The sequence below is a fragment of the Impatiens glandulifera genome, chromosome 4 (genome assembly GCF_907164915.1).
Source record: "Impatiens glandulifera chromosome 4, dImpGla2.1, whole genome shotgun sequence".
In the NCBI taxonomy this organism is placed as follows: domain Eukaryota; kingdom Viridiplantae; phylum Streptophyta; class Magnoliopsida; order Ericales; family Balsaminaceae; genus Impatiens; species Impatiens glandulifera.
Genome location: NC_061865.1, coordinates 2587103 through 2659191, shown reverse-complemented (window position 1 = coordinate 2659191; position 72089 = coordinate 2587103). Strand labels below are relative to the sequence as shown.

The 72089-nt window shown below is 27.3% G+C and overlaps 6 protein-coding genes and 2 pseudogenes across 6 annotated transcripts in view; all 8 read right to left on the bottom strand.

Moving 5' to 3' along the window:
* LOC124933818 (aspartic proteinase A1-like) overlaps positions 1-3134 on the bottom strand; it is a 5669-nt gene extending 2535 nt beyond the window's left edge. The window contains exons 1-6 of the mRNA XM_047474258.1: positions 2811-3134; positions 2669-2729; positions 2471-2568; positions 2302-2411; positions 2054-2222; positions 1944-1976 (exon numbers count right to left, since the gene is read on the bottom strand). Of these exons, the coding sequence (XP_047330214.1) occupies positions 1944-1976; positions 2054-2222; positions 2302-2411; positions 2471-2568; positions 2669-2729; positions 2811-3134 (795 nt within the window). The remainder of the gene's footprint in view (positions 1-1943; positions 1977-2053; positions 2223-2301; positions 2412-2470; positions 2569-2668; positions 2730-2810) is intronic.
* A 6725-nt stretch (positions 3135-9859) lies between these two features.
* On the bottom strand, positions 9860-12292 carry LOC124934428 (aspartic proteinase A1-like). The gene is made up of 12 exons (XM_047474959.1): positions 11935-12292; positions 11801-11830; positions 11624-11718; positions 11427-11533; positions 11177-11345; positions 11065-11104; positions 10862-10926; positions 10669-10785; positions 10403-10597; positions 10199-10321; positions 10025-10113; positions 9860-9944 (listed from the first exon to the last, which is right to left on the bottom strand). Exons 1-12 carry the CDS (start codon positions 12290-12292, stop codon positions 9860-9862), a joined length of 1473 nt encoding a protein of 490 aa, XP_047330915.1.
* A 6608-nt stretch (positions 12293-18900) lies between these two features.
* LOC124933817 (aspartic proteinase A1-like) lies at positions 18901-21392 on the bottom strand. The gene is made up of 10 exons (XM_047474257.1): positions 21057-21392; positions 20899-20983; positions 20699-20793; positions 20496-20608; positions 20245-20413; positions 20128-20167; positions 19917-19981; positions 19716-19838; positions 19544-19643; positions 18901-18947 (listed from the first exon to the last, which is right to left on the bottom strand). The coding sequence occupies exons 1-10, from the start codon at positions 21390-21392 to the stop codon at positions 18901-18903; spliced, it is 1173 nt and encodes a 390-aa protein (XP_047330213.1).
* A 6-nt stretch (positions 21393-21398) lies between these two features.
* Positions 21399-31956, bottom strand: LOC124933816 (annotated as a pseudogene).
* A 5898-nt stretch (positions 31957-37854) lies between these two features.
* On the bottom strand, positions 37855-43547 carry LOC124933815 (annotated as a pseudogene).
* Positions 43548-50271: 6724 nt separating this feature from the next.
* LOC124934327 (aspartic proteinase A1-like) lies at positions 50272-57007 on the bottom strand. Its single transcript, XM_047474845.1, is given in 12 exon segments — positions 50272-50356; positions 50437-50525; positions 54841-54965; positions 55037-55296; positions 55364-55467; positions 55547-55611; positions 55758-55797; positions 55875-56043; positions 56121-56233; positions 56328-56422; positions 56516-56600; positions 56681-57007. Coding segments are annotated over 12 exon segments (1557 nt in total).
* Positions 57008-62743: 5736 nt separating this feature from the next.
* On the bottom strand, positions 62744-63518 carry LOC124933814 (phytepsin-like). Its single transcript, XM_047474255.1, has 5 exons — positions 63499-63518; positions 63271-63454; positions 63087-63186; positions 62940-63004; positions 62744-62866 (listed from the first exon to the last, which is right to left on the bottom strand). The coding sequence occupies exons 1-5, from the start codon at positions 63516-63518 to the stop codon at positions 62744-62746; spliced, it is 492 nt and encodes a 163-aa protein (XP_047330211.1).
* Positions 63519-69615: 6097 nt separating this feature from the next.
* LOC124936146 (aspartic proteinase A1-like) overlaps positions 69616-72089 on the bottom strand; it is a 2497-nt gene continuing 23 nt past the window's right edge. The window contains exons 1-12 of the mRNA XM_047476609.1: positions 71762-72089; positions 71576-71660; positions 71380-71474; positions 71196-71308; positions 70961-71129; positions 70844-70883; positions 70634-70698; positions 70435-70554; positions 70180-70362; positions 69979-70098; positions 69790-69881; positions 69616-69700 (exon numbers count right to left, since the gene is read on the bottom strand). The exon at positions 71762-72089 is cut by the window's right edge and continues 23 nt beyond it. Coding sequence (XP_047332565.1) covers positions 69616-69700; positions 69790-69881; positions 69979-70098; positions 70180-70362; positions 70435-70554; positions 70634-70698; positions 70844-70883; positions 70961-71129; positions 71196-71308; positions 71380-71474; positions 71576-71660; positions 71762-72088 — 1494 coding nt within the window. The 5' untranslated portion in view covers position 72089. The remainder of the gene's footprint in view (positions 69701-69789; positions 69882-69978; positions 70099-70179; positions 70363-70434; positions 70555-70633; positions 70699-70843; positions 70884-70960; positions 71130-71195; positions 71309-71379; positions 71475-71575; positions 71661-71761) is intronic.

The following is a 72089-nucleotide window of genomic DNA, read 5'->3' as shown; positions in this document are numbered from 1 at the left end:
GTTAAATGTGTCAAAACGTGATAAATGTATCAAAACGTGTTAAACGTGCCAAAAACATGTTAAACGTGTCAAAGACGTGAAAAACGTGTTAAATGTGTCAAAAACGTGTTAAACGTGTCAAGGATGTGAAAAACGTGTTAAATGTGTCAAAACGTGTTAAACGTGTCAAAATTGTGTTAAACGTGTCAAAAACGTGTTAAACGTGTTAAAAACGTAAAAATCATGTTAAACGTGTCAAAAACGTGTTAAACGTGTCAATGACGTAAAAAACGTGTTAAATGTGTCAAAAATGTGTTAAATGTGTAAAAAAAACGTGTTAAACGTGTGAAAAACGTGTTAAACGTGTTAAAAATATGTTAAACGTGTTTAATGTGTGAAAAACGTGTTAAGCATGTCAAAAAATGAAAAACGTGTTAATTTGGAATTACAATTCCGACCTAAAAAGATTGAAATTGAGAACTATCAAATTACACTATATTGAATTCCATTGGAATTCTATTTCCAATTCCAATTCTTAATATTAAAGTGTCTAACGAACATAAGAATTGGAATTGGACCCTCCAATTTCAATGCCAATTCCAGGGTTATCAAACACACCCTCAACCTCTTTGACATATTATGAAAAAAATTATGATGTATATTTTCTAGATTTTAAAAAAAAATTATCATTTAGTTAATAAATCAATATCTCAAATTCAGCTTTTTAACTTATAAAAATAAGAATTAATCTTAACTCACTAATATAATTCAAATAAAAAGAATATTTGAATAAGAGATTAAAGATCTCATGATTAAGAATTCTTTAAATTGAGGATAGCCACACTTTGAGACACCTTCTTAAATTCATCAATAAAATTTTCAAATTGTTTTCATTATTGCAAGTATTTAAAAAGAAATAGATTATGTCAAACCAGATAGGTCGCGAGTAGAAAGATCTCTAGAAATAAAGCCACTTGTGCAATTAGTCTTATCTCCTTCTCCGGTCTTCATTATATACTAATTCAAGACAAATTAAATATTTTATATCAGTTCAATTAAAATACAAAATATGTAACCATTAAAGTAAAATAAGATAGACAATCATTTACCTCCTTAAGTGAGAGGTTAAAATTTCTAGAACCAATTAAAAACGAAACTATAGGCATTGAAGAAATTAGCAAACAATCCACATCTGATTGCATATTTGGTGTTGACAACGAATCACATAGCCGATGTAAACACTAGTTTTTTTTATCATTTATTTGATTCAACTGTTAATATTAATTATTTTAAATGAGAATAATAAATATTTACCTTGTTAGCATAGTTTTAAATAACAGTTTTACTTTGATTCCTCTTATGCTCACTCTCCATCCACACAACATTTCACAAGTATTGCACTTAACGATAGAGAAAATATCTAATGTTCTATTATTACTTCCATAAACTAGGCATAATCCAATTATGGAACAAATTTTCTGATATGGTGACGCCTATTAAAAGTTAAGACAACATTATAATTTGTGTATTTGAAGGAAAATCATATTTCAACAAAAATAACAAGCCTTTATTAAGAGCTTTTTCAGAATGGTTTGTCCATACACTTCAACAATTGACTTTCATTCATGGTTAACTACTTTGGTGACTCCAATTTCATGATTTATCATGGTAATCACAGCCTACACTTATGAAAATCCTTTAATATTTATTGGCCATTGTATGAATGACAAAAAATAAAACCCCTTTTCATTTTCACATAACGTTGGATCTGACAATAAAGAAGTTCCAGAATCCACCATTGCAGAACAACGAAAAATACCTGAAAATGTACTCTATAATCAATAAATGACATTTTTTTCTCTTTTTCTCTTATTCATTTCACCAACATGACCTCCCCATTAAACAATATCTCTTAGTTTAAGAAATTACCTCTTCTTTTATGAATGACCGATGAAAAAACTTACCCATTGGTTGACCCTTGACGAACCCATATCAAACTACAAGAGCAAGCACAATATATGATTATAAAAGAAATAAACATAAAAATTAAAAATATGTATATAAATTTCCCAACTTGCCAATAACTCTTGTGGGTAAGAGGTACATAAGTATGGTTCCCTTGATAATGCCTTGAATCAATCCTACCAAACACAAGTTCACCTCCTTTCTCATCTTTTGTATTTCTATTAAGCCAAAATGAGAACACTTGATTTTGAATCAGACCCTGGTTCATCATGTTGTACCTGCAAATATGAGCGGATACTCCTTATCTTAAAGAGGAATATCACAACAAATTCTAATTTGACATAAGATAGTACTTACCATACTGGAGCAACACCTCCATGTGAGATCTCCTGAAATCCAAGGCCAAGAACGCCATCAAACTTGGTAAACTGAAACACAAAACCGGACAGTGTTGTTGCTTCAATGAAGTCCTGTAGTTGTAGTAAACTTAAAGAATAGTATTAGTATTAATGAAATGAAAGGATATAATCTGATTCTTAATTGTTAAACCACCAACTAAAACATTGTCTTTGCTAAACTTGCCAGATATTGAATTTGAACCATAGTGTATCTTAGCAGATGTTCCTATGCAAAACCACATAATTATGTGTTTCAAGTCAATATCACCTTCCTGCTTAGTTGCTTACATGAAGTTATTTTTTTAAAAGTTGCAACAGACACCAACCGTTCTTTTTATAAGTTCTTGAACGACGGGCATAGTATTTGGAATGATAATAACACGCACACTGCAGCAGAAATAGAGGCAAATTCAACATAATTTTCTCCCCTCATAGTATAATCTTGTGTATAAATATGATCAAACTTACTGAGAAATAGCTCTTTGAGGAAGGTAGCCACATATTAGAGCTTCCTGTATCAAAAAGCACAGTGAATTTCTGTGGTGGTGTACCGATTGAAATCTCACCGTAGTACTGCACGTTAATGAAATTCTTTAACTTTACAATGCCGCCAGCATTTTGAGAATCCAGTAGTTGCGGGTTAAGTCGAGCAGGGATCATGTTGTTTTTATCTAATTTAAACTTTTTCAGTCCAATTCTAACGAATCCATTGTTGGATTCAGAAAACACCAGCTGAAGAAGGATGGATGAAAGAAATAGATTTTGCTGATGAAAAGGTGGCGTTAAATGCATGATCGTGTTCATGACGACGGAAAAGAATGTTTAGGGTCATATTCCCTGAATCTCCATCAATTTATTATTGAAATGTTCAAATTACCATCTTTTTCATCAAATTATTATCTTTTTTATATCTAAATAATTAAAATAAAGATTAACTTAAATAATATATATGAAAATAAAATATATAATATACAAGACATTCAAATAAAATTATATTATAGGAAAAAAAGTTCACTTAGAGTATATACTTGTAAAACTATCACTTAGATGTATGTACTAATAAAAGGTCATTTAAACATATGTACTATCAAAAATTGGCTCATTTAGCCTATTTTCATAACCATGATTAATTTTTATTTTTAAATTTATATATTTATTAATTAAATATTAATATATTTTCTCTCTCCTTCTTTTTCATTAATTAAACTAGGTAATTTATTTTTTTCTTAAATTTTTTATTATTTTAATATTAATTTTTCTTTTATATTTCATCTTCTTTTTTTATTAGTTTTTATTTCTCATATTTCTTAAATTGTCATTTTTTTAAAAAAATTAACAATTTATTTATGAATTTTATGTTTTAGTGTAATATTTTTTTGAAGGATTTTTTCTTATTTAATTTAATATAATAAAAATAAAAAAGGATTTTTTTTCTTATTTAGTTTAATATAAATAAAAATAAAATTAATAATTTTTTATTTAATTTTTATTCACGACTTATATTAGTAGTAAATGAATTGTTTTGTCTAATATTTGATTATTACTCTTTTAGTGTTTGATGAATGAGTTTTTATTATTATTCAATTCTTAATTAATTTATTTTTGTGTTGAAAGATTTTTATTTTTGAAAGAATTTTCATTGTTATATTCAGTTATTGAGATCAAATAATTTTAAAATAATTAATAAGTAATGTGAATATAAAAAAAAATATATAAAAAAAGAAATATAAAGTTAAAATAATTAATGATGAATGCGTGTGTATATATATATATATATGTATATATATATATATATATATATATATATATATATATATATATATATATATATATATATATATATATATATATATATATATATATATATATTAAAATTAAAATAATCAACTATAAATACTCATATAAATAATAAAAAATTATAAATAGAGAGAGAAAATAGAGGGTTCATTTATTAGTAATAAATGAAATAAAAATTAAAAAGAAAGAGAGAGAAAATATATTAATATTTAATTAATAAATATATAAATTTAAAAATAAAAGTTAATCATAGTTAGGCTAAATGAGCCAATTTTTGATAATAAGTTTAAATGACATATTATTAGTACATACGTTTAAGTGAACTAGTTCTACAAATACATGTCTAAGTGAACTTTTTTCCTATATTATAATATAAGTCAATATATACCCATAATCGAAATATTTTATTTTTAGTCCCCAATCGAACTATTATGCATCACAGTCAATTCATTATATTATAGCGAGATTCAAATCTTTATTATGAATTATGAACACGTAACCATTATATCATTTAATTGTTAATTTATTTTATAATTTTATACATTAATATAAATACATATATATAATTATATAACTAACAATTAAAAATAAATCATTCAATTTATAATAAAATAAAATAAAATTATTCTCAATACTCAATCCTCCTCACTATCACTATTTATTGTTTGAATACAAAAGAGAAACAAATTAATACATTTTTATACAAATATATTATGAATTAATTTTTAAATAAATTGTTATATATAAAAATATTTAATATATAATTATATAGATATAAAATGAATTATTTTTTAAATAAAATTTTGTATATATATATTTAATATATAATTATATAGATATAAAATAATTAATAAAAATAAAATTATTTATCTATATATAAAATTATTTATTTTAAAAATATAAAGTAAAATAAAAAAGATAATACTTTTGACATTCTTAATTAATACACATTCATTCTTTTTTTAAATATATATATATATATATATATATATATTTTATTAGAATAAAGAAAATAATTTAAAAATAAAATTTTACCATTAAGAATTAATATATATATATAACTCAATATAGTCTAATTGTAAGAGTCGGCTTAAGTGACTTAGTTGTTAAAATATTAAAGTTATATTGTTAGAAATATTTAAGTTCAATAATTTTTAGGTTAAATTTAAAATCTAAAATTAAAATGTTAAATTTATATGGTTAAGTTGCAAGCTTGAGACTTTTGTATCACATTTTTTTATTTATTTTTGTAAATTTAATCATTTCAAGTTTATGGACATGCCATCAACTCATCATTTACTCTACGTACATATCCAAATTAATCATAAACTCTCAACTTGACACTTTGAAATTAAGCATTATTATATATATATATTTATTTTATTTTAATAAAATTTATTTTATAATGTACTTTATTTTAATGTTTATAAAATATATTGTATGTTTGACTGAATTGTCAAATTAAGGATTGGGGTCAATAAAAATTTCATAACTATTATTTTAAACCTCACAATAGAGGACTTATTATTGTTAAAGTTATGTATAACTGAGTTTTATTTTAACGATTTTAAATGTCGTTAATTTATTATTTATAAATAAAAAATAAAAAAATTATTTAACTAATTTAACAACCGAATTTCATTAAAATTCGTTAATCAAAATTATCAATAGTTAAATTAGTGATATTATTTTTTTTATTTAGTTATTTATAAATATTTTTATTTTTATTTAATATATTTTATTTTAATATTTGTGTAATATATTTATTTTAATAAATTTATAATAAATTTGACCTACAATTCTCCATCATAGTTTTTGATAACGAGGGACTATTCTTAAAAAGAAATAAAAGAGATTTAATGCATATTTAATCCTAAAGAATATTTTAATTGATAATACACTCAATTTAAATATTGTAAAATGGAATAAATTTGACACAAATATTCTGATAAACATAAATGAAGTTAACAAATATTTGTTTATTAATATTATTATTATTAATATTAAGCTGCATTAAATATGTCCCCCAAAACCCTTCATAAATACATTAACCATAAATTCATAATAAAACTTTAATTTATTTTTTCTTTTTAGCAAAGAAAGATAAAGAAGTTATGTTAAACCAGAAGGGTCCGTAAGGAGGAAAAACATCTATGGAAATAAAGTCACTTTTGCATTTTTTCCGCATCACCTTCTCCCTTCTTCATCAATGGCTAGAATCATTAAAAAAAAATCATTGACTACCTATTAATATCAACATCAATTGCTAGAATCATTTTAAGGAGTCTAATTTCTATAAAAAAAATCACTGACTACTCCCATTTATCTCATAATTTATACACAAGAAATTAGAATTGTTTCAATATAAATGACTAAAGTCTTTTTATCACGTTAGATTTTTACAAAAGAAATCATATAATTATTTATCTATAGATATAAAATAATTATATAGATATAAAATAATTAATAAAAGTAAAATTATTTATCTATATATATAATTATTTTAAAAAATATAAAATAAAATTAGAAAAAAATAATTTTGACATTCTTAATTAATATACATTCATTTTTATATATATATATATATATATATATATATATATATATATATATATATATATATATATATATATTAACGTAGAAAAAATAATTTTAAAAAAAACTTTTGGTATAACTTATACTCATACCTATTAACTTAGGGTTGAATTTATATCTAAATAAATCAACTCGATTCATTTTGTTTAACAAAAATATTCAAATTACTCACCATACGCGACCAAAAAATCCTTACTATCAAGAATTAAACGTTATATATATAATTTATGATCAAGGTAGCCCAGTTGTAAGAGTTCACTTAATTAATGACCAAAATATTACAGATTTATAGTTCTCCTTAATTCAAAAAATAAAATAAAAATATAAAATAATCTACAAAATTTTATAATTATAAATAAGAAGTAATAGAGGGAGGTAAATTGAGAAAGGTGACGAAGGAGGGTTATTGGTTGAAAAAAATAGTGTGAAGAAAATTTTTATTTTTTCAATTGCGTGGCATCATCAAATTTCCCATTCCTTCTCTATCATTTCTCATTAATTATATATATATATATATATATATTATATATATAAATTTAAAATTATATAATTAAATTTAAAATATTATGTTTAGTTCAATTAATTAAAATATAAAGTATTATTATTAGTCTATTTGATTAAAATGTTAAACTTATATGGTTAAGTTGCGTTTGAGACTTATGTATCACATTTTTAATTTAATTTTTTAAATTTAATCATTTCAAGTATATAGACGGGTCAACTAATGACCCGACCCGACCCGACCAGTGGCGGACCCAGAAATATTTTCTCGGGGGGGCCAAATACATACTAACTTAGCATTTTTTGGCTATCAAATAAATGCATTTTTTAATTAAAATTCTACTCGATAATTACATAAAAATACTAATAAGCACAATTACTAAATTATTCTTGTCCATGAGTCGGTACAAAAGAAGACAAAATATTTTCATTACGTTGACTATACCAATCAATCAATTCAAGAAAATTAACTTTATTTGATGAACTACTTGACTCATATGTCCTCGAAAAGGTAATCATTGCCTTAATAGAAAGCGTGTTACATCAAACATTGTCGTTAAACGGGTGCGATAATTTATTTCTATATCACGACCATGTGTATGTAAAACGTTTCTCACGTTATGTCTTTGATCTTAAAATGATTCAAATTGAACTCTAGCTTCATTATGACAACTATTTGAAGTTCTCATATGACGATTGAATCTTTCTAATGCCCTTTTCCAATTTTTGTACCCATCTCCTATAAATGTATCATCTACGTTTTCTCTATTTAAAGGCTTGAAAAGATAACACCAAAAACAAAATGATGCATATTTTGATATGCTATATTCTAACCATGTATATTTGATCAGTAACATTAGACTCGTTAGTAGGCTCATTAATTGATTGAGAAGACTCATGTTGATCATGTGATGTAGAAGTACAAATTCGTTTATAGAACATCTCCATTATTCTATATCCTACATAAAATAAATAATTAAAAATAAATACGTGTCACAACCCTAGGCCCCTAAATAAAATCTAACAAATATATTTATTTGTTGAAATAATTTAAAACTAATTTAAAATTAAGAAATATAAAATAATATTTTACTCTTATATTTATATAAATTGTTATTTTACCCTTATATTTATAAGTAATTTGTATTATTAATTATATTAAAATTAATAATATATATATATATATAAATAAATTATAATATAAACGTAGTTTTAAAATAAATAATAATATTATATGATTTTCATTATTTTATATATAATTCTTTATATTTTAACTTATATAAATAAATTTTATTTATATATTAACTAAAATTTATGTATTATTACAAATATCGTTTCTTAGAAAATATTTTTTTTTATAAAATAAAATATTAATAATAATTACTTTAATAAAATTATAATTGAAATTAGAATAATATAATTATGAATTATTTTTTTTATTATTTTTTATAAAAGAAAGTGTTAGTTTATTATAAATATTAGAAAATAGTGTTTGTATAAAATAAAATTTTTATAAAAAGAAGTGTGAAGTTATTATAAAAGAAATGTGAGAGACAGGGTGATCAATCTGACCTCTATTATATATTTCTGCTCCAAAACCAGTAGGACAAAGCCTAACTTGGTAAACATATATATAAAATATCGTAAAAGTTTTATCCTGGTTGGGGGAGGCCCGGCCCCCCAAGGCCCCCCTTGTAGGTCCGCCACTGGACCCAACCCAAGTATCCATTACTCTACATACATATCCAAATTAATCACAAACTCTCGACTCAATAATCCAAACACTTTAAATTAAACATTATATATATATATATATTTATTTTATTTTAATAATATATGTTAAGTTTATTTTGTAATGTGTTTTATTTTAATGTTTGTAAAATATATTTTATTTATATATATATATATATATATATATTTATTTTATTTTAATAATATATGTTAAGTTTATTTTGTAATGTGTTTTATTTTAATGTTTGTAAAATATATTTTATTTTTGATTGAATTGTCAAAGACTCTTTATTGGAGTCAATAAAAATTTCAAAACTATTCTTTTAAACCTTACCATCTTGGGCTTACTATTATTAAAGTTATATAGAATGAAGTTTTGTTTTGAACGATCGTTAATTTTTTATTATTTTGATATTTATAAATAAAAAGTAAATAAAAAATTATTTAACTAATTTAACTTCGAATTTAATTGAATTAAAAGTTTTGACTAACCATTCTCTAAAATTCGTTAATCAAAATTATCACTTTGTTAAAATTTGATAGTCACATTAGTGATATTATTATTTTATTTAGTTATTTATAAATATTTTAATTTTTATTTAATATATTTTATTTTAATATTGGTGTATTATATTTTATCATAATAAATTTATAATAGATTTGACCTACAATACTCCATCATAGATTTTGATAACAAGAGATTATTCTAATTTAAAATATACTAACGATCTTAAAAAGAAATAAAAGAAATTAATAAAAGAGATTTAATGCATATTTAATCCTAAAGAATATTTTAATTAATAATACACTCAATATAAATACTGTAAAATGAAATAAATTTGACCCAAATATTCCTGTAAATGAAGTTAACAAATATGTGTTTATTATTATTATTAAGCAGCATCTGCAAATCCAACTATGGAAGATCCATAGTCAAACACAGTGTGGTAACGACCCATGAATATGTCCCCCAAAACCCTTCATAAAACACGTTAATCATAAATTCATCCAAAAAAATTACATTTTGGCAAATAAAAGAAAAAGAGTTTGTGTCAAACCAGAAGGGTCCATAAGGAGGAGAAACATCTCTTGAGATAAAACCACTTGTGCATTCTTGCCCATCACCTTCTCCAAACTTTATTATATACTAATTTAGGACAAATTAAATATTTTATTAACAAGAAAACAAAATATGTAACAATTAAAGTAAAATAAGATAGACATTTATTTACCTCTTTAGATGAGAGAATAAAATTTCTATCACCAATTAAAAACGAAACCTTAGGCATTGAGGAAATTTGCGAACAATCCACAAATGATGATATTTGAGATGGTCTTGGCAGTGAAACACATAGCTGATGTAGACATTATTTTTATAATTTATTTGATTATAATATTAATTTAAATTAGTTTAAGTGAGAATAATAAATATTTACCTTATTAACATAGTTTAAAATATCAATTTTTGTTTGATTCCTCGCTAGCTGACTCTCCATCCACACAACTATCATTTCACAAGTACTGCACATACCTATAGCGAAAACGTCTGATTTTCTTCCATTATTATTTTTCTTAATATGCTTAGTTCCATTTACTGGACATAATCCAATTAGGGAACAAATTTTCTTAACCTATTAAAAGTTAAGTTAACATTAGAGTTTGTGTATTTTAAGGAAATTCAGATTTCAACAACAAAAATAACCTCTCTTAGGAGCATTTTCAGAATGGTTTGTCCATACTCTTCAACGATTGACTTGCATTCATGACTTACTACTGTTCCGGTGATTCCAATTTCATGGTTTATCATGGTAATCACAGCCTACATTTATTAAAATAATTTATTATTTACCAGCCATTGTAACAATAAAATAAAATTATTTTTCAGTTTCACGTACCGTTGGACCTAATAACAAAGAACTTCCAGAATCCACAACTGCAGAACAACCAGATCTGCAAACACCTTAAAAATGTACCCTATTATCAATAAATGACATGTTCTTTTTTTTTTTCATGCCACCAACATGACCTCCCATTAAACATTATCTCTTAGTTTAATAAATGACCTCTTCTTTTATGAATGATCGATGAAAGAGCTTACCTATTGATTGACCATTGATTGAAACATTACTCATGTCAAACTACAAGAGCAAACACATTATAATAAAAGAAACAAACATACAAATTAAAAATATTTATATAAATTTCTCAACCTGCCAATAACCCTCGTGGGTCACAGGGACATAAGTATGGTTCCCCTTGTGATGCTTTGGATCAATCCCACCAAACATAAGTTCACCTCCTTCCTCTTCTTTTGCGTTTCTATTAAGCCAAAATGAGAACACTGGATTCCGAATCAGTCCCTGGTTCATCATGTTATACCTGCAAATATGAGAGGTTACTCCTTATCTTCTTAAGAGGAATATCACAACAATTTTTATTTTGACATAAGATAGTGCATACCATACTGGAACAGCATCTTTTTCTGCTAGCTCCGGAAATCCAAGGCCAAGAACGCCGTCAAACTTGGAAAATACAAAACCGGACAGTCTCGTTGCTTCAATAAAGTCCTGTAGTTGTAGTAAACTTAAGTATAGTATTAGTATTAAAGAAATTGATGATTTGGAAAATCTATGAAGGCCTAGTGTTGTATATATAACCTGATTCTTGATTGTTAATCCACCAACTAAAACATTGTCTTGGCTAAATTTACCAGCTATTGAACCTGAACCATAGCGTATTTTAGCAGATGTTCCTGTGCAAAACAACAACATCATGTTTCAAGTCAATATCACCTTCATGCTTTACATGAAGTTATTTCTATAAAAGTTGCCCACCGTTCTTTTTATACGTTGTTGAACGACGAGCATCATATATGTTCTTTTTAGATGTTCTAGAACGACGGGGATAGAAACACCAACGCTGCAGCAGAAACAGAGGCAAATTCAACACAATTTTCTCCCCTAATAAAATTTGTATGAATGATATATGATCAAACTTACAGATAAGTAGCACCTTCTTGAGGAAGGTATCCACAGATTAGAGCTTCCTGTATCAAAAAGCACAGTGAATTTCTGTGGTGGTGTACCGATTGAAATCTCACCATAGTACTGCACGTTAATGAAATTCTTTAACTTTACAATGCCGCCAGCATTTTGAGAATCCAGTAGTTGCGGGTTAAGTCGAGCAGGGATCATGTTGTTTTTATCTAATTTAAACTTTTTCAGTCCAATTCTAACGAATCCATTGTTGGATTCAGAAAACACCAGTTGAAGAAGGATGGATGAAAGAAAAAGGAAAATAACTGCTGCTCTAAACTTTGTTCCCATGCTTGATCACTTGCAAAGCGATTTGAAGAACTTGATTCAGAAATGCAGAGAAATACTTGAAGTGATGGATGGCGACATTTCTAGAGATGAAATTGTTCTCCCAAAGTAGTTTTTGCTGGTGGAAAAGGTGGCGTTCACTACATGATCGTGTTCATGAAGATGGGAAAAGCATGACTAAAGCAAATGAGTTTAGTTAGTGTAATATTCCATGAATCTGACTATTTATACCGAATTTCTAGAGCTGAAATTGTTCCCCCAAAGTAGTTTTTTCTGATGAAAAAAGGTGGCGTTCACTGCATGATCGTGTTATTCACGACGGGAAAGCGAATGAACAATGAGGTTTAAGGTTATATTTCCTAAATCCCTTTTAAAATTATATACCTTATCTTTTTCTTTTCTTTTTTTAATTATTAACTTTATCTATTTTATTAAAAATAAATATTAATTTAAATATCATATAATACTTTATATAAATATTAATATAAAACATATTACAATAAAAATCCTATTTTATTATAAAAATTAAAATCATTATAAATGTTATTAAACAAGAGAAGTTAAATAATATATATATTTTATTTTAATAAATTTGACTCCGAAACCTAGCCCGGAGGGAAACTCTCCATTTGTTAGGATTCCTCCTAAATCAAACCCCTAATAGAAAAAAAAATGTCTTTAAACTATTATACATTCGTGTGGCCTACATAATTTTTTTTTTTTTAGAGAAATATATATTTTTTTCGTCGCATGTTCAAATTTATTAACATATTTATTTGTAGACGTCAATTTTTTTTATATTTTTAATAACACCGATATATATTTTGATAACAACCAGATATATCGTGAAGTGCAACTAAGATTTTTAATAAATTTAATCATCTTTTCATCGCATTTTAACGAAAAAATATATTATATACAAAAGAAACGTAATGAAATAACTTCCTTCATTGTGTTTAAGATATACACAACTAAAGATCAAATCTGATCTTCTTAAAATTATGTTCCACTTTGTACCACCTGCATAAAATAAGTAAATTTTTCATTCTCTCTTTTTATTACTTTTGACTTATTATATAAAATAATTAATTTTTGTGAATATGATACATAGTGGAATATGTCATTTGAACCCACACAACTGTCACATTCATTGATTTACCCACACAACTTTACCCACACAACTGTCACATTCATTGATTTAAATTCACTTAAATTTATAGTAGGACTAATATATCATACAATTATTATAAAACCTGTTATAGAAAGATTTTACAAGCCAATTTTCTTTTTCATATATTTTATAAAATTTTTATGAAGATATTTCTTTAAATTTGTATAAAAATAATGTCAAAGAAAAACCATTTCTTTGATTTCAAACCCTTAAATTTGAAAAATCAAATACAAGACAATTTTTTTTTGTTATTTACTTATATTTGTTAAGTTGTACAACTTTATCTTTTTGTAAAAAACATATTTCTCAAACAATAGATTCATCTATTCTATTTATTTATCATAGTATGCATAATAATATTTTGTGTTATTATCAATAAAAATAATTGTCATCACATTCAGGTTGGTTTAAAAATAGTTGTCACCACATTCATGTTGGTACCTTTTAAATCACACATATATGTGAATTAAATTAATGATTTTTAATCAAAAGATTGCTACGCCATTCATTAACAAATTTTCTTTTGTTATACTTATTGTTCAATAAATAAGATAACTATTATGGTGAATATTTAAATGAATAAATAATTCCTACATAATTTTTATACAAGAGGTTATAATGTTTATTCATATATAATTTTTTATTTATGTAACCTTTACATAAAAAATTATAATATTTAATTAATTAAAATATTTATTTCAACACATATTTTCTACAAAAAGAAATCATAATATTTCAAGGATTGGACGAAACCACTTGAGCATTTATTTACCGTTGTACTTTTGCATCCTATAATATCGACACAATCATCACATTATTTCTCAAATCAAATCAGACTTTTCTTATAGTTTTTTTTTTATTTTAGAAATATCAAATTAAACTAGATGGAATTGAACAAAATATATATATATATATATATATAATATTATTATTTTTTTACTTTTAGCCATCAAAACCATCAACTATAATCTCAATTATTTATTTATTCATAAAATATTTAACTTAATTATCTCCACCAACAAATATTTTCATATATATAATCAACCACATAGAAACATAATCGAATAAATAATATATCATATATTATTAAACAAATATATATATATAATTTTATATATTATTAAAAATACCTTTATAAAATTTATAATAATTAATTAGAATATTAATTATTACAATTAATTAGAATATTGATTATTTATCTATAATCAATTATAAAACTAACTAATTATTATAAATAATTATTTATGTCATCAATTATCCGTTAATTTCTTAATTAATAAGATAACTTTTAACCTTCTATAAAAAAAAATCTTTGTCAACAATCAAAAGACACACAGTTTTGTGACAATGTTCAAAATTATCTATTAAAAACAAGATATATAATAGATCTTTATTCATATAGGTATACAATTCGCTAGATAATCATACTTACTTATTATGAATGAACATGAATCATATTATTAGCCAATATACATGATATATATAAATAATCACTTACCAACATAATCAAATAAAATATAACTACAAATGTATTTCTTGTCTTAATCGAAACATTTACATTGCCACGTTTTGAACAATAATCGACGTGAAACAACTATGCATGCTCAAAATAAATCAACTCAAAATCAGTAACAAATATTGGCAAACTATGTAAAGACCTGGTTTAACCAACTCAAAATCAGCAACAACAAATATTGCACGACACAACACGATGCGACACGAATTCAAATCTACAACAACAACCCAAATACAACAGCACAAATATGGCACGAAACGACACGATGCGACACGACGCAACACAAATATAAATACCAAAACGACAATACAAATACAATAACACGAATATGGCACGACGCGACACAATGCGGCACGTCCTGGCACAAATACAAATTTCCAAACAAAATCAGCTAGAGCGAAAGGAAGCGAAAATGAAAAAAATACCATTGACGATTGCAGTCTCAAACACCAAATTCAAATCGAAAGATGTAGATTGAATGATTTAGGTTGAACGAAGAGAATCCTTTAATGAAGGCTCTGATACACGATAAAATAAAGAGAGAAATGCTAGGGTTTCTTATTAGCAAATTTAAATAAACTAAATGTAATGAAAGAGTTTATATAGTTAATGATTACACCAAACTGAAATATCCTTAAGTGCTAATAGACTAAAATACCATTGAATGCTAATAAAAATAATAAAACAATATATCTAACCGTTTTTACATGATCGTGTAAGTGACTACGGGAAAGAAAATGAACAAGGAGGTTTAAGGTTATATTTCTTAAATTCCTTATTTTATTTTTTAAATTATTAACTTTATCTATTTAATTAAAATAAATATTAATTTAAGTATTATATTTTAAAATAAAAAACATTATACAAATATTAATATAAAATATATTACAATAAAAATTGTATTGTATTAAAAAAGTTTGAAAATACTTGATTTTTAAGTCTTAAAGACTTGTTTGAATTAAATAAATATACAAATAAATAAAATAAATAAAACAACATGCATGAATAAGATATAATAAAATAAAGTGTTACTATATAAATAAAGGATAATAATTGGAAATTATAATATTAAATAAAATAAATAATAATAATAATAATAAATATATATTGCTTTGAGATTATGTCTTGCTTGATTCCTTGTAGAAATAAAAAAAAAATCAAGGAATTGCAAGAACATTGGGTTTTATTTGTTAGTAACATTGTGTGGTAGGAAATGTCGATCAATGCAACCTAACGAGGATTAATGCGAATTCGACTGAAAGTAAAGTAATCTTCTAAAAAACACCATGTTCTTCATTTAGTATATATGATTCAAAAACCTTGTTAGTGCATTATTATTGATAAATTGTGAGAATTTGTGGATGATTTGATCAATCAAATGGGGGCTAAGTGTTGGTAAGATTTTTTGTTTTGGTTGACTTTTACAGTTGACCAGTTTGGTTCAACTCTTAGCCGTGTTCAAACTTAATTAGAACGACCGGTTTAGTTCAAGGCTAAGGCAATATTTGTAGTTTTATTTTGACAAATTTAATTATTTTCGATCTAAAAGGTTCTAAACATTTATAAAAAAATAAAAAATGGAAAACGACTTAGAATAATTTTTTTTTTTTATATTTTTACACTAATTGTTTAATATTTTCTAGCTTTTAAAACAAAAATATATATTATTATTTAGCTAAGAAATCAAATATCTCAAATTCAATTTTTTAATTTTTTAATAATAAGAATTAATCTTAACTCACTAATATAGTTCAAATAAAAAGAGTATTTAAATAAGAGATTAAAGATCTCATGATTAAGAATCTTTTAAAATGGGAATATGGCCACTCACTATGAAATTAGTTCTGACTTCATAAATTTATTAATAATTTTTTTTCTTCATTTTTGTAAGTATAGAGAAGATAAAGAGATTATTTCAAACCAAACCAGAAAGTCCGGCAAGGAGAAAGAAGATCATTGCAAGTAAAGCCACTTATGCAATGAGTCGCATCAGCTTCTCCAGTCTTCAATATATACTAATTCAAAACAAATTAATATTTTATCAACCAGATCAATAAGAATTAAAAACACAAAAATATGTAACAATTAAGGTTAAATAAGATAGACAATTATTTACGTCCTTAGACGAGAGGATAAAATTTCTAGAACCAATTAAAAACGAAAATAGGCATTGGGGACATTTCTAGAGATGAAATTGTTCTCGAAAGTAGTTTATGCAAGTGACTACGGGAAAGCAAATGAACAAAAAGGGTTAGATTATATTTCCTAAATCCCTTTTAAATTATACACCTTACTTCTTTTTAAAATTATTAACTTTATCTATTTTATTAAAAATAAATATTAATTTAAATATTACATAATATTTTATATAAATATTAATAAAATATATATATATATAATTATATAAATTATATAATAATACTTAATTTCAAAATATTCATCGTTAATTTGGATATATATATATATATGAGAATAATGAATATTTCGGTCGAATACTTACAAACAGTGTGTAACGATTGAGTTTATATTCTAACAAAAAATATTTAAATCGCTCCACCGTGCTGCACGTAAATTCTTACAATCCAGAATATATATATATATATATATATATATATATTTATTGATTATTTTATTAAAATATAAAATAAGTTTAAAAAATTATAATTATATATGGATGTTATATATATAATTATGAGAATAAATAAATAAAATTTAAAAATATATATAAATTATAAAATTATATAAACGAATTTAAAATATTATAAAATATTCATAAATTTTTATATTAAATTTAAAATATAAAGTATTATTAGTCTTCTTGGTTAAAATTATGAATTTATATTCATAGGTGGAAAGTTTTAGAATTGTGTATCACATTTTTAATTAGATTTTTTAAATTTAACTATTTCAAGTTTATGGACGGATTAAACTGGCACCTTCCCAAATTAAATGCAACTGATTCAAGAAGAGCAAGAACAAATGCAACTGATTCAAGAAGAGCAAGAATAACTGGTCACTCGGTCATAGGGAAAAAAGTAAGTGATAGTCATCCATCGCCTTGAGATCTTTCTTTTGTCTCTTCCAGACTATCGGAAAAGAAAGAAATGATTAATATATGCAAAATAATTACGTATTTACAAAATACCGTCTCAATTCATCGTATTTTATCAGATTCAGGATGTGCTATGGTTTCGAAGGATGAACCAGATATGGACAGTTCCAATAATATTTCTTGAACAAAAATCTGACAATCTAGATACACTTAAACATTATATATATATATATATATATTATTTTAATAAATTTTGGTAAGTTTATTTTGTAATTTATAAAATATATTTTATTTTTGATTGAAATGTCAAATTGGGCTCTTTAGTGAGGTAAATAGAAACTTGAAATATCTTTCTTTAAATCTTAAAATTTGAGATTTCTTATTTTTAAAGTTATACAAAACGATGTTTCTTACTTAATTACCGAATTTCTTCGAAGGGAGAGTTTTGACATTTTTTTTTCATAAAAAGTCGCCATGTAGATTATCGATTTTCTAAAATTCGGTAATCAAAATGATGACTTCATTAAAATTCAATAGTCAAATTAGGGGAATTAATATTTTATTTAGTTATTATAAATGTTTTGTTTTTTTATTTAATATATTTTATTTTAATGTTTGTGTTATATATATTTTAACAAATTTATAATAAATTTGACATACAATTCTCCATCCTAGTTCTTGATAATGAGAGACTATTCTAGTTTAAAATATAAGTTAAAAAGAAATAGAAGATATCAATAAAAGAGATTTAATGCATGCATGTTTAATGAACACTCAATATATATAAATATTGTAAATGGAATAAAATGACTCAAATATTATTTTAAACATAAATAAAGATAACAAATATGTGTTTATTATTGTTATTATTATTATGCAGCATCTGCAAATCCAATTTTAGATTTTCCATAGTCAAATACTGTGTGATAACGACCCATGAACATGTCCCCCAAAATCCTTTATAGAAAACATAATAACAAATTCATCAATATATTTTTTATTTTTTTTTCATTTGAGCTAGAGAATGGAAAGAGATTGTGTCAAACCATGTAGAATAATAATCAACATTGGAAAAAAAGCCACTGATGCATTGTTCAGAATCACCTTCTCCTTCCTTCCATATATACTAATTCAAATGACAAATTAATATTTTATCAACAAGTTTAATAAAAACACAAAATAGGTAAGAATTAAGGTAAAATAAGATAAACATTTTTTACCTCCTTAGATGAGAGAGTAAAATTTCTATCGCCAATTAAAAACGAAATTATAGGCATTGAGGAAACTTGCGAACAATCCACAAAATATGATTCAAATGGTCTTGACAGTGAATTACAGAGCTGATGTAAACATTATCTTTATAATTTATTTGATTCTAAAGTTAATTAAATGATTTTAAGTGAGAATAATAAATATTTACCTTATTAACATAGTTTAAAATATTATTTTCTGTTTGTTTCTTCATTAGCCGACTCTCCATCCATACAACTACCATTTCACAAGTTCTGCACATACCCATAGAGTAAACATCTATTGTTCTTCTATCATCACTTTCCTCGATACTCTTAGTTCCATTAACTGGGCATAATCCAATTAGGGAACAAATTTTGTTAGCCTATTAAAAGTTTAAGACAACATTAGAATTTGTGTATTTTAAGGAAAATCAAATTTCAGTAACATAAATAACAACCTCTCCTGGGAGCATTTTCAGAATGGTTTGTCCATACTCTTCAACAATTGACTTACATTCATGACTTACTAATCCTGTTTCGTTGACTCCAAGTTCATGGTTTATCATGGTAATTGCAGTCTACACTTATTAAAATCATTTATTATTTATCGACCATTGTATAACAACAAAATAAAACACTTCTTCAGCTTCACATACCATTGGACCTGACAACAAAGAAGTTCCAGAATCCACAACTGTAGAACAATCAAATCTGCACACACCTTCAAAATGTACTCTATAATCAATAAATGACATGTTCTCTCTTTTTCTTTCTTTTTCATGCTACCAACATGACCTCCCATTACACATTATCTCTTATTTTAAGAAATGACCTCATCTTTTATGTAAGATTGATGAAAGAGCTCACCTATTGATTGACCATTGATTAAAACATTACTCATAGCAAACTACAAGAGCAAGCACATTATAAGATTTTAAAAGAAACAACCATATAAATTAAAAATATGTATATAAGTTTCACAACCTGCCAATGACCCTTTCCGGTCACAGGGACATAAGTATGGTCCCCCTTGTGATGCTTTGGATCAATCCCACCAAACACAAGTTCACCTCCTTCCTCTTCTTTTTTGTTTCTATCAAGCCGAAATGAGAATACTTGATTCCGAATCAGACCCTGATTCATCATGTTGTACCTGCAAACAAATATGAGTGGTTACTCCTTATCTTAAGAGGAATATCAAAACAAATTTTAATTTAGCATATGATGGTGCATACCATACTGGAACAACACCTAAATCATTTAGCTCCTTAAATCCAAGGCCAAGAACGCCATCAAACTTACTAGACTGAAACGCAGAATCAGGCGGTATTGTTGCTTCAATAAAGCCCTGTAGTTGTAGTAAACTTAAAGTATAGTATTAGTATTAAAGAAATTATGATTTGGAAAATCTATGAAAGGCTAATGTTGTATATATAACCTGATTCTTGATTGTTAAACCACCAACTATAACATTGTCTTGGCTAACATTGCCAGATATTGAACCTGAATCATAGTGTATCTCAGCAGATGTTCCTGTGCAAAACAGCAACATTAATTATTATGTTTCAATTCAATATCACCTTCCTGCTTTGTTGCTTACATGAAGTTATTTCTATAAAAGTTGCAACAGACACCAACCGTTCTTTTTATACGTTCTTGAACGACAGGAATTGTATTTGTTCCTTTTAGATGTTTTTGAACGACGGGCAAAGAAACACCAACGCTGCAGCAAAAATATAGGCAAATTCAACACAATTTTCTCCCCTAATAAAATTTGTATGAATGATCACACTTACAGTTACAGATAAGCAGCACCTTGATGAAGGTATCCACATTTTAGAGCTTCCTGTATCAAAATGCACAGTGAAGTTCTGCGGTGGTGTACCGATTGAAATCTCACCGTAGTACTGCATGTTATCGTAATTCTTTAGCCTTACAGTGACGCCATCCTTTTGAGAATCCGGTAGTTGCGGGGTAAGTCGAGGAGCAGCGATCCTGTTGTTTTCATCTAACTTAAACTTTTTCAGTCCAACTCTCACTAATCCATCGTTGGATTCCGAAAACACCAGCTGATGAAGAAGGAGGGATGAAAGAAAAAGAGTGATAACTGATGCTCTAAACTTTGTTCCCATGCTTGATCACCTGCAAAGCAATTTGAAGAACTTCATTCAGAAAATGTATATAATAAGTGATTGATTACTCACCGACAGACAGACAGACGGCGCCGTGTACGTACGTAGCAAAAAGAATGAGAAGTAGAACGATGATTTGGAAATACTTGGATGTTGCCGGCATTTTATAGGGATGAAATTGCATGTATATATGATCGTGTTAGTGACGATGAAGAAAGCATCAGTAGTAAAGCATATGAACCAGGAGGATATATTTCCTAAATCCGTCCATTTTTACCGACCTTTTCAAATTACACACATTATTTTTCATTTTTTATATTATTTACTTTATCTGTTTAATTAAAATAAAATATATTAAAGTGAGATTTTATTATGAAAATAAAAGTAATAGTATTATAAAGCTTATTAAACAATAGAAATCAAATCAAATACATATTTTATTTTCTTAAATTTGTTCTAAATGGGGAGACCAAATTCCCCGTTTGTTTGGTTTCGCGATTTAGCCTTCTAGTTCAAGATCAAAACTGTGTATGACAGGAAGTTAATGACGAAGATAACCCGGTCAAAACTTATCGGGTCCTTTCGATAAATAAAACGTAAAATCCAACTTTCTAAGACCTAAATCATGAAGTAGACACCGTTTTTAACCAGCACTGATGTGCACAAGTTTTTTCCTATTGTAACCAAATTGCGAATCCAAATGAATTCTTATGTTTGTGAGGTAAATATTTTATTGATTTTTTTAAAAATTAAAGGACAACTCTTTTAAATCAAATTACTAGTTAATTAAAAAAAAAGTAAATTTACTCCTAAAAGATATTTCTAAGAGGACTTTTTTTAAAAAAAAATTATTCGACTAGCCTACTTTGTTACAACAAATTCTTACAGACCACCCAAAGGTTCAAAGTGTTAGAAATCTTGTCTTGAAATAACATAAATATATAAAAATACAATGTTACAAATAAATAAGAATGAAATAAGATATATGAAGAACAATATCACCGAATTTGATATTGATTCGAGACATGTGTTAAACACATTTATCTTAAAACAGTTCATGTGCTGAAGCTTATCGCAGATGACTGTCTCCCAAGGTATAACGATGTCTCCCAAGGTATAACGAATCCAATAGTGATTCTACACTGAAATCACTATGCATCGAACTTAACTGGGTTTCAACTAAAAATCAAGCAAGGAATTCGATTATTATTCACAAAATAAAGAGAGAACTCTTAAAATTCTAGAATGAGAAATAATAAGACGATGTTGTGTGCTGAAATGAATAAAGAATGAGTATATATTGCTGAGAATTAAACTTTCAAATAAAATCATTCAAAAGGTATATTGGTAATAAATATTTCTCATTCATTGCATATACATTTAATATTCAATGCTAGCTAATAAAAAGTCCATACGTTAGCCAATTCATAGACTAATTAAAGTTATGTTTATCGTAATATTAAATTTTAATTTTCTAATTATACATTAAATATTAATTAAATTATATTTTGGACTAAATTCACCGTTAATTCACGTTTAAATTTGTGTAAATTTTATTTGATATTATTTATTAACAATCTTATTTTCATTCATTAATAGAATTAGTTTAATTTCAACGATCCCCACGTTAATGGAAATTGAAAGATTAACTTTGTGAAAGTTTCAACAGTTAAATTCTACATAGGATGGGTAGTTGTAACCCTTTGAACATTCCCTTATAAAAGTATATAACTTTTTTAGCCAATTAGTAGACTCGATGTCCTTGAACTATTCTACCATATGTGTAAACGATTACACACTTTCAAATCGAATTTCCCTGATACATGTCAAGCTATCATGGTTGTGTCCGTTTTGGCCATGGAACACGCGTCTGGTTTTATGGGAGGGTCTAGAATTGAGCCGTGCAATTCTTTCGATGCGACCCCACTTCTCTCTCACATAGGTGATCTCTTTTCTCACAAAGAATCATTAAAAGCGATACACTTATCCTCGTCAAAATATATATTGTTTCGTTATATGATTAATTCTCAATAATAATTTTCCAAGTCAGTACAATTAGGTTGTCATATTGAACCTAATTCTTGGGATCTCCAATCTACATAGGTTGAGTTTTCCTTCATACCAACTTATAGTAGGCTCATGTCTTAAAAGACTTTCAAACTAACTATCTATTCAATAATTTGGTTACTGGATCCACAATGTTACGTTATATTTGAACATAGTCAAATTTGATAACTCCATTAGAGAGTAGTCTTATGTCTAAGACGTTTATGTCTAGACTTGTCATTGACTATAAGCTTGTCCAATTTTAAATTACTTTTATAATAATTAGAAATTTATGTTGGTACATTCTTAGTTAACCTTGGAACATCTTCTAATAAGAGCATAATCATTCATACATGCTTATCATTTAATTTTTTAATTTTTTTATGAAAATATTATTTACTTGGCTAACTAGTAGACAAAATGTCTTTGAACTATTCTGCCTTCTTTATTTTTCGACATAAGTCAAAAATAAAGATTATAACGTTTAATCTATCCATCATATATTTCTTAAAAGATTTTTATACGTAAATTGCACTTCTAAATGTAAACATATTTATTTTTAGATGTAAAGTCTTTCATATAATAATATCAATATATCATTTGATAACAACATGATATTTCGTGTAGTGCAATTCACATCCTTAATGGATTTAATCATTTTTATTGTATTTTTTAACAATAAAAATATCGTACAAAAGACACAATGAAATAATTTCCATTGTTTTTATGATATATATAATTGTCACATTCACTTTTAATCAAAGTATGATCAAATTTTCTTATCATTACTAAAAATTGTTATAAGTCATACAAAGACTTATAAACTTTCTTTTTCATCTATTTCATAAAATCATTTTGAAGACATTGGTTCTTATAATTTTTTTTTTATGAAAGTAATGTCAAAGAAATGACACTTTTCTTGATCTCAAAATCCTCAAATTTTAAATATCGATTTGAGCACCAACTCAGCAAATATAAACAAAACATTTTCTTGTTATTTTTTTTTGTGAAATTGCGCAACTTTATCTTTTGTAGACAACATATTTCTCTACCAATTTATCTTTTTACATAATATACACATTTTTTTTATTATCATCAATAAAAATATTTGTCCCCACATTTGTTTTGGTACCTTTTTTTAAATCACACACATTTATGATTTAAATCAATAATTTTCTAATCAAGAATATATCACACAATTCTTTTATAAATTTCTTTTGTTATACTTATCATACAATGAATAAGATAACTATATTATAAATATTTAATTGAATAAAAAATAATTTTTATACAAGAGATTATAATGTTTATTCATATATAAATTATTCTTCACATAATCTCTACATAAGAAATTATAATATTTAATCAATTAAAATATTTATTTCATCACATTATTTCTATAAAAGAAATTAGAATATTTAATCAAATTAATATTCACCATGTCACATTATTTCTACAAAAGAAATCATAATGTTTCAAGCATTTTTGGCTGAAGCCGCTTAAACATTTATATTGATTGCACGTTTGTATCTCATAATATCGGCACATTTGCCACATTATTTCTCAAATCAAACACAACTTTTCTTGTAATTATTAGATTTCAAAAACATCAAATTAAACAAGTCTTTATGATGAACTATGTATATCAAATATATAATCAAATAACATAATCAAATGATATGTCATATATATTATAATTACTTCATATATCATTAAACAAATACCTTTCTAAAATACATCAATAATTGACAATTTATCTTTAATCAAATATAAAATAAATAATTATTATAAATAATTATTCATGTCATCAATTCGTCAATTTCTTAATTAATGATGACTTTTAACTTTCCATAGTAGTTATTGTATACCAAAAGACACAATAATTTTATGAAAAAAAATTAGAATTTTCTATTAAAATAAAATAGATATACAATAATTTTTATTCACGTATGTATATAAATAACAAGTTAATGTAACACAAGTTATCATATTATTAGCTAATATGCATGATATATATATATAAGCAATCACTTAGCAACACAATATATAACAACAAATGTACCTCATGTCTTAATCGAAGTAATTACATTATCGTGTTTTGACCGATAATCCACGTGAAGCGACAACACTTAAAACAAATCTAGGTGGATCGTTCTCACCGAGATATTTCTTGCGAAAATATTTCGATTTACATAGTTATCTTTTTGAATGCTAATATAATGAGTTATAACACGAATGACATTCATTCTGTCATTACTAATCACATAATTTCTATAGATGAAATTAAAATGTTTCAAAATATTAATGACAACATCATTTTGACAAATTAAATTTTTACATAAGAAATCATTAGGATTCCCAATTCATTTCATAATTTCTTACATATGAAATTATAATGATGTCAACAATAATGATTAATGTCATTTTGATAAATCATATTTCTTATAAGAAATCGTCATCGATCCCATTAATCTCATAATTCACAAGAAATTTGAATGATTTTTACATCAATGACTCTCAAGTCATTTTAAGGAGTCTTATTTCTACCAAGAAAATCATTAACTATCCATTCATCTCATAATTTCTACACGAAATTAGAATGGTTTCAACATCAACGACTAAAGTCATTTTAATGAGTATGATTTCTATAAAGAAAGTATTGACTATCTCATTCATCTCATAATTTCTACTCAAGAAATTGAAATGAAGATTAAAAATTTTTAAAAAAAATGAATTTCATTTATTTTAATATTATTATTCTCGTAATAAATCGTTATAAGACAATTTTAAAGTGGGTATACTAACCATATATATTAAAATTATTCAAAGATAAATTAACAATATTATATTTTAATGCCTCACTAGTAAAGGAATTTTAAGTATATATATATATTTTTTTAACTTTGTGAGCTATAACTTTTTTAATTTGTGAGCTATAATATTTTTTTCTTGGCCCAACCCATTTTTATTAACAACACAAACACCCATCATTATCTCTCTTCTAATTAATCCAAAAATAAAATAGGCTTCCAACCAAACAAACCTAAAATTCTTTCCTTTTTTATTCTTAAAATTTTATCCTTTGGGCTTGGGCATTCTAAGAGGCTGGACCTGGTCCTTTAGATTGGACTTGACCTGTAAAAAAAAGTAAGTCTATAATAACTCTTTTTTTTTTTTATGATTTTTATTATGTTTATTTATTTATCTATTTATTTTGACTACTTTTAAAATATGTTTGAATTTTATCTAATTAAAAAATTGGTTGACACAACTACACCATTCGAATTAATTTTTTAATCTCGTGTAAGGATACTGTGTTTATGAATTTTGAAAAATATATATTTTTTTGAAAAATGTTTGAAATATTTAAAAGTTATAAATTTGGAGGATGTAAAAAATGAGTGTCTACACTTGTGATTGATGCCAAAAATTGTGAAGAAAAGTACCATGAGTTGAATAACACTCCTAAACTCTTGTTGAAATTTTCAGATTATCTATAACCGAGTTTAAAATCTCAGTACAAGATTTCAAAAATAACTTAAAAGCTTGAAAATACTTGCAGCCTTTAAAGATTTGTTGAATTAAATAAATATACAAATAAATAAAATAAAACAACATGACTAAGATATAATAAAATTAAGTGTTACTATATTTAATAATAATTGAAAATTATAATATTAAAGGAAATAAATAAAAATAATAGGGAAGTAATGATAATAATAACAATAATATTAAATATATATTGTTTTGAGATTTAATGTTGTGGTTGATTCTTTGCCGAAATAAAAAAAAATGGAGGAAAAAAGAACAAAAAAATTGCAAAAATATTGGTAATAAGGTGTGGTAGGAACTATGAAGAAGCCCTACATCAATTCTTGATTCGGTTACTGATATATACCTAGGATGATATAGAAGTTAATTGTTAGATCCTTAAACGCTTGAATAAATCTAACTAGAGTTCGCCTAAATTTGAATTTCGGATGAAATTTTCATATCGTCTCCTTCCAGTGTAAGCTTGAAAAAGATGATATAAGAAACTCCTCCTATGATCAATTTATAAAATGTTTGTAAAGAAAAATTGATAATGTACTGAAATTATGATGACTGTCAGAGTTTAGTGTTAATTTTTCTTTAACAATTTGTTGGTCCATACATTAATATGAGACTTGCAGCATATTTGTATGACAATTTTAAGTTAATTAGAACATTAATTTGATTGTTGTAATCTTGATTTAACCATCGGAGAAATTATGATCATCTTTCTCGTCTGTGAGGCAAAGGTCCAATGTGTTAATTAGTGTAGACAAGTCGCAAATCACTTACTTCATTTATTATTCTAGAAATTTGTATAATCCAACCTAACCAGGAATTCACATTCGACTGAAAGTAAAAAATCTTCTAAAAAACACCATCTAATTTATAGTGATTCTTTGTTATTGTTATGATAAGTTCTTGATTTGATATTCAAAAACTTGTTTATGTAATAAGAGGTGGATACCAACCCTAAGTTCCTAGGTTCGAGTCTGTTAGGCGGCAAGTTATGCGTCTGGTTAAATGGTTAAGTGTGTTTGCGACTACATACTTAATCCGTTATCCTATTTTTTATTTTTCCCCCAAAAAAGAACTTGTTAGTGCATTATTATTGATAAATTGGTGGGGCTAAGGTTAAGATGTACTTTGGTAAGTTGAGTTTTACATTTAACCATGATTCAACTCTTAACCGCGTTCACACTTAGAACAATCGATTTAGGGTGTTAATATTTGGTCTGAACCGAGGTGTTAATATTTGGTCTGAACCGAATAACCGATCGAATTCAAATTTACTGAATTCGAATTTCATTTTTGATTTTCAAATTGAATTTCAAATTTTGTTTTGAATTAGACTAATTTGAATTCAAGATTTAACAATAAAATTAAATTGAATTCCGTTCGAATTAGTTTGAATTAGAATAATTTGCTTTCAATATTTAACAATAAAATAAAAAAATCAAATCAAATTCGGTTCGAATTCGTATTATTCGAAATTCGAACCGAATATCAAATTCTAAGAAACCAAACCGATGAACTCGAATAACTCGAAAATTGAACAGATAAACACCCTTAATTTAGTTCATGTGTAAGGCACTGATTATAGTTGTATTTTGACAAATTTAATTTTTTTAAGTCGTTTTCGATCTAAGAAGGTTCTAAACATTTAAAAAAATAGAAAATGACTTAGAATAAAATTTTACATTTCTGACACTAATCGTTTATCAATTTTCGGTTCATAATTACCATATACAAATGAAATTTAGATGTAAAGGGCATATCTCTTTTAAATCTTAGACTGGGACATACATAAAATCTTTTACAGAGAAACGAGATTAGGTTCGGGATTTACATTAATAATTTTTTGTAATATGTTGTAATAAAATCTAAAATGCCAATTTGTTTCGGAGTAGAGACCGTCCATTTTGATGGGAATGTGGGACACATCACCGAAGCCCTTTTCCACGCGTAATCAAACGCTGAGCCGGAAAAATTTCTAAAAATTTTCTTTCTTAAGTTCTCGATAAGTAACTAGACGACGACTCTTAAAAATAATTAAAGCATGTCTAACTATTGCTAAGTTATATTTGGATTCAGTATCTCAATTTAAGATGAGACAACTCTTGATATAATCATTTTCTAGTTTTTTTTACTAGATTTGAGAGAAAAGTAAACCACGAGACTTAGGAAAATAATCGACTAAAACATTTTTCTAAAAGTACTCGAGGCAAGCCTACATTTAAAATATCTCGTCTCTTACCGCCGGTGCAGTCGAGCAGAAAGAAGTAAGGAATGTGACTCAATCCAATTGCGAGCTACCAACCGCCTTAAAGACAAGGTTTAAATTGTTTTAAGTATCGAAAAACGAGACAGTGATAAAAAATAGAGCATACAAGACAATATATATTGTAAATGGAAACAAATTTGACCTCGTGTGAACATAAATGAATTTAACAAATATGTGTCCATTATCATTATTATTATTATTAATATTATGCCGCATCGCAAATCCAACTATCGATCTTCTAAAGTTAAATACTGTGTGGTAACGACCCATAAATATATCTCCTAAAACCCTTCATAAAATCATTAATCATAATTAAGATCAGTGAATTAAAATGTATCTGTCAAAAACTAGTTTGATATATTATTAAAAAACTTAAGAAGTATATTATTAAGAAGCATTTTTTGCAAGTATAGAAATTTGAAAGATATTATTTCAAACCAGAGAGGTCCACGGGGATAAAAAGATCACGGGAAATAAAGCCACTTTTGCAATGGGCCGCGTCACCTTCTCCGGTCTTCAATATATAGTAATTCAAGACAAATTAAATATTTTATCAACCAAATCAATAAAAACACAAAAATATGTAACAATTAACGTAGAATAAGATAGACAATTATTTACCTCCTTAGGCGAGAGGGTAAAATTTCTAGAACCAATTAAAAATGAAACTGTAGGCATCGAGGAAATTTGCCAACAATCCACATCTAAATGAATATTTGGAATTGGCAGCGAATCACAGAGCTATGTAAACATTTTATTTTATCATTTATTTGATTCAAATATTAATATTAATTATTTTAAACGAGAATAATAAATAAGTACCTTATTAACATATTTTAAAATAACAGTTTTTTTTCTATTCCTCTTAAGCTGACTCTCCATATCCACACAACTATCATTTCACAAGTATTGCACATAAGTAAAACATCTGAAGTTCTTCTATTATTACTTCTATTAAATGAGCATAATCCAATTAGGGAACAAATTTTCTGAGATGGTGGCACCTGTTAAAAGTTAAGATAACATTAGAATTTGTGTATTTTAAGGTAAATCAGATTTAAAAAAAAAAAACAAAAAAATCTTTACTAGGAGCTTGTTCAGAATTGATTGTCCATGCACTCCAACGATTGTCTTGCATTTACGGTTAACAACTCCTCTAACTCCAATTTCATTGTTTATCATGGTAATCACAGCCTACAATTATGAAAATCATTCATTATTTCTCGATCATCATTGTATGAATCACAAAAAAATAAAACCCTTTTTCAGTTTCACATACCGTTGGACCTGACAAAAAAAAGTTCCAGAATCCACCCTGGCAGAACAACCAGAAAAACCTGAAAAATGTACTCTATAATCAATGAATGACATGTTCTCTCATTTTCTTTTATTCATTACACCAACATGACCTCCCATTAAACAATATCTCTTAGTTTAAGAAATGACCTCTTCTTTTATGAATAACCGATGAAAGAACTTACCTATTGGTTGACCCCTGACGAAGACTTCACTCATATCAAACTACAAGAGGAATATAGTTATAAAAAAAAACAACCATAAAAATTAAAAATATGTTTATAAATTTTCTCAACCTGCCAAAAACCCTTATGGGTCACAGGGACATAAGTATGATTCCCCTTGTAATGCCTTGGATCAATCACCCCAAACACAAGTTCACCTCCTTCCTCTTCTTTTGTGTTTCTATTTAGCCAAAATGAGAACACTGGATTCTGAATCAGACCCTGGTTCATCATGTTGTGCCTACAAGTATGAGTGAATACTCCTTATCTTAATGAGGAATATCACAACAAATTTGAATTTGACATAAGATAGTACATACCATACTGGAACAACACCTCCAGCTGAGATCTCCTGAAATCCAAGGCCAAGAACACCATCAAACTTGGTAAACTTAAACACAAAACCGGACAGTCTTCTTGCTTCAATGAAGTCCTGTAGTTGTAGTAAACTTAAGTAATAGTATTAGTATTAAAGAAATGGTGATTTGGAAAGTCTATGAAAGGATATGTTGTATATATATATATAATAACCTGATTCTTACTTGTCAAACCACCAACTAAAACATTGTCTTGGCAAAAGTTGCCAGCAATTGAACCTGAACCATGGAATATCTCAGCAGATGTTTCTGTGCAAAACAACAACATTCTGTTTTAAGTCAATGTCACCTTCATGATTACATGAAGTTATTTCTATAAAAGTTGCAACAGACACCTAACTGTTGACTTTATATGTTCTTGATTGACTGGCATTGTATTTGGAATGAAAATGACACGCAGGCTGCAGCAGAAATAGAGGCGATACATTGTATGAAAAATTGTATGGATGATATATACATTGTATAAATATGATCTAACTTACATATAAGTAGCATTTTGAGGAAGGTAACCACAGATTAGAGCTTCCTGTATCAAAAAGCACAGTGAAGTTCTGTGGCGGTGTACCGATTGAAATCTCACCATAGTACTGCATGTTCATGTAATTCTTTAGCCCTACAATGCCACGAGCAATTTTAGAATCCAGTATTTGCCTGGTAAGTCGAGCAGCGTTCCGATTGTTTTCATCTAACTTAAACTTTTTGAGTCTAATTCTAATGAATCCATCGTTGGATTCAGAAAACACCAGCTGAAGAAGGATGAATGAAAGAAAAAGGAGAATAACTGCTGCTCTAAACTTTGTTCCCATGCTTGACCACCTGCAAAAGCGATTTGAAGAACTTGATTAATTAACAAAACGAATGAGAAGTAGAAGTGCAAGAAGAACGAAGATTTGGAAAATACTTGGATGATTGTGTTTCTTCGCTTTGGCGAATCGATAGTGATGGATGGCCGGGGACATTTCTAGAGATGAAATTGTTCTCCCCAAAGTAGTTTTTGCATGATCGTGTAAGTGACGACGGGGAAAGCAAATGAACAAGGAGGGTTAAGGTTATATTTCCTTAATCCCTTTTATTAAAAAAAATTATTAACTTTATCTATTTTATTAAAAATTAATATTAATTAAATATCATATAATACTTTATATAAATATTAATATAAAACATATTGTAATAAAAATCTTATTGTATTATAAAAATAAAAATTATTATAAAACTTATTAAACAAGATAAGTCAAATAAATATGTATTTTATTTTAATAGTTTTGACTTCGAAAAGGAGAGGAAGCTCTCCATTTGTTTTGAATTCACAATCTGGATAAGACCTATTATTTTTTTTTTTTAAGAAAACGACATCATTCTACTAAATAAACTTAAAAGGGAAATATGGAGTTTTGAAATGAAATGGACACACAACCGCGTAAGGAAAGAAAAATAATAAACTTAACGAAATATTCAATGAAAATAAGTCCACGAATCAACGTGGCATGACACGTGGGTAGGAGGGAGAAAATTTTCAAATGTCCCAAAACGGTAATTTCGGATCCCAAAACGGTAATTTCAAGTTTTGAAACGGCCATTTCGGAAGAAAAAAATTCTTCCCGAAATGAGTGGTTTCGAGACCCAAAACGGCCATTTTTGAAAAAAAAAATTCTTCCTGAAATGAGTGGTTTCGGGACCCGAAACGGCCATTTCGAAAAAATTTGTTTTTTTTTTCTTCTTCCCGAAATGAGTGGTTTTGGGACCCGAAATGAGCGCTTTTGGGACATGGAGACACCTGGCAGGCCACGTCGGATTTCTGGACCTGCTTTCGTTGAATCTTTCGTTCAGTTTATTAATCCTCTAAGGAAAAAAACAAAATTGAAATCAAACGGATATCAAACAAACGAAAAAAAGTTTATCGCGCCTTGAACGATGAGACCAATTCTTTACCGTGCCGCGTCCGTTCAACCAGCGTTCCAATTGACCTTGACCAAAGCCTAAGCCACTTTGACTTCAGCTCAAACCACGCCTAAAGACGACCCAACTCACGCACAAACCACGCCAAGAACAGGTGGTCTATCTCGCGTACGGTTAAACTCGTTCCTGGAGTCTTATTTTTTTAATTTCAAACATTTTTGATATTTAAAAGTTTTAAATTATTTTTTAAAAATTCGAAAAATAAAAAACTAATTTAAATTATTTATAGAATAATATCATAAAAAAATATTTTATTAAAGACTAGTTTAAATTTATTTTTAAATATAACTTCTTTAAACTAATATTTTCAAGTACTTTTCAATAAATCTTGACACCAATTACATGTATTGAAATTTAATTTAAAAAATAATCGGACAAATAAAACCTACAATCCAACTTCTTAAAGCCAAAATTTCTTGAAATAGACCTTATTCTTTAACGAGCGTTGTTAATTTATTGCGAAAACTCTTTACTTAAGTGTAACCAAATAGCGAATTCAAAAAAATTATCTAACTTGCGTTTGTATACGTAAATATTTTATTGATATTCTTAAAAATCAAATATAAATTCTTTCAAATTAAGTTGCTAGCGGTTTGATATGACAAATTGTAAAAAAAATACTCATAGCCGAGATTCTAAAAAAAAAAAGTTTATTTAAAAATAATTTCTCCTAAAAGATATTTCTAAAAGGATTTTTTTAAAACTTAATTGAGCTATCCCATTTTGATAAAAACAAATTCTCACGGACCCAAACCCGAGGCATAAAATGCATCGAGAGAGCACTTCTCCTTGGCGACTCTACTGGGGTTTATCCTATTTAACTCGAAAAACAAAATTTTGACTATAAAAATTTATGTTTTTACTGTTTTAAACTCTTGATAATAGACATATTAGGAAGGTATGCCACACAAATGTTGTCTAGAGCTTTATCCTAATAATTACTAGACATGTTTAAATAAAAAAAGGTACATAATCCTCTTATGAAGAAGTATCACGAGATGATGTATGTACTTCTATAATTAATTGCAAGGACTGTCAATGTCAATGATGAATGAAAATATGTTACAAACCAAGGATCGATGTTGCAAGATATTTGAACTAGAATGCAAAGGATTGATCTTCTTTCCTATGATGAGATATCCTCTGGACATGCATTGTGGAGATGGAAAAGTTCTCAATTGAGTTTATGCTTCTCGATTTATGATAGTGTTACCCTTCCATTATTGGTGAGCAAATACTCTTTTATGATAGTGTTACCCCCTTCATTATGGAAAAGTTCTCAATTGTTTGGTGTGTATTATGACTATTTGATCATGTTATTAACTCTTGTTTTCTAAAACTATTAATGATTTTTATTTATAGTGAGATAACCCGCGGGTTGACTTGCCTAACATGCAATCCACCTTGGGTTGGGTTGGGGATTTTCAACCCGTCGAGATGGAGGCCGACTTGCCATTGATCCGTCAAACAATGAGTTTTGGTGGGTAGGCCTGCCCTGCCGTGGGTTGGCCCGTCTGACCGCTCTAGTTGTGAATGAGTTTATATAAGAAATCTATAAGTCTCAGATTTCCAAAAGTCCTAATTATATATATATTTATCATAATCCTATCCAATATAGAATTAGGTCGGCCCATTAACGATGCCCAAATATTTAAGTCTACTCAATCGAAATACCGTCGTTATTGATGATATTGATCTTAGCCACATTTAATATACCCAGTTAGTTAACTGTTGCTAGCTACATGATTAAGTAGCGTCGCTAAAAAATGACTATAGTAATAAATAATCGTCGTTATAAATATAACTACAGGAATAATTTACTGTCGTCGTCGCCGCTAATGATGTGTTATGGGAAATTAAAACTCACCCAATGTTTTTATAATTATTTATACTAAATAAGCAATTTTTTAAATTATAAAAATTAAAAAATTAAGAAACTAGAACATTCATTAGCAAAAACAAAGAAACATATTAATATTTCTATTAAATATAATTATTGTTTTTCAATGATATAAAGTGAATATAAAATACATCAATTATAAAATTAAAGATATAAATTTGAATCCTCACATCACATCAGAAAACTCTTTTTTATTATTATTACATAGTCTTCAATATCTGTCCATGATAAAAACAATGAATGAGATGATAATTCTACAAATAAAATTTATAATTGATTAAGAGGGAGTAATATTAATATCTGTAGTTAAACCGATCTTCATCCTAGATAAAATAAAATTTGAAAAGAAATTTTGCATGTTAGTTATGTAATATGTCAAAACCATAATATAAAAAGAAATTTTAAAGGTACTATTTAGTCAATTACCATGTTAATTATATGACAACATAAATCATAGATTTAAATGAATTGAGTTATTATCAGATAAAAAAAAATCAAAGTATAATTAATTTATCCAGGATTTTAAAGGTACTATTCATTTATCCAGGTGGAATATTGGGAAATATAATAGAGAATTCATCAGATCTAAGACAACATTAATAATGTCTAAAGCAAATAATCTGGAAATATATTATCTGAATTCCAAATATCAACCTTTCCTCTTCTTATGTTTTGATTGATTCCCTACAAACAAAACCATAAATTTTAATAAATAAACTAGATTTTTAACAAAGATTAACCTACATTATCTTTTCTGTTAAAATTTTGATCAAAGGCCTTGAGTCTATCAGACTATCAACATTAAATTGCCCCAAAATCTACAAAAGTTTGTTTATCCAAATACATTTCATACATAATATATTTTTGACAGATTGACTACCATCAAATGCTTCTTGCCAATTCCTTTCTTGTGCAGAACTCTCAAGAGCTTTTGACTTGTCCAATCTTTAAATTATAAAGAGTATGTAAATGATGCCTAAATGTTCATCATGGTTAATACGATATTAAATAAATTGTAAATTAATAAAAAAATAATTTTATCCTTAAAAAAAGACATTATCACAAAGTAAATTTTTTTACTTATATTGACATCAGCTTGAGTTCGTAGTCTTCTTAATCCCTTAGAAAAACATGATTAATGTCAGCATCGGCAATATCGCAATCCGACGTAATGACAATAATTTTCTTTAGAATTTAGATTGCAGCTTGAAGATAATTAATATATTTGAGAATTTAATCAAATGAAAATGATTATCATTCTTCTTCTTCACATTCACGTTTTTGTCAAGTCAAATTAGACATTTTATAAATATGACTAAAGTTGTAAAGCCATACTTATAAAGATCATTTTTCTTTGCTCCAAGTAATTTCACTAACTTGATTTCAACATATTTCACTAGATCTTCAAGTTCAATCTTATATTCTAAAACAAAAAATAAGATAATAGTAAAAATTCAACTCATGACCTCTAAGTATTATTGCCACAAACAAGGAATAACTTAAGTAAGTTACAATGATATTGTTATGTCTTAATCATCAAATTCAACTAGTTTGCAGGTTTATTTAGATTAATAAAAAAAAATTATCAATATTGTTTCACTTAATACTCAAAACAACATGTTAGTTTCTCATACTCATAACTAACGTAAAGATATTTTGGACAGACAATTATTTGTATGAAAGAAAATAAACACATATATTTCACAATCTCAAAATATATAGTAATTTCATCAAAGATAATTTTGATCATTGAAAGTCAATGCTAACTGCTACCTCGAGTATACTCAAAAATATTCTAATTAGCAAGGATATCTATACAATATGTTACTCCTGGTTCAGGGCTAAGGCATTGTTTTTAGTTTTATTTTGGGAAATTTAATTATCTAAGTCATTTTTAATCTAGGAAGGTTCTAAACATTTTTTAAAATTTTAAAAAATAGAAAATTACTTAGAATAATTTTTTTACATTTCTGACCCTAATCGTTTATCAATTTTCGGTCCAAATTTACCATTTACACCGCAGGTAATTCGGTTAAACTTAGATGAAATTTTTTGTACTGAAATGTCTTATTATAGATAAAATTTAGGTGAAAATAGTATCTCTTTTATATCTAGAACTAGGGCATAATTAAAATCTTTTAAAGAGAAACGAGATTAAGTTCAGGATTTAAATTTTATAAATAATTGTGTAACATGTCATGTCATGATAAAATAAAATAAAATCAAATTTGTTTCGGAATAGTGATTGTTCATTTTGATGGACGTGTGTGACACAACAACGAGGTCATTTCCCATACATAACTAAGCGCTGAGCCAAAAAAAAATTCTAAAAAAATTCATTCTTAATTTCTCGATAAGTAACTAGGTAATGACTCTTAAAAAGCACAAAAGTATGTCTAACTATTGCTAAGTAATATTGCAGTTCCTCATCACAATTTAAGATGAGACGACTCTTGATAGAGTCATTTTCCCGTTTTGTTTTACGAGATTCAAGAGGAAAATAAACCACAGGACTTAAGAAAATAATTGACTAAATCATTTTTCTAAAAACACTCGGGTCGAGCCTACATTTAAAATTCCTCGTTTCTTACGGCGGGTGCAGTCAAGTAGAAAATAAGGCATGAGACTCAAACCAATTGCGAGCTATGAATTATCTTAAAACGTGTTTAAAATATTTTAAAGATCGAAAAATGAGTCATAGAAAAAAAATAAAACATACAAGACTCAATATAAATGTTGTAAATGGAAACAAATTTGATTCAAATATTCTTATGAACATAAATAATTTAACAAATATGTGTGAATTATTTTTATTATTAATATTATGCTGTATCGACAAATCCAACTTTCAATCCGCCATAGTCAAATACTGTGGAGGTAACGACCCATGAATATGTCCCCCAAAACCCTTCATAGATAAAACAAAGATAATCATGATTAGTGAATTAATACATAATTGTCTTAGGGTGTGTTTGACGAGGTGGAATTGGAATTGAAATTCTAATTTCATGAGAATTGGCATTGAATTACAATTCAATTCCTATGCTTGAAAAAATTATAGAATTGTAATTCAATTCCAATTCCTATGTTTGGAAAAATGATAGAATTGTAATTCAATTCTAATTCTTATGTTTGTAAAATAAAATATCGGTTCAAAATATTAATTTTTTAAATATGTTTTCACGTTTTTGGCACGTTTAATACGTTTTTGACATGTTTAACACGTTTTTGACATGTTTAACACATTTTCACACGTTTAACATGTTTTTCATGTTTTTGATATGCTTAACACGTTTTTGACATTTTTAATACGTTTAACATGTTTTTCACACTTTATAACAAGTTTAACACGTTTTTTCACGTATTTGAACTTTTTTAACATGTTTAATACGTTTTTCACACGTTTAACATGTTTTCACATTTTTACACGTTTTACACATTTTTGACACGTTTAACACGTTTTTTATGTTTTGACACATTTAACACATTTTTCACACGTTTAACACATTTAACACATTTTCACACGTTTTTCACATTTAACACGTTTTTCACATGTTTAACATGTTTTTCACGTTTTTGGCACGTTAAACATATTTTTGGCATGTCTAACACGTTTTACACATTTTGACACGTTTAACATGTTTTTCATACTTTGACAAGTTTAACACGTTTTTAACACGTTTTAACACGCTTTCACGTTTCTCACACGTTTTAACACGTTTTCACATTTTTTACACTTAATCCCGTTTTTAACACGTTTCCACGTTTTCGGCACATTTAACACGTTTTTGACAATTTTAATACGTTTAACATGTTTTTCACACATTTTAATAGGTTTAAAACGTGTTAAATATGTCAAAAACGTAGTGTCGTGTTAAACGTATCAAAAATGTGTTAAACGTGCCAAATAAGTGAAAAACTTGTTAAACGTGCCAAAACGTGAAAACGTGTTAAATGTGTTAAAAACGTGTTAAATGTATTAAAAATGTGTCAAACGTTTCATAAACGTAAAAAACATGTGAAACGTGTCAACAACGTGTTAAACGTGTTTAATGTGTTAAAAACGTTTTAAATGTGTTAAAAACGTTTTAAATGTGTTAAAAACATTTTAAACGTGTTAAAAATATGAAAACGTGTCAAAAATGTGTTAAACGTTCCAAACATTTAAAAAACTTGTTAAACGTGCCAAAACGTGAAAAACATGTTAAACGTGTCAAAAATGAGATAAATGTGTTAAATGTGTCAAAAACGTGAAAACGTGATAAATGTGTCAAAAACGTAAAAAAAACGTGTTAAATAGTCCAAAGCGTGAAAACATGTTAAACGTGTCAAAATGAGGTAAATGTGTCAAAATTGTAAAGAAATGTGTTAAATCTGTCAAAACGTAAAAAAAAACGTGTTAAATGTGTCAAAATTGTGTAAACGTGATAAACGTGTCAAAAACGTGTAAAAAATGTGAAAAACTTGTTAAACGTGCCAAAATGTGCCGAGATGTAAAAAACGTGTTAAACGTGTCAAAAACATATTAAACGTGTTAAAAACGTGAAAATCATGTTAAACGTGTCAAAAACGCGTTGAACGTGTCAAGGACATGTTAAACGTGTCAATGACGTGAAAATGTGTTAAATGTGTCAAAACGTGTTAAACATGCCAAAAACGTGTTAAACGTGTCAAAAATGTGTTAAAAACGTGAAAATCATGTTAAACGTGTCAAAAATGTGTTAAACATGTCAAGGACGTGTTAAACGTGTCAAGAACGTGAAAAATGTGTTAAATGTGTCAAAAACGAGTCAAGGACGTAAAAAACGTTTTAATGTGTCAAAATGTGTTAAATGTGTCATAAACGTGTTAAAGGTGCTAAAAATGTGTTCAACGTGTCAAAACGTGTTAAAAACGTGAAAACATGTTAAACATGTCTAAAACGTGTTAAGGACGTGTTAAACGTGTCAAGGACGTGTTAAACGTGTCAAGGACGTAAAAAACGTGTTAAATGTGTCAAAAATGTGTTAGACGTGTCAAGGACGTGAAAAATGTGTTAAATGTGTCAAAACGTGTTAAAAGTGTCAAAAACGTGTTAAACGTGTTAAAAATGTGAAAATCATGTTAAACGTGTTAAACGTGTCAAGGACGTGTTAAACATGTCAAGGACGTGAAAAACGTGTTAAACGTGTCAAAAACGTGTTAAACGTGCCAAGGAAGTGAAAAACGTGTTAAATGTGTCAAAATGTGTTAAACGTGTTAAACGTGCCAAAAACGTGTCAAAATGTGTTAAACGTGTTTAAAATGTGAAAATCATGTTAAACGTGTCAAAAACGTGTTAAACGTGTCAAGGACGTGTTAAACGTGTCAATGACGTGAAAAACGTGTTTAATGTGTCAAAAACGTATTAAACGTGTCAAGGACGTGAAAAACGTGTTAAATGTGTCAAAACGTGATAAATGTATCAAAACGTGTTAAACGTGCCAAAAACATGTTAAACGTGTCAAGGACGTGAAAAACGTGTTAAATGTGTCAAAAACGTGTTAAACGTGTCAAGGATGTGAAAAACGTGTTAAATGTGTCAAAACGTGTTAAACGTGTCAAAATTGTGTTAAACGTGTCAAAAACGTGTTAAACGTGTTAAAAACGTAAAAATCATGTTAAACGTGTCAAAAACGTGTTAAACGTGTCAATGACGTAAAAAACGTGTTAAATGTGTCAAAAATGTGTTAAATGTGTCAAAAACGTGTTAAACGTGTGAAAAACGTGTTAAACGTGTTAAAAATATGTTAAACTTGTTTAATGTGTGAAAAACGTGTTAAACATATCAAAAAATGAAAAACGTGTTAATTTGGATTTACAATTCCGACCTAAAAAGATTGAAATTGAGAACTATCAAATTACACTATATTTACACTATATTGAATTCCATTGGAATTCTATTTCCAATTCTTAGTATTAAAGTGTCTAACAAACATAAGAATTGGAATTGGACCCTCCAATTTCAATGCCAATTCCAGGGTTATCAAACACACCCTCAACCTCTTTGACATATTATGAAAAAAATTATGATGTATATTTTCTAGATTTTAAAAAAAATTATCATTTAGTTAATAAATCAATATCTCAAATTCAACTTTTTAACTTATAAAAATAAGAATTAATCTTAACTCACTAATATAATTCAAATAAAAAGAATATTTGAATAAGAGATTAAAGATCTCATGATTAAGAATTCTTTAAATTGAGGATAGCCACACTTTGAGACACCTTCTTAAACTCATCAATAAAATTTTCAAATTGTTTTCATTATTGCAAGTATTTAGAAAGAAATAGATTATGTCAAACCAGATATGTCCGCGAGTAGAAAGATCTCTAGAAATAAAGCCACTTGTGCAATTAGTCTTATCTCCTTCTCCGGTCTTCATTATATACTAATTCAAGACAAATTAAATATTTTATATCAGTTCAATTAAAATACAAAATATGTAACTATTAAAGTAAAATAAGATAGACAATTATTTACCTCCTTAGGTGAGAGGGTAAAATTTCTAGAACCAATTAAAAACGAAACTATAGGCATTGAAAAAATTAGCGAACAATCCACATCTGATTGCATATTTGGTATTGACAACTAATCACATAGCTGATGTAAACATTAGTTTTTTTTTTATCATTTATTTGATTCAACTGTTAATATTAATTATTTTAAATGAGAATAATAAATATTTACCTTGTTAGCATAGTTTTAAATAACAGTTTTACTTTGATTCCTCTTATGCTCACTCTCCATCCACACAACATTTCACAAGTATTGCACTTAACGATAGAGAAAATATCTAATGTTCTATTATTACTTCCATAAACTGGGCATAATCCAATTATGGAACAAATTTTCTGATATGGTGACGCATATTAAAAGTTAAGACAGCATTATAATTTGTGTATTTGAAGGAAAATCATATTTCAACAAAAATAACAAACCTTTACTAAGAGAATTTTCAGAATGGTTTGTCCATACACTTCAACAATTGACTTTCATTCATGGTTAACTACTTTGGTGACCCCAATTTCATGATTTATCATGATAATCACAGCCTACACTTATGAAATCATTTAATATTTATTGGCCATTGTATGAATGACAAAAAATAAAACCCCTTTTCATTTTCACATAACGTTGGATCTGACAATAAAGAAGTTCCAGAATCCACCATTGCAGAACAACGAAAAATACCTGAAAATGTACTCTATAATCAATAAATGACATTTTTTTCTCTTTTTCTCTTATTCATTTCACCAACATGACCTCCCCATTAAACAATATCTCTTAGTTTAAGAAATGACCTCTTCTTTTATGAATGACCGATGAAAAAACTTACCCATTGGTTGACCCTTGACGAACCCATATCAAACTACAAGAGCAAGCACAATATATGATTATAAAAGAAATAAACATATGTATATAAATTTCCCAACTTGCCAATAACTCTTGTGGGTAAGAGGTACATAAGTATGGTTCCCTTGATAATGCCTTGAATCAATCCTACCAAACACAAGTTCACCTCCTTTCTCATCTTTTGTATTACTATTAAGCCAAAATGAGAACACTTGATTTTGAATCAGACCCTGGTTCATCATGTTGTACCTGCAAATATGAGCGGATACTCCTTATCTTAAAGAGGAATATCACAACAAATTCTAATTTGACATAAGATAGTACTTACCATACTGGAGCAACACCTCCATGTGAGATCTCCTGAAATCCAAGGCCAAGAACGCCATCAAACTTGGTAAACTGAAACACAAAACCGGACAGTGTTGTTGCTTCAATGAAGTCCTGTAGTTGTAGTAAACTTAAGTAGTATTAGTATTAATGAAATGAAAGGATATAATCTGATTCTTAATTGTTAAACCACCAACTAAAACATTGTCTTTGCTAAACTTGCCAGATATTGAATTTGAACCATAGTGTATCTTAGCAGATGTTCCTATGCAAAACCACATAATTATGTGTTTCAAGTCAATATCACCTTCCTGCTTAGTTGCTTACATGAAGTTATTTTTTTAAAAGTTGCAACAGACACCAACCGTTCTTTTAATTATAAGTTCTTGAACGACGGGCATAGTATTTGGAATGATAATAACACGCACACTGCAGCAGAAATAGAGGCAAATTCAACATAATTTTCTCCCCTCTCATAGTATAATCTTGTGTATAAATATGATCAAACTTACTGAGAAATAGCTCTTTGAGGAAGGTAGCCACATATTAGAGCTTCCTGTATCAAAAAGCACAGTGAATTTCTGTGGTGGTGTACCGATTGAAATCTCACCGTAGTACTGCACGTTAATGAAATTCTTTAACTTTACAATGCCGCCAGCATTTTGAGAATCCAGTAGTTGCGGGTTAAGTCGAGCAGGGATCATGTTGTTTTTATCTAATTTAAACTTTTTCAGCCCAATTCTAACGAATCCATTGTTGGATTCAGAAAACACCAGCTGAAGAAGGATGGATGAAAGAAATAGATTTTGCTGATGAAAAGGTGGCGTTAAATGCATGATCGTGTTCATGACGACGGAAAAGAATGTTTAGGGTCATATTCCCTGAATCTCCATCAATTTATTATTGAAATGTTCAAATTACCATCTTTTTCATCAAATTATTATCTTTTTTATATCTAAATAATTAAAATAAAGATTAACTTAAATAATATATATGTAAATAAAATATATAATATACAAGACATTCAAATAAAATTATATTATAGGAAAAAAAGTTCACTTAGAGTATATACTTGTAAAACTATCACTTAGACGTATGTACTAATAAAAGGTCATTTAAACATATGTAATATCAAAAATTGGCTCATTTAGCCTATTTTCATAACCATGATTAATTTTTATTTTTAAATTTATATATTTATTAATTAAATATTAATATATTTTCTCTCTCCTTCTTTTTCATTAATTAAATTAGGTAATTTATTTTATTCTTAAATTTTTTATTATTTTAATATTAATTTTCTTTTATATTTCATCTTCTTTTTTTATTAGTTTTTATTTCTCATATTTCTTAAATTGTCATTTTTTTAAAAAAATTAACAATTTATTTATGAATTTTATGTTTTACTGTAATATTTTTTTGAAGGATTTTTTCTTATTTAATTTAATATAATAAAAATAAAAAAGGATTTTTTTCTTATTTAATTTAATATAAATAAAAATAAAATTAATAATTTTTTATTTAATTTTTATTCACGACTTATATTAGTAGTAAATGAATTGTTTTGTCTAATATTTGATTATTACTCTTTTAGTGTTTGATGAATGAGTTTTTATTATTATTCAATTCTTAATTAATTTATTTTTGTGTTGAAGGATTTTTATTTTTGAAAGAATTTTCATTGTTATATTCAATTATTGAGATCAAATAATTTTAAAATAATTAATAAGTAATGTGAATATAAAAAAAAATATATAAAAAAAAGAAATATAGAGTTAAAATAATTAATGATGAATGCGTGTATATATATATATATATATATATATATATATATATATATATTAAAATTAAAATAATCAACTATAAATACTTATATAAATAATAAAAAATTATAAATAGAGAGAGAAAATAGAGGGTTCATTTATTAGTAATAAATGAAATAAAAATTAAAAAGAAAGAGAGAGAAAATATATTAATATTTAATTAATAAATATATAAATTTAAAAATAAAAGTTAATCATAGTTACTAAAGAGGTTAAGTGAGCCAATTTTTGATAGTACGTTTAAATGACATTTTATTAGTACATACGTTTAAGTGAGCTAGTTCTACAAATACATGTCTAAGTGAACTTTTTTCCTATATTATAATATAAGTCAATATATACCCATAATCGAAATATTTTATTTTTAGTCCCCAATCGAACTATTATGCATCACAGTCAATTCATTATATTATAGCGAGATTCAAATCTTTATTATGAATTATGAACACGTAACCATTATATCATTTAATTGTTAATTTATTTTATAATTTTATACATTAATATAAATACATATATATAATTATATAACTAACAATTAAAAATAAATCATTCAATTTATAATAAAATAAAATAAAATTATTCTCAATACTCAATCCTCCTCACTATCACTATTTATTGTTTGAATACAAAAGAGAAACAAATTAATACATTTTTATACAAATATATTATGAATTAATTTTTAAATAAATTGTTATATATAAAAATATTTAATATATAATTATATAGATATAAAATGAATTATTTTTTAAATAAAATTTTGTATATATATATTTAATATATAATTATATAGATATAAAATAATTAATAAAAATAAAATTATTTATCTATATATAAAATTATTTATTTTAAAAATATAAAGTAAAATAAAAAAGATAATACTTTTGACATTCTTAATTAATACACATTCATTCTTTTTTTAAATATATATATATATATATATATATTTTATTAGAATAAAGAAAATAATTTAAAAATAAAATTTTACCATTAAGAATTAATATATATATATATATATATATATATATATATATATATATATATATATATATATATATATATATATATATATATATATATATAAAACTCAATATAGTCTAATTGTAAGAGTCGGCTTAAGTGACTTAGTTGTTAAAATATTAAAGTTATATTGTTAGAAATATTTAAGTTCAATAATTTTTAGGTTAAATTTAAAATCTAAAATTAAAATGTTAAATTTATATGGTTAGGTTGCAAGCTTGAGACTTTTGTATCATATTTTTTTATTTATTTTTGTAAATTTAATCATTTCAAGTTTATGGACATGCCATCAACTCATCATTTACTCTACGTACATATCCAAATTAATCATAAACTCTCGACTTTACACTTTGAAATTAAGCATTATTATATATATATATTTATTTTATTTTAATAAAATTTATTTTATAATGTACTTTATTTTAATGTTTATAAAATATATTGTATGTTTGACTGAATTGTCAAATTAAGGATTGGGGTCAATAAAAATTTCATAGCTATTATTTTAAACCTCACAATAGAGGACTTATTATTGTTAAAGTTATGTATAACTGAGTTTTATTTTAACGATTTTAAATGTCGTTAATTTATTATTTATAAATAAAAAATAAAAAAATTATTTAACTAATTTAACAACCGAATTTCATTAAAATTCGTTAATCAAAATTATCAATAGTTAAATTAGTGATATTATTTTTTTTATTTAGTTATTTATAAATATTTTTATTTTTATTTAATATATTTTATTTTAATATTTGTGTAATATATTTATTTTAATAAATTTATAATAAATTTGACCTACAATTCTCCATCATAGTTTTTGATAACGAGGGACTATTCTTAAAAAGAAATAAAAGAGATTTAATGCATGTTTAATCCTAAAGAATATTTTAATTGATAATACACTCAATTTAAATATTGTAAAATGGAATAAATTTGACACAAATATTCTGATAAACATAAATGAAGTTAACAAATATTTGTTTATTAATATTATTATTATTAATATTAAGCTGCATTAAATATGTCCCCCAAAACCCTTCATAAATACATTAACCATAAATTCATAATAAAACTTTAATTTATTTTTTCTTTTTAGCAAAGAAAGATAAAGAAGTTATGTTAAACCAGAAGGGTCCGTAAGGAGGAAAAACATCTATGGAAATAAAGTCACTTTTGCATTTTTTCCGCATCACCTTCTCCCTTCTTCATCAATGGCTAGAATCATTAAAAAAAATCATTGACTACCCATTAATATCAACATCAATTGCTAGAATCATTTTAAGGAGTCTAATTTCTATAAAAAAATCACTGACTACTCTCATTTATCTCATAATTTATACACAAGAAATTAGAATTGTTTCAATATAAATGACTAAAGTCTTTTTATCACGTTAGATTTTTACAAAAGAAATCATATAATTATTTATCTATAGATATAAAATAATTATATAGATATAAAATAATTAATAAAAGTAAAATTATTTATCTATATATATAATTATTTTAAAAAATATAAAATAAAATTAGAAAAAAAATAATTTTGACATTCTTAATTAATATACATTCATTTTTATATATATATATATATATATATATATATATATATATATATATATATATATATATATATATATATATTAACGTAGAAAAAATAATTTTAAAAAAAACTTTTGGTATAACTTATACTCATACCTATTAACTTAGGGTTGAATTTATATCTAAATAAATCAACTCGATTCATTTTGTTTAACAAAAATATTCAAATTACTCACCATACGCGACCAAAAAATCCTTACTATCAAGAATTAAACGTTATATATATAATTTATGATCAAGGTAGCCCAGTTGTAAGAGTCCACTTAATTAATGACCAAAAATATTACAGATTTATAGTTCTCCTTAATTCAAAAAATAATATAAAAATATAAAATAATCTACAAAATTTTATAATTATATATAAGAAGTAATAGAGGGAGGTAAATTGAGAAAGGTGACGAAGGAGGGTTATTGGTTGAAAAAAATAGTGTGAAGAAAATTTTTATTTTTTCAATTGCGTGGCATCATCAAATTTCCCATTCCTTCTCTATCATTTCTTATTAATTATATATATATATATATATATTATATATATAAATTTAAAATTATATAATTAAATTTAAAATATTATGTTTAGTTCAATTAATTAAAATATAAAGTATTATTATTAGTCTATTTGATTAAAATGTTAAACTTATATGGTTAAGTTGCGTTTGAGACTTATGTATCACATTTTTAATTTAATTTTTTAAATTTAATCATTTCAAGTATATAGACGGGTCAACTAATGACCCGACCCGACCCGACCAGTGGCGGACCCAGAAATATTTTCTCGGGGGGGCCAAATACATACTAACTTAGCATTTTTTGGCTATCAAATAAATGCATTTTTTAATTAAAATTCTACTCGATAATTACATAAAAATACTAATAAGCACAATTACTAAATTATTCTTGTCCATGAGTCGGTACAAAAGAAGACAAAATATTTTCATTACGTTGACTATACCAATCAATCAATTCAAGAAAATTAACTTTATTTGATGAACTACTTGACTCATATGTCCTCGAAAAGGTAATCATTGCCTTAATAGAAAGCGTGTTACATCAAACATTGTCGTTAAACGGGTGCGATAATTTATTTCTATATCACGACCATGTGTACGTAAAACGTTTCTCACGTTATGTCTTTGATCTTAAAATGATTCAAATTGAACTCTAGCTTCATTATGACAACTATTTGAAGTTCTCATATGACGATTGAATCTTTCTAATGCCCTTTTCCAATTTTTGTACCCATCTCCTATAAATGTATCATCTACGTTTTCTCTATTTAAAGGCTTGAAAAGATAACACCAAAAACAAAATGATGCATATTTTGATATGCTATATTCTAACCATGTATATTTGATCAGTAACATTAGACTCGTTAGTAGGCTCATTAATTGATTGAGAAGACTCATGTTGATCATGTGATGTAGAAGTATAAATTCGTTTATAGAACATCTCCATTATTCTATATCCTACATAAAATAAATAATTAAAAATAAATACGTGTCACAACCCTAGGCCTCTAAATAAAATCTAACAAATATATTTATTTGTTGAAATAATTTAAAACTAATTTAAAATTAAGAAATATAAAATAATATTTTACTCTTATATTTATATAAATTGTTATTTTACCCTTATATTTATAAGTAATTTGTATTATTAATTATATTAAAATTAATAATATATATATATATATAAATAAATTATAATATAAACGTAATGTTAAAATAAATAATAATATTATATGATTTTCATTATTTTATATATAATTCTTTATATTTTAACTTATATAAATAAATTTTATTTATATATTAACTAAAATTTATGTATTATTATAAATATCGTTTCTTAGAAAATATTTTTTTTTATAAAATAAAATATTAATAATAATTACTTTAATAAAATTATAATTGAAATTAGAATAATATAATTATGAATTATTTTTTTTATTATTTTTTATAAAAGAAAGTGTTAGTTTATTATAAATATTAGAAAATAGTGTTTGTATAAAATAAAAATTTTATAAAAAGAAGTGTGAAGTTATTATAAAAGAAATGTGAGAGACAGGGTGATCAATCTGACCTCTATTATATATTTCTGCTCCAAAACCAGTAGGACAAAGCCTAACTTGGTAAACATATATATAAAATATCGTAAAAGTTTTATCCTGGTTGGGGGAGGCCCGGCCCCCCCAAGGCCCCCCTTGTAGGTCCGCCACTGGACCCAACCCAAGTATCCATTACTCTACATACATATCCAAATTAATCACAAACTCTCGACTCAATAATCCAAACACTTTAAATTAAACATTATATATTATATATATATTTATTTTATTTTAATAATATATGTTAAAGTTTATTTTGTAATGTGTTTTATTTTAATGTTTGTAAAATATATTTTATTTATATATATATATATTTATTTTATTTTAATAATATATGTTAAGTTTATTTTGTAATGTGTTTTATTTTAATGTTTGTAAAATATATTTTATTTTTGATTGAATTGTCAAAGACTCTTTATTGGAGTCAATAAAAATTTCAAAACTATTCTTTTAAACCTTACCATCTTGGGCTTACTATTATTAAAGTTATATAGAATGAAGTTTTGTTTTGAACGATCGTTAATTTTTTATTATTTTGATATTTATAAATAAAAAGTAAATAAAAAATTATTTAACTAATTTAACTTCGAATTTAATTGAATTAAAAGTTTTGACTAACCATTCTCTAAAATTCGTTAATCAAAATTATCACTTTGTTAAAATTTGATAGTCACATTAGTGATATTATTATTTTATTTAGTTATTTATAAATATTTTAATTTTTATTTAATATATTTTATTTTAATATTGGTGTATTATATTTTATCATAATAAATTTATAATAGATTTGACCTACAATACTCCATCATAGATTTTGATAACAAGAGATTATTCTAATTTAAAATATACTAACGATCTTAAAAAGAAATAAAAGAAATTAATAAAAGAGATTTAATGCATATTTAATCCTAAAGAATATTTTAATTAATAATACACTCAATATAAATACTGTAAAATGAAATAAATTTGACCCAAATATTCCTGTAAATGAAGTTAACAAATATGTGTTTATTATTATTATTAAGCAGCATCTGCAAATCCAACTATGGAAGATCCATAGTCAAACACAGTGTGGTAACGACCCATGAATATGTCCCCCAAAACCCTTCATAAAACACGTTAATCATAAATTCATCCAAAAAAATTACATTTTGGCAAATAAAAGAAAAAGAGTTTGTGTCAAACCAGAAGGGTCCATAAGGAGGAGAAACATCTCTTGAGATAAAACCACTTGTGCATTCTTGCGCATCACCTTCTCCAAACTTTATTATATACTAATTTAGGACAAATTAAATATTTTATTAACAAGAAAACAAAATATGTAACAATTAAAGTAAAATAAGATAGACATTTATTTACCTCTTTAGATGAGAGAATAAAATTTCTATCACCAATTAAAAACGAAACCTTAGGCATTGAGGAAATTTGCGAACAATCCACAAATGATGATATTTGAGATGGTCTTGGCAGTGAAACACATAGCTGATGTAGACATTATTTTTATAATTTATTTGATTATAATATTAATTTAAATTATTTTAAGTGAGAATAATAAATATTACCTTATTAACATAGTTTAAAATATCAAAAAGTATTCGGTTACAACTACTTCTAACATAACAGAATTCGGTTTCAAGAGAAATAAAAGAGAGAGTAGACAAAACAGAATTATTCCATAAAAAAACATAAACTGGCCCATATGCACACTTGGGCCGAGAGACGGGTGCATAAAATATTTTAGGACCGAGGTTTTTGATGAGCAGACCGTAACATAATCTCCCCCTTCGAGGTTCGTCGCCCTCGACGAAAAAACCGTGGACTGGTCAGCCTCTAATACACATCTTCAACTTCAAAACTATTGCTTCGGTCGGGCTTCGGCACATTCAGCAATGGTCGCAGCATAAGACCGTATTTTCTCAAAAAACTTTCGGTAGAATCGCTTCAGTAGTGGAACTGGCCGGGTCCTTGCGGTCTTTTGCGTTGCCGGGTCGCTTGCCACTCCGCCCATGTGAGGAATTTCTGTGCACCTAAGGTCGATTTTTTCAGTGTTTAGAGCTGGCCTTGGTTGTTGCAATGTCCCCAGCGCCTGGTGCAAAAATAATTTCTTCCAACTTCGATTAAACTCCATATTTGGCTCAAAAATCCAGGCCAAGTCTTTTTTCCGAACCAGCATAACAGTAGCATCAAAGGAGCCATAACTTCTAATTAGATCGTTAGGGATATCTTCCAAGGTCATTGCCGCGAGTGAAACAGTTTGGCCTTCGGGCTTACTCTTTATTTGCATTTTGGAAGCAACACTATATTCATCTAAGGTCTTTTCCAGCTGGTTTCCATGCATCAAACTGGCCTGCGACCGAGGAATCTCTTTTAGGACCGTGGTTCTGTCTTGCTTCTCATAGGATAGGGTCAGCTTTTCAAAGTCCCAAGAAGACGGGCCTAGAGTAATCAACCATTCAATTCCCAACACAATATCATATCCGTCCATGGAAATTACTTTCATTTTTGTTTGGTATTCATTGCCTTCCATCGTCCACTTCAAGTCCTTGCAAACACTAGAACATAACACATTAGACCCATCGACCACTCTAACCGATTGCACCTGGGTTGCTATGCTTTTGTGGTCTATTTTATCCAAAATACTGCTATTGATAAAATTGTGGGTGTTGCCTGTATCGATCAAGATCACCACTGGCAGGTTCCCAATTTTGCCAAGAATCTGGAGCGTTTAAAAAGCTTTAGACCCAGTCAAGGCATGTAAGGATATGGTTGGTTCATCCCTTGGGCCGAGCAATGAAGGTAGATCATCCAAAACAGGTTCTTGGTCGGGTTCTTAATCTTCTTGATCGGTCGAGACCATAAATAAATTTGATTTACACCTATGGTTTGGTTGCCATTTTTCATTGCAAGAGTAGCATAGGCCCTTCTTTCGCTTTTCATCCATTGAGGCTGGGTCTAATTGCTTAACATGGCCCTGGTTTGCATTTGAAGAGGACCCATATAATGAATTCTTGAAGTCGGTATTGGTGCTCGGCCCGGCTGTGTTGATATTGTATGGCGTGGACAGCAACGGTGCTTCATCGCTGTACAAGTTACCACTTCTCATTAAGGACCGATATGTTGCTTCTTGAACTTTAGCCATGGCCATGGCTTCGTTTAAAGAATCTGGGAATCGCAACCTAATGCAGTTTGCAATTTCCTCCCTTAGATTGGACAAGTAGCAATCTATGACGTAGTCCCTTGGCATATGTAATAACTTTTGAGAGATCGACATGTACCGGAGATTATATTCTTGAACGGACCCAACTTGTTTTAAATTCATCAGCTGTCTCATTGGTGTGTCATGTATAGAGGGCCCGAATTGAGTCATAAAGTCTCTTTTGAACACGTCCCAAGATAAGGCTTCCATATGATTTCGGTTTTGAAGATATGACTCGTACCACATTCTTGCTTCGCCAGAAAAATGAATGGGGGCGATTTATAATTTAGTGGCATCCTTAGTTTTGTCCACCCTGAAAAATTGTTCGACAGATATTAGCCAGTCCTCGACATCCGACCCATCAAACCGAGGAAAATTGACCTTGGTTAGCCGAGTAGGAGGAGCATAGTGTTGGTCGCGGTTTTGGCCAGGGTGCGGGGGCCTAGATGGTTAAGGACCGTGGAAAAAATTATCATCATAGGGTCTGTGGCGGGGTTCTTGCACATTTCCAGATGCCCGCTCTCAAAGGCTGCCATTCTTTCTTCAGCCGCATCAAATCTTCAGTCTATGGCAGCTTGCATCGCAGCTGTTAGTTGGGACAGGTTTTCAATAAGGGCCTTGAGCGCATCCATTTCTGATTGCTAGCGAGTTTCTTCCATGTTGAGAATCGGTCAGCTCTTATACCAATTGTTAAGCATTAAACTATAACCGAGCCTTTCAAGTTCTTTAATTCAAGAAACGGGTTCTTGATGATCGGGACCGATGGTGGGATTCAATACTCAAGCGCAGCGGACATAGAATGAGAAGAGAATTCGAGGTTAAGGAGAGAAGAGCCAAAGGGGAGAAGAGAAATACCACTAGATTACACCTAGTAGTCCAGGAAGGGGATGAGGGCCGAGAGATAACTTAGAGCACCAAGTTCCAAAATATTTAATTCATAGCCCCAAAAAGTGGGGTGGACATCACCATTTAAAGAGGCTGGTTTACCCAAAAGTATTCGGTTACAACTACTTCTAACATAACAGAATTCGGTTTCAAGAGAAATAAGAGAGAGAGTAGACAAAACAAAATTATTCCATAAAAAAACATAAACTGGCCCATATGCACACTTGGGCCGAGAGACGGGTGAATAAAATATTTTAGGACCGAGGTTTTTGATGAACAGACCGTAACACAATGTTACGAGATGTTTAATCTAGAATGCAATAAATCGATATTCCTTGTCCTCAAAGACATTATTATGTAGATAATAACTTTTTTTTCAATTGAGTTTATGTTTTCCGATTTATAAAAGTGTTAACCTCTCCATTATTGGTGTGAACAAATACTCTTTTATGATCTCCCCATATCAACAAAATTCCGGATACAATATACAAAATAGCAAAAACACATCATCAAATAGTTAGATGACTGCTATATATATGTTTGAAAATTCGACTAAATGAACATTTACAAGTCAGATCTCATTTTTCTAAAATCAAAAGGAGATCATTGTTTATAGTTGTTTCTGTGATACAGATCATGCCTATGCTAGATGAATCCTGGTTAATCCCATGGATCAACCATTTCAAATAAAATGCTTGGCATTATAAATTATAAATTTAAAAATAAAAAAATTATATTTAATTAATTTAATTACCGAATTTCATCAAATTAAGAGTTTTGACTATCGATTTTCAAAAATTCGGTATTTAAAATTATCAATTCGTTAAAATTCGATAGTCAAATTAGTTCGACATTAATATTTTATTTAATTATTTTTAAATGTTTTGGTTTTTATTTAATATATTTTATTTTATTAAATTTGACTTACAATTCTCTATCATAGTTCTTGATAATGTGACTATTCTAGTTTAAAATATGTTAAAAAAGAGATAAAAGATATGAATAAATGAGTTTTAATGCATGTTTAATCATAAAGAATATTTTAATTGATAATATACTCAATATAAATATTGTAAATGGAATAAATTTACCCCAAACATTATTGTAAACATAAATGAAGTTAACAAATATGTGTTTATTATTATCATGCAGCATCCGCAAATCCAATTCTTGATCTTCCAAAGTCAAATACGGTATGATAACGAACCATGAATATGTCCCCCAAAATCCTTCATAGAACACATTAATATAAATTTATCAATATATTTATTTATTTATTTTCATTTTAGAAAAAAAGAGGAGAGATTGTGTCAAACCAAAAGGGTTTATAAAGAGGCAAATTAAAATTATCATCCAAAGAAATAAAGCCACTTTTGCATTCTTCAGCAGCACCTTCTCCCATCTTCCATATATACTAATTTAGGACAAAATAAATATTTTATCAACAAGTTCAATAAGAGCACAAAATATATAACAATTAAGGTAAAATAAGATAGATATGTATTTACCTCCTTAGACGAGAGGGAAAATTTTCTACCACCAATTAAAAACGAAACTATAGGCATTGAGGAAATTTGTGAACAATTCACAGTTGATGCTTGATATGGTCTTGGCAGTGAATCACAGAGTTGATGTAAACATTATTTTTTTATTATAATGTTAATTTAAATGATTTTAATTGAGAATAATAAACATTTACCTTATTAACATAGTTTAAAATATCATTTTTTGTTTGTTTCTTCACTAGCCGACTCTCCATCCACACAACTATCATTTCACAAGTATCGCACATGCCGATAGAGAAAACATGTGATGATATTCTATTACTTTCACAAGTATCGCACATGCCGATAGAGAAAACATGTGATGATATTCTATTACTATTTTTCTCGATACGCTTAGTTCCATTAACTGGGCATAATCCAATTAGGGAACAAATTTTCTTAGCCTATTAAAAGTTAAGACAATATTAGAATTTGTGTATTTTAAGAAAAATCAAATTTTAATAAGAAAAATAACAACCTCTTCTAGAGCATTTTCAGAATGGTTTGTCCATACTCTTTAACAATTGACTTGCATTCATGACTTACTACTCCCTTGACTCCAATTTCATGGTTTAGCATGGTAATAGCAGTCTACAGTTATAAAAATAATTTATTATTTATCGGCCATTATATTAACAACAAATTAAAACTCTTTTTCAGTTTCACATACCGTTGGACCTGCCAACAAAGAAGTTCCAGAATCCGCAATTGCAGAACAACCAGATCTGCAAACACCTTCAAAATGTACTAAATAATCAATAAATGACATGTTCTCTCTTTTTCTTTCTTTTTCATACCACCAACATGACTTCCCATTACACACTATCTCTTAGTTTAAGAAATGACCTCTTCTTTTATGAATGATTGATGAAAGAACTTACCTATTGATTGACCATTGATTGAAACATTACTCATATCAAACTACAAGATCAAACACATTATAAGGTTATAAAGGAAACAACCATACAAATTAAAAATATATATATAAGTTTCACAACCTGCCAATAAGGCTTGTGGGTCACAGGGACATAAGTATGGCTCCCCTTGTGATGCTTTGGATCAATCTCACCAAACACAAGTTCACCTCCTTCCTCTTCTTTTGCGTTTCTATTAAGCCAAAATGAGAACACTGGATTCCGAATCAGTCCCTGGTTCATCATGTTGTACCTGCAAATATGAGAGGTTACTCCTTATCTTAAAATGAATATCACAACAAATTTTGTTTTTACATAGATAGTGCATACCATATTGGAACAACGCCATAATCTGTTAGCTCCCGAAATCCAAGGCCAAGAATGCCATCAAACTTAGCAAACTTAAATATAGAACGGGACACTCTTGTTGCTTCAATGAAGTCCTGTAGTTGTAGAGAATTTAAGTATAGTATTAGTATTAAAGAAATTATGATTTGGAAAATCTATGAAAGGCTAATGTTGTATATATATAATAACCTGATTCTTGATTGTTAAACCACCAACTAAAATATTGTCTTGGCTAAACCTGCCAGCTATTGAACCTGAATCATAGTGTATCTCAGCAGATGTTCCTGTGCAAAACAGCAACATTATTATGTTTCAATTCAATATCACCTTCCTGCTTACATGAAGTTATTTCTATAAAAGTTGCAACAGACACCAACCGTTCTTTTTATACGTTCTTGAACGACGGGCATAGTATTTGTTCTTCTTATATGTTCTTAAACGAGGGACATAGAAACACCAACGCTGCAGGAGAAACAGAGGCAAATTCAACACAATTTTCTCCCCTAATAAATTTTTTTTGAATGATATATGATCAAACTTACAGATAAGTAGCACCTTCTTGAGGAAGGTATCCACAGATTAGAGCTTCCTGTATCAAATTGCACAGTGAATTTCTGTGGTGGTGTACCGATTGAAATCTCACCATAGTACTGCATGTCCATGAAATTCGTTAGCTTTACAATGCCGTCAGCATTTTGAGAATCCAGTATTTGCGTGGTAATCTGAACAGGGATCCGGTTGTTTTCATCTAACTTAAACTTTTTGAGTCCAATTCTAACGATTCCATCGTTGGATTCAGAAAACGCCTGTTGAAGAAGGAGGGATGAAAGAAAAAGAGTGATAACTGCTGCACTAAACTTTGTTCCCATGCTTGATCACCTGAAAAGTTGATTCAGAAAATGCAGAAATCGACTAATTAATTAACTGACACGACATGTATATATATATAAGATTGCTGATCACCTACAGACGCCTCCTCCGTAGCAAAACGAAGACGCAATGAATCGATGTTGATGGATATATATCGACATTTCTAGAGCTTAAATTGTTCTCCTAAAGTAGTTTTTGCTGAATGCTGATGAAAAGGTGGCGTTCACTGGTTGATCGGGTTAAAATGACGACGAAAAGTATCAGTAAAGCAAATGAACCAGATTTAGGTTTATATTCTCTGAATCCGACCATTTCAATTTTTTTTAAATTATTAACTTTTCGATATTTTAAGTCAAATTTCTCCCATCATCTCTCGTTTGGTAATAAATTGCCGTTCTTCATCGACAAACTTTTCATTTAACTAATAAAAGTACATATAGTATTTAATGTACTTCTTAAAGCAAATAGAATTATGTATCATTTGATTACATGACTAACAAATGACTTACAAATATTAGTGTAAAGTCTAAGTATTGTTTGGGCGACATGCTCTTCCAATAGGTCTATTATCAGGTTTAAAAACCTAAAAATATATTTTCTTCTAATAGGCAAAATTTTGTTTTCGTTCTAAACAATTTTAAGGTACCTATCAGAATCGACCAAAGAGCTGTGATGCCCTAAGTTTGGTGGGTAGAATATTTTTTTTTGGTTGAAAATTAATTAATTTTAGGTTCACCTTCATTTTTAATTTTTCATTTTTTTAAAATTTAAATTTTAGTAATCAAATTTCATAATTTACTTTATTTTTGTGCGCTCGTGAAAGATCGAGTTCTTAGACGTGTATGGTGCTCTGGTTATCGCAGAACAACTCCACTTTATCATGCTTCACCACAAATTCACCCGAGACCCTTCAACTAAAGTGTCTCCTTGACACCATTCGTCATAGCGATATACTTGGCGGCTTCCGTTGTTGAAAGGACAACTACAAATTGTAATTGTACCTTCCAACTTACCGAGCATCCAAATAGGGTAAACACATATCCCGTTAGGGACCATCACTTGTCCAAGTCATCTGCAATATCAGTATCAACATATCCTCTCAACCTATCATTCCCTACACCCGCCCATTTAAAACAAAGACTGACATTTAAGGATCCTCCAATGTAATGGAGAACTCATTTCGTCGCCTCCCAATGTTCTTTCCCCGGGTTGGCCATAAATCGACTAATAAGACTAACCGCGTGAAAAATTGGGCTGCGTACATACTATGACATACATTAATTAAGCTCCCGACATCTCGCATATGGGGTGTTTTCCATTCTCATTTTTTCTTCCTCGATATTGGGTGATAATTTTGAGGAGAGTTTGAAATGAGTAGCTAATGGTGTTTGAACCGCCTTAGCGCCAGGCATCCCGAACTTGGCAACCACTTTTCAAAGGTAGTCGTTTTGAGACACGAACATGGAGCCTTTCTCCTAATCCCACTCAATCACCATCCCAAAATTTTATTTCTCGGTCCCATATCCTTAATCTCAAATAATTCCCTAGCAAACTCTTGACCTTGTGAACTTCTTCCTTATTTCCCAATGCGATTAACATATCATCCATGTATAACAATAGAAAGACCCCATAACCATCAACCCACTTGATATAAACACAACTATCGAAATTGTTCCTCACAAAATCGTTACGAACCATGAAATCATCAAAACAAAAGTACCATTGTCTTGGAATTGTTTCAAACCATAAATCAAGCGTTTAAGGAGACATACCTTTCTTTCATGACCGGGTTTGACGAACCCCTCGGGCTGCATCATAAAGATCTTCTCATCCAAGTTCCCATTAAAAGTTTTGTCTTTACATCCATTCGCTCGAGCTCCAAACCAAACTGATTCACTATAGCGAGCAACACATGAATGGACATGTGTTTCACTACCATGGAGTTGATCTCGTTAAAGTCGACTCATTCGCGTTGTGTAAAACCCTTAACTACCAATTTTTCCTTAAACCATGCTTTGTTATTACCCCTCTACACTTTTTTTCATTTGAACACCCACTTTGAACCAACCACTCGCTGACTCTTGAGTTTGTCAACTAATTCCCATGTCTCATTTTTGTCAAGCGATGTCATCTCCTCCGCCATAACACGCTTCCATTTGATTCTCTCCTTAATCTTCATCGCTTCTCTAAACGATATTGGCTCTGAATCTTGTACCTCATCAGCCACAAGGAATGCAAAAGCCGCCAAATCGGAGTAATTAAATCTCTTTAGAGCTCCGAATGTCATATGGTCTCTATATCGCGCTAACCGGTAGGAGTTAAGATTTTCTTACAGATCCGTATCTTCCTCCTATACTTGACCGTCCGAAATCAAGGCCAAGAATTCCATCAAAAATTGACACTCTTCTTGCTTCAATGAAGTTCTGTAGTTATAGTGAACTTAAGTGAAGAAATTTGTATAATCAAACCTAACGAAGGAAGAAGGAATGCGAATTCAACTGAAAGTAAGAAAACTTGTTAGTGCATTATTATTGATAAATTTGTGAGCAATTTTGGATTATTTGATAAAAAAAAAAAAAATCAAATGAGGGTGTAGGTAAAGATGTTGGTGAGATTTTTTTGTTTTGGTTGACTTTTACGCTAAGGCATTGTTTGTAGGTGTATTTTGGCAGATTTAATTACTTAAGTCATTTTCGATTTAAGAAGGATCTAAACATTTAAAAAAAAATTAAGAATATAAATGACTCAAAATAATTTTTAAATTTCTGACACGAATCGTTCATCAATTTTCGGTCCATATTTGTCACCTACGCGGTAAGTAATTCAATTAAACTTAAATGAAATACTCTACTGAAATGTCTTAGCCTAGATGAATTTTAGGTAGAAAGAGCATATTTCTTTCAAATCTTAGACTAGGGTATCTCTTTAAAATCTTTTAAAGAGAAACGAGGTTAGGTTCAGGATTTAAATCTAAAAATAATCGTGTAACATGTCATGATAAAATAAACAAATCAAATTTGTTTTGGAATAGAGACCGTTAATTTTGTCGAGTGTGTGGAACATAGCGCCGAGGCACTTTCTCATGCGTAACCAAGCGACGAGTTGAACCATTTTTTTTCTAAAATTTGTCTTTATTAATTTCTCAATAAGGAACTAGGTGACAACTCTTGAAAAGAACTAAAACTATGTCTAACTATTATTAAGTTATATTTCGATTTCTAATATATATTTAAGATGAGAAGACTCAGTCATTTTTTTGTTTCATTTTACGAGATTTGAGCGCGGGGAAGGTAAATCACGTGACTTAACAAAATAATCGACTACAAATTTTTTAAATGTACTTGGGTCGAGCCTACATTTAAAATTCTTCGTCTCTTATCGCGGGAGCAGTCGAGCGGAAAATAAGGCATGAGACTAAAACCAATCGCGAGCTACGAACCACCCTTAAAGACGGAGTTTAAAAGATAAAAAAACGAGGCAGAACAAAAAAAAATATGACGCACAAGACTGAAATATAAATATTGTAAATGGAAACAAATTTGACCCAAATATTCTTGTGAACATAAATACATTTAACAAATACGTGTCCATTATTTTTATTATTAATAATAATATTATGCTGCATTGGTAAATCATAATGTCCCATGAATAGGTCCCCCAAACCCTTCATAGATCACATTTATCTAATTAAGATCAATGAATTAACACATATAGTTGTCTAAACTAGATTGACATATTATGAAAAAACTTATAATGTATATTTTTTAGTTTAAAAAAAAAAATCAGCTTTCAAATAAAAAGAGTATTTAAATAAGAGATTAAAGATCTAAGAATTCTATAAAGTGGGGATCCCATTCACTATAAGATTCATTCTACTTCTTAAATTCATCAATAAATTTTTCATTTTTTTTAGTTTTGCAAGTAAGTATAGAGAAGATAAAAGATTATATCAAACCAGGGTCCACAAAGAAAAAGAAGATCTCTAAAATAAAGTCACTTTCTTCCTCTTCAATATATACTGATTCATGACAAATTTAATATTTTATTAACCAGATCAATTAGAAAACAAAATACGTAACAATTAAGGTAAAATAAGATAAACAATTATTTACCTCCTTAGACGAGAGAGTAAAATTTCTAGAACCAAATAAAAATGAAACTATAGGCGTTGAGGAAATTAGCGAACGTTTGATTTCAGATTTGGTATTCACAACCAATCACAGAGGTGATGTAAACCTTCTTTTTTATTATTTACTTGATTCATATGTTAATATTAATTATTTTAAGTGAGAATAATAAATATTTACCTTATCAATATAGTTTAAAATATCATTTTTTTCATTGATTCCTTTTATGCTTATTCTTCATCCACACAACTATCATTTCACAAATATTGCACATATCGATAGCGAAAATATATGATGTTCTTCTATTATTACTTCCATAGACTGGGCATAATCTAAATTAGGGAATAAATTTTTTTCAGATGGTGATGTCTATTAAAAGTTAAGACAACATTAGAATTTGTGTATTTTAAGAAAAATCAGATTTCAAAAAAAATAACAAACCTTTACTAGGAGCATGTTAGAATCATTTGTCCATACTCTCAAACGATTTGTCCATACTCTCCAACGATTGACTTGCATTTATGGTTAAATACACATACTTCAATTTTATGGTTTAACTTGATAATCACAACCTACACTTTTGAAAATCATTCATTATTTATCGGTAATGGTATGAATTACAAGAAATAAAACTCTTTTTCAGTTTCACGTACCGTTGGACCTAACAATAAAGAAGTTCCAGAATCCACACTTACATAACAAAAAAAAACACCTGAAAAATATACTCTTTAATCAATAAACGACATTTTCTCTCTTTTTCTTTAATTCATTCCACCAACCTGACCTCCCATCAAACAATATCTCTTAGTTTAAGAAATAACCTCTTCTTTTATGAACAACCGAATGGAAGAGTTTACTTATTGGTTGACCCTTGACGAAGACATCACCTATAACAAACTATAATAGCAGACACTTTATAAGGTTGTAAAAGAAACAACCATATATATGGTTCCCCTTGTAATGCCTTGAATCAAAACAAGTTCACCTCCTTCCTCTTCTTTTGTAACACTGGATTTTGAATCAGAATCTAGTTCATCATGTTGTACTTGCAAATATGAGTGGTTACTTCCTTATTTTAAGAGGAATATCATACATGAGATAATACATACCATACTGGATAAGGATGGAATATGAAACTTCCCTAAGAAAATCGAATCGAATTGTCCCATTTGGGACGGTTTTTCCCCAAAATAAAACGGGGATGGCGCGGGAATGGTATTTGTGTCTCCCACCCCGATTTCACCCTGATTCTACCCCGAACACTATAAACATAATTAAATATATTAAATCACCAATATATTTATTTATTCACTATATATTTTATAAGAGTAATAAGTTTAATTATAATAATATAAAATTTTAATATATTACAATATAAAAATTCGTTTATATAATTTTTTTGTATAATTTATTTTTATTTTTTTTTAAAATATTTTATTAACGGTGCCTTGCGGAATTTTTCGAAACCGAAAAAACCAAACGGAGCGGGGATGATATTAAAAAAATTCTCGAAATAAAAACGGGACGGGGATGGTAAATACATTCTCCGCCCCGAACCGCCCCATTGTCATCCCTAATATTGGAACAACACCTCCAGCTGATATCTCCTCAAATCCAAGGCCAAGAATACGGAATACCATCAAACTTGGAAAACACAAACTTAAACTCAAACCCAAACTCAAACTCAAACCCAAAGCCGAACAGTTTTGTTACTTCAAGGAAGTCTTGTAGCTGTAGTAAACTTAAGTATTAATGAAATGATGATTTGGAAAATCTATGAAAATGTTGTATATATATGTATAACCTGATTCTTGATTGTTAAACCACAAACTAAAACATTGACTTGGCTAAACTTGCCAGCTATTGAACCTGAACCATAGTGTATCTCAGTAGATGTTCCTATTCAAAACAACAACATTATGTTTGAAGTCAATGTCACCTTCATGCTTACATGAAGTTGTTTCTATAAAAGTTGCAACAGACACCCAACCCTTCACTTTATATGTTCTTGATCGACCGGCATTGTATTTGGAATGATAATAACATGCCCACTGCAGCAGAAACATAGGAAAATTCATTATAATTTTCTCCCCCTTATAGTGTATAATCTTGTGTATAAAAATGATCAGACTTACATAATAGTAGCACTTTGAGGATGGTATCCACAGATTAGAGCTTCCTGTATCAAAAACCACAGTGAATTTCTGTGGTGGTGTACCGATTGAAATCTCGTACTTTGTGTTCATGTTATTCTTTAGCCTTACAATGCCGCCAACATTTTGAGAATCCAGTATTTGCGTGGAAAGTCCGGCAGAGATCCTGTTATTTTCATCTAACTTAAGCTTTTTTAGTCCAATTCTAACGAATCCATGGATGGCGACATTTCTAGAGATGAAATGGTTCTCCCAAAGTAGTTTTTGCGCATGAAAAGGTGGCGTTAAATGCAGATCATGTTAATAACGACGGAAAAGCATTAGTAAAGCAAATGAGCTGAAGGTTTAGTGTTACATTTCCTGAATTCGACCGTTTATACAGAATTTTTCAAATTACCATCTTTTTCTTCAAATTATTAACTTTTCTATATCTAAATAATTAAAATAAAGATTAACTTAAATTTGGAAATTAATTTTGTTTTTTTTAAAAAAAGATATATATTAAAAATAAAAATAAAAATCGTTTAAGCATAACAACAGAGCATGACATGAAAATAACAAATAAGAAAAAACAATACTAATTAATAAGTTATCAAGCTCGTAAATTCCCGACGTATCTCAAAAAACATCATAATAATAGTATTATAAATTATGTGAATCGGACGACTACGATCATTGAAAGTTCGACAATTTCTCTCCAACTAGATAGTTCACCAAAGAATAATTGGGATCTTAACCCAAATATGTAGGCATGCTATATCAGTCACATCAATCCAAACTTCTCAACAACTACCTAAAGACTCCGGCATCACTCAATGAATCTTAGTAATACTTCACAAAAGACTCCAAATACTAGTCACCCCTCGATAATGTAAAAGTAAGCGAGGTGCTGATTCAACCTATTCTTGACACACATGACAACGACTAGCCATAATACAATATTTTTTCATGCACGTATCATCTGTTAGAATTCCACCATGAATAACGCTTCATCCAAAGAATGAGATCTAAGATGAAATCTTTGACTCCCAAAGTTTTTCCCAATAAAAATGATATAGAATCATCTTAGCGAACAACTTGTAATAATGCCCCCACATGGAAATTATCCATATATTGTCAATGCATAATTTCTTGTTTAGATGGTGACACTTGTTTGTGCCATACCAATAGTAAAACTCTATTATGGGACTAAGTTTTCATAATGTTTAATCTCCTTCTATATCTAATTCGGCGAACGAAACCACTAGACCGATGATCAAACATGTCATTAACTGTGACATTTCTACCTATAACAATGGAAACAAGTTTAGGATACGTCGTAGCTAGACTTTTAATACTACACCAAATGTCATCCCAAAATCTAATCGAAATATATATATATAGGAAAATAAAAGACATTATATAAGACATTCAAATAAAATACATTAAATAAAACAAAATAAAAATATATTATAATATAAGTCAATATATATTATACAACTTATTAAAGATAAATTAAATAAAACTATTCGGACATATCCCTTACCCCAATTGAATTATTATTCAAAACATTTTGTAATACAACCATCTTATCATATTACAGACTTTATTATTTCGGTCAACTAATATATCACTTGCAACTAACGAGATTCGAACTCTTGATTTTTATTATGAATTATGAACACTAAAGATTATTAATTTATTTTTATAATTTTATATACAAATATATAATTAATATGTCTTACAATTAAAAATAAATCATTCAATTTATATTAAAAAATATATATTCTTAATACTTAATCCTTCACACTATCACCTTTTATTCTTAAATATAAAGAATAACAAATAATCTGACAAATTAATTTAATTTTATATAAATATATTATGAATTAATTTATAAATAAGGTGTTATATATATATATATATATTGAATATATAATTATAAATATATATATATATATATAATTAATTAATTTTTAAATAAGTTGTTATATATATAATTATTTATTAAAAAATATATAAAAGAAAATTAGAAAGAAAATATTTTTTACCTTCTTAGTTAATACAAGTTCATTAATATTTTTTTAAATATATATATATATATATATATATATATTATTAAATTGGAGACATTAATTAAAAAATGACTTTTGTATAACTTACTCATACACGCTTATATATTTAAATGAATCAACCCAATTCATTTTGTCTAATAAAAATATTTAAATCGTTCACAACGTGCAACCCATAAATTTTTACAAATCCAGAATTAAGTGTTATTATATGCAGTAAAATCACTATTATAAATTAAAACTCAATAAATTAATAACCTCGATTAAATTAATAATTTGTCTAGTCCCAACTTGGACTAATACAAAATTAGACTCCAATCAATAAAATAATAAGATAATAATATTTTTGAAATCTTAGACCCAACGAAACTATAAATTAATAATTATTAAAAAATTTCAAACTTAGACTGTCTAGTAAAAAAGGAACTTATAGTCACTTATTTTTATTTAAACTTCAAATTTATATTAAGTTCATCTATATTTACTTGGACATTTTATATTGATTAATTTCTAACCATATTTAATATAGGTACAACTTTTTTACCATAAACTAACTTTTTATTTAATTAAAAATTCAATTAATTTGTGAATTTTTTTTCTAACTAATATACCTTTTAACTGGTAAATTAGACTTAAAAATTTAAAGGTTATATGTAAAATCTCTTTAAATTAATAAATTATTAATTTAATGATATAATAATATCTCACTAAATTAATAAAATATCTTCGTTCTAACATTTTTAATATATATATATATATGATCAACTGGAAGTGTTTTTTTTTTTTTAATTAAAGTGGAGGGTCATAATTATGGGTGTTATCTTATTTATGAGAAAAAAATATGATACGAATATATATAATAAAATTATATAAAGGAATTTAAAATATTATTAGTTTAGTTGGTTAAAATATTGAAATTAAATGGTTATAAATGTTTATGTTTATAAATTTTTATGTTGAATTTAAAATATAAATATTGATAGTATAGTTGGTTAAAATGTTGAATTTATATTCTTAGGATGTAAGTTTGAGACTTGTGTATCACATTTATAATTAAATTTTTAAAATTTAACTATTTCAAGTTTATGGACCGGTCAATTCACGACCCGACCCAAATATCAATTTACTCTTATATACATATCAAAATTAACCACAACTAAATTAATCAATATTATATTATATACATATATATTATTTTATTAAATTTTACTAAATTTATTTTATAATGTATTTTATTTTAATGTTTGTAAAATATATTTTATTTTTGATTGAATTGTGAAATTGGGGCTATTTATTGAGGTCAATATAAATTTCGAATCTATTCTTTTTAAACTTTACAATTTGAGTTTCTTATTGTTAAAGTTATACAAAACTAGGTTTTGTTTTAATGATTCCAAACGTCGTTAATATATTATTTACTTTGACATTTATGTTTAAAAATATTTTGAAAAAATCATTTAACTAATTTAACTTCCGAATTTCATCGAATTAATAGTTTTGATTATCGATTTTTTAAAATTCGGTAATCAAAATTATCACTTCGTTAAAATTCGATAATCAAATTAGTGGAACTAATATTTTATTTAGTTATTTATAAATGTTTTGGTTTTTATTTAATATATTTTATTTTAATATTTGTGTATTATATTTTATTTTAATAAACTAGCATAGACACCTTGCATTGCAAAAATTAATCTGTTATATTATAATTTTAAAAAATAGCTTTTCAATTTAAAATTATTAATTAAGATCACATGTTTAAAAAACATTTAATAACTATTCAATTAAATTAACAAATATCATAGGATAAAAATTGATAATAAAAAAAATTAAACACATAATTGAATAATTATAGTACATAAATAAATATTTTATTACATTTTAAATGAATTTATAATATTTTTTTAATATTCTATTTAAACATTCAAAATTAGCATAAAAAAAGAAAGAAAAAAATGATAGCTAAATGGATATTAAAATTAGTCAAATTAAACTATATTGTTTGTTCAGTTTAAAAATGTCAAAATTTAAAATTGGTAAACATTTATTTTACTTTATTTTAAATGTGTTTATTATTTTCTCATAAAATATTTTAATTGATTTTTTCAAATCATTATACACATTTGTCAAAATAATAAGTAAAATATACATAAAATATTAAAAAATATACTTAAAATTTAAGAAAAAAATTATTTTACATATCTTATCCTCTAAGGATTTCCATTATTAATGGCATTCGAACCATTTATTCCTCGATTCGAATACACATACATAATCATATCTCTTATCTATAATGTTTCATTATTAACGACATTAGAACCATAATTCTTTCATCCTCAAATTCAAACCACATTTTCTCGATCTACCTCATCTAATTCAAATTCACATATTCCATGAAGAACTTTACCTTACATATTTTATCCTTTAATAATTTCCATTATTAATGGCATTTGAAACCATCATTATTTCATCCTCAAATTCGCACCACCATTCCCTCAATCATTCTAATTTGAATTCTCATTATACACCACCCTTAAGTTTAAACCACCATTCTTTCATCCTCAAATTTGCAACACCATTCCCTCAATTATTCTTAATTCAAATTCTCATTATTAACACCACCCTCAAATTTGAACCACCATTCTCTTATCTATAAGACCACCATTTTTCATCCTCAATTTTGCACCACATTTTCTCAATCTATTTTATTCGAATTCACAATTTCTATCATCATATCTTATTCTTCAAAAATTAAACTTAAGAAGAACTTTACCTTACATAACTTATCATTTAAGGATTTCCATTAATAATGGCATTTAAAACTACCATTCTTTCATCCTCAAATTTGCACAACATTCCCTTAATCATTCTTAATTCGAATTCTCATTATTAACACCACCCTCAAATTCGAACCACCATTTTCTTATCTATAATTCACATATTATATCATCATATCTTATGCTTCAAAGATTAAATTTAAGAAGAACTTTACCTTACCTGTCTTATCTTTTAAGAATTTTCATTATGAACAACATTGAACCATCGATCCCTCAATTCAAATTCACATATTCCATCATCATATCTTATCTTTCAAAGATTATATTATGACGTTCAAACCACCATTATTTCATCATCAAATTCGCACCACCAATCCTCAATTCCTATCCTTCAAAGATTTTATTATTAATGGCCTTCGAACCACTATTCCATCCATCTTTTAGAATTAGAATCTCATTATTAACACCACCTAAATTCACACCACCATTCTCTCAAATATGAATAAAAAAATAATCATATAAAAAAATAAATATATATAGAATATATAAAAATTAGTAATTTTTAATAATAAAAATAAATAAAAATATTTTTAAAATTTAACATATAATTATATATTATAAAATAATTAATATAAATAGAATTATTGATATATATATATATATAATTTATTTAAAAAATTAAATTAAAATAATAGTTACAATAATAATATATCTAATAAATATGAAGATAAGTAAAAAATATTTTAATATAAATAAAAAATATTAGAGATTAATTTAATAAATATATAAAGAGAAAAATATATTAATAAAAATGAGAGACAAATAATTAAATCAAAATTATTTCTTTTTATTTAATATTGAGAATTAATTTTTAAATAAATTATTATATATATATATTTAAAATATAATTTATATATTAAAAAATAATTAGTAAAAATAGAAATAATTTATATATTAAAAATTATTTAACCACTCAAAAAAATTAAAGTATAATTAAAAAGAGAAACAAAACTTTTCACATTAATAAAGTTTCATAATTATTTATTTATTTTTTTAAATAACTTATATTCATATCCGTTACTTAGAATTGTTAGTTAGGGTGGGTTGAGTTTATATTAATGAATCAACCCTATTATTTTATCTAACAAAAAAAAGTAAAAAAAAAAAAAAAAAAAAAAAAAAAAAAAAAAAAATCTACCCACTAAGTTACTATTTACCAATATAGTTATTAAATATATTTTTTATTTTATTTGACTATAATTCTCCCTCCTAGTTCTAATGAGAGACTATTCTAGTTTAAAATATACCAATGAGTTAAAAAAATATAAATAAAAGAGATTTAAGGCATATTTAATCATAAAGAATATTTTAATTGATAATACACTTAATATAAATATTGTAAACGAATAAATTTGACTCAAATATTATTGTAAACATAAATGAATTTAATGAATATGTGTTTATTATTATTATTATTATTATTATTATTATTATTATTATTATGCAGCATCCGTAAATCCAATTATGGATTTTCCAAAGTCAAATACGGTGTGATAACGTGCCATGAATATGTCTCCAAAAATCCTTCATAAAACACATTAATCATAAATTCATCAATACATTTATTATTTTTTGCATTTTAAAAAAGAAAAGAAAAAGAAATTGTGTCAGACCAGAACGGTTTGTAAGGAGGAGAAACAACATCTATGGAAAGAAAGCCACTTATGCATTCTTGATCAGCACCTTCTCCAATCTTCCATATATACTAATTCATGGAAAATTAAATATTTTATCAACAAGTTCAATAAGAACACAATATATGTAATAGTTAAGGTAAAATAATAAGATAGACATTTATTTACCTCCTTAGACGAGAGAGTAAAATTTCTAGCACCAATTAAAAACGAAACTATAGGCATTGAAGAAATTTGCGAACAATCCACATCTGACGCTTGATATGGTATTGGAAGTGAACCACAGAGCTGATGTAAACATTTTCTTTATAATTTATTTAATTCTAATGTTAATTTAAATTATTTTAAGTGAGAATAATAAATATTTACCTTATTTACATAATTAAAAATATCATTTTTTGTTTGATTCCTCACTAACTGACTCTCCATCCACACAACTATCATTTCACAAGTATTGCACATACTGATCGATGTTCTTCTATTATTACTTTTCTTCATACGCTTAGTTCCATTAATTGGGCATAATCCAATTAGGGAACAAATTTTCTTAGCCTATTAAAAGTTAAGACAACATTAGAATTTGTGTATTTTAAGAAAAATCATATTTCAATTAACAAAAATAACAACCTCTCTTGGGAGCATTTTCAGAATGGTTTGTCCATACTCTTCAACGATTGACTTGCATTTATGATTTACTTCTCCTCCAGTGACACCAATTTCATGGTTTATCATGGTAATGGCAGTCTACACTTATTAAAATTATTTATTATTTAACGACCGTTGTATTAACAACAAAATAAAACCTTTTTTCAGTTTCACATACCATTGGACCGGATAACAAAGAAGTTCCCGAATCCGCAATTGCAGAACAACCAGATTTGCAAACACCTTCAAAATGTACTCTATAATCAATAAATGACATGTTCTCTCTTTATTTTTTTTTTCATGCCACCAACATGACCTCCCATTACACATTATCGCTTAGTTTAAGAAATGACCTCTTCTTTTATGAATAATTGATGAAAGAGCTTACCTATTGATTGACCATTGATTGAAACATCATTCATATCAAACTACAAGAGCAAGCACATTATAAGGTTATAAAAGAAAGAATCATACAAATTAAAAATATGTATTTAAGTTTCCCAACCTGCCAATAACCCTTGTGGGTGACAGGGACATAAGTATGGTCCCCCTTGTGATGCTTTGGATCAATCCCACCAAACACAAGTTCACCTCCTTCCTCTTCTTTTGTGTTTCGATTAAGCCAAAATGAGAACACCGGATTTTGAATCAGACCTTGGTTCATCATGTTGTACCTGCAAATATGAGAGGTTAAAGAGGAATATCAAAACAAATTTGATTTTACATAAGATAGAGCATACCATACTGGAACAACACCACAATCAAATAGCTCCCGAAATCCAAGGCCAAGAATGCCATCAAACTTAGTAAAGTCAAACACAGAACCGGACAGTTTTGTTGCTTCAATGAAGTCCTATAGTTGTAGAAAATTTAAAGAAATTATGATTTGGAAAATCTATGGAAGGCTAATGTTGTATATATAACCTGATTCTTGATTGTTAAACCACCAACTAAAACATTGTCTTGGCTAAACCTGCCAGCTATTGAACCTGAATCATAGTGTATCTCAGCAGATGTTCCTGTGCAAAACAACAACAGTATTATGTTTCAAGTTATTATCACCTTCCTGTTTAGTTACTTACATTAAGTTATTTTTATAAAAGTTGCAGCAGACACCAACCGTTCTTTTTATACGTTCTTGAACGACGGGCATCGTATTTGTTCCTTATATATGTTCTTGAACGACGGGCATAGAAACACCAACGCTGCAGCAGAAACAGAAACAGAGGAAAATTCAACAAAATTTTCTCCCCTAATAAAATTTGTATGAATGATGTGTACATTGTATAAATATGATCAAACTTACAGATAAGTAGCACCTTCTTGAGGAAGGTATCCACATTTTAGAGCTTCCTGTATCAAACATCACAGTGAATTTTTGTGGTGGTGTACCGATTGAAATCTCACCATAGTACTGCTTTTCCATGAAATTTGTTAGCTTTACAATGCCGCCATCATTTTTAGAACCCAGTATTTGCGGGGTAAGTCGAGCAGCGATCCTGTTGTTTTCATCTAACTTAAACTTTTTTAGTCCAATTCTAACGAATCCATTGTTGGATTCAGAAAACACCAGCTGAAGAAGGATGGATGAAAGAAACAGAATGATAACTGCTGCTCTAAACATTGTTCCCATG

Excerpts from the sequence above, each read along its gene's own strand:
- LOC124934428 (XM_047474959.1), bottom strand. The coding sequence starts at position 12,292 with ATGGGAACAAAGTTTAGAGCAGCAGTTATTTTCCTTTTTCTTTCATCC. Across the intron at positions 11,534-11,623 it reads GATTAACAATCAAGAATCAG|GACTTTATTGAAGCAACGAG; the intron begins GTTATATATACA and ends CTACAACTACAG. Across the intron at positions 10,322-10,402 it reads TTTTAAACTATGTTAATAAG|CTATGTGTTTCACTGCCAAG; the intron begins GTAAATATTTAT and ends TGTCTACATCAG.
- LOC124933817 (XM_047474257.1), bottom strand. The coding sequence starts at position 21,392 with ATGGGAACAAAGTTTAGAGCATCAGTTATCACTCTTTTTCTTTCATCC. Across the intron at positions 20,414-20,495 it reads TTAGGTGTTGTTCCAGTATG|GTACAACATGATGAATCAGG; the intron begins GTATGCACCATC and ends ATTTGTTTGCAG. Across the intron at positions 19,839-19,916 it reads CTTTGTTGTCAGGTCCAATG|ACTGCAATTACCATGATAAA; the intron begins GTATGTGAAGCT and ends TAATAAGTGTAG.
- LOC124933814 (XM_047474255.1), bottom strand. The coding sequence starts at position 63,518 with ATGTCGCCATCCATGGATTC. Across the intron at positions 63,455-63,498 it reads ATGTCGCCATCCATGGATTC|GATCTCTGCCGGACTTTCCA; the intron begins GTTAGAATTGGA and ends TGAAAATAACAG. Across the intron at positions 63,187-63,270 it reads CCTCAAAGTGCTACTATTAT|TGGGCATGTTATTATCATTC; the intron begins GTAAGTCTGATC and ends TTTCTGCTGCAG.